At 46.2% G+C, this 50,974-nt stretch overlaps 2 protein-coding genes across 2 annotated transcripts; one reads left to right on the forward strand and one right to left on the reverse strand.

The window, feature by feature from the left end:
- The first annotated feature begins 7,009 nt into the window (after positions 1 to 7,009).
- Positions 7,010 to 10,835, forward strand: npbwr2b (neuropeptides B/W receptor 2b). The gene is made up of 2 exons (XM_005477740.4): positions 7,010 to 7,220; positions 7,388 to 10,835. The coding sequence occupies exon 2, from the start codon at positions 7,631 to 7,633 to the stop codon at positions 8,630 to 8,632; it is 1,002 nt and encodes a 333-aa protein (XP_005477797.1). The 5' UTR covers positions 7,010 to 7,220; positions 7,388 to 7,630; the 3' UTR covers positions 8,633 to 10,835.
- Positions 10,836 to 12,133: 1,298 nt separating this feature from the next.
- LOC102077716 (Ig-like V-type domain-containing protein FAM187A) lies at positions 12,134 to 34,452 on the reverse strand. The gene is made up of 9 exons (XM_019349251.2): positions 34,257 to 34,452; positions 32,979 to 33,769; positions 32,714 to 32,776; positions 24,030 to 24,169; positions 22,606 to 22,883; positions 22,156 to 22,503; positions 19,273 to 19,502; positions 18,506 to 18,734; positions 12,134 to 12,423 (listed from the first exon to the last, which is right to left on the reverse strand). Exons 2-8 carry the CDS (start codon positions 33,019 to 33,021, stop codon positions 18,517 to 18,519), a joined length of 1,320 nt encoding a protein of 439 aa, XP_019204796.2. The 5' UTR covers positions 33,022 to 33,769; positions 34,257 to 34,452; the 3' UTR covers positions 12,134 to 12,423; positions 18,506 to 18,516.
- Positions 34,453 to 50,974: the final 16,522 nt, after the last annotated feature.

Raw genomic sequence — 50,974 nt, forward strand, 5'->3', positions numbered from 1 at the left:
ATCCTCGTGTCAGTGGGTGATCCATGAGTGCAGAAACACGGCCGAGTTCACTTTGTGCTGAACGTTGGATTTAAACGTGAGCACAGCTTAGCATAGGCACACAGTTTCTATGCTAAGCTGTTGTGCTTCTCTGATCTCATATTCGCCTGCTGAGTGTAGGTGCAGAGACGGACACGCCGTGACTTTTCCCGAGTAGGGACACAGAATATTCCTGAGGATGTCGGCTATCTGGAGCTGTGAGGCCAAAGCTAGGAGAGGAAGATGAAGATTTGGGAACAGTATGTGTTTTAAGTCGGACGGACTTTCTGATTGTTCCACGAGATTTATGTCTTAATGACACAAAGAGCGCTGTGAACTCCGGGATGGTCCCAGCTTCGTGCTGAGGTAAACTCTTTGTTTAGCCTCGTCCTAATCTGCTCTGGTGGGTGGATGCATGCTGGAAGCGGTTGTCACAGAAACGGCTGAGACCTTGCTAATTGCTGGGTGCTTGGTAACCTCAGCAACTGACGTTCACACCGACCCGAGCGGTTGGCTGCTCAGAGCGTCAACGTCTGCGATGAAAACATGAGACTTCTTCTAAGGCGCTCATTAAGTCGTACTCTGAGAAATGTTTGAGGACACGTGAAGACTTTTAGTTATCTGTCACTCTTCATCACGAGTCATGTGACTCGACCAGTTTAAACCAGATTTATTCTGGATGTAACCACTCTGCAAACACGTGTGTGTCATGTATGTGTGTGTGTTTCTGCCATTATGTGTTAGTATTTTGGCAGTTGTCTTCTGTGTCTTGCTTCTAGTTTTGCTTCCCTCCCAGGTGTGATTCTGTCCACCTGTGTCTCGTCCCCAGCTGTTCCCCTTCCCCTGATTACCCTGAGAGGACATACAGTCCTGAGCTTTTCACCTTGATGTTCCATTTCCTGTGGCAAAACATGATCTTGGCCTGCAGCCTGAACTGGAGACTGAGTCCAAGCCTGAAACCCTGAGCTGAGAGTCCTCCACTGCCCCAGCACCCAGAGCCAGAGACCGAGCCCATGTCATCCTGAGAACCCAGCCTGAGCTTCTGCACCAGAAGGGCCCATCTCTGCTTCTGGTCTTGTGTGGAAGGGTCTCCGCTTCCTTTGTTGCTGGCAAAGAGAAACCCTTCGCCCCTCTCCTGGCCCTCTTATTGGTCACTATACAGCTACACTCATTGGTCTCAGCCTTTGAGCTTCTGCACGTGAAATTTTTGCATATATCTGAAATTCTTTATAACATTTATGTGTAAAGTTACCTTGTGGCTCTGGTCTTTTATTCTCTGCTCATACGTGTAACTTTAAGTTTTTAAGTTGTGTTCAATGTTATTACATAAGAGTTTATTTAATCACATTGTTTAGCTCACACACTGAGAAAATAAAGCTGTTTAGCACGAGGTGACCTTCTGTTTGGAGATTTAAAGCCAACAGCTTTGACACAAACAGCATCAACTGGATGGAAATGAGAACAAGCTGAAATCACAGGAATCACTGAAGGCAGGATGACAAACCTCAAACCACTTTTCACTTCAAGTTTTCTGCTTTTTATTTGCTCCATTTATGTTGTCTGGTTAAAATTCATGACTCAAAAATGAAAGGGCTGCTTGGCTGGTGTGGCTTTACGCCACAGCAGATTAAAGAGGCAGAGTTTCCCGCTCCCTGATTGTCTGTGATGATGCTTCACAGGCCAAATTTCAGCTGCCAACAGGAGCGTCAGACTCTGAGGAGACAGAGCCGTGTGTTAACTGAGAATCAGAGATCAGACTGTGTCTGCCTTTATCAGCCTGATGTGTCCAGAATTCATTTCCTCTGCTCGTAAACACAGCAGGTCTGTTTTGTTCCCTGTGAAAGGACACACACACACAAACGCACACACACGCATGCATGCACACACACAAACGCGCAAACACGTACACACACACACACACACACACACGCATGCACACACACACGCGCACACACACGCAAACACACACACAAACACACACACACACACACACGTACACACACACACACACACGCACACACACACACACACACACGCATGCACGCACACACACACGCACACACACACACGCACGCACACACACACACACACACACACGCATGCACGCACACACACACGCACGCGCACATACACACGCACACACACACGCACACACACACACACACGCACGCACACACACAGTTACACACACACACGCACACACACACACACACACACACAGTTACACACACACACACAGTTACACACACACACGCACACACACACACACGCACACACACACACACGCACACACACACGCACACACACACACACACAGTTACACAGTTACACACACAGTTACACACACACACACACACACAGTTACACACACGCACACACACACACAGTTACACACACACACACACACTTACAGACTCACACACACAGACACACACACACACACACACAGTTACACACACGCACACACACACACAGTTACACACACACACACACACACACACACTTACAGACTCACACACACAGACACACACACAGAGACACACACACAGTTACACACACGCACACACACACACAGTTACACACACACACACACACACACACTTACAGACTCACACACACAGACTCACACACACAGACACACACACACACACACAGTTACACACACACACACAGAGTTACACACACACGCACACACACACACAGTTACACACACACACACACACACTTACAGACTCACACACACACACACACACACACACACACAGTTACACACACACACACACACACACACAGAGGTTTGGATAGCTGCCACCTTCATAATTAAATCTGTAGAGCTGCTGACTGTCTGTCATCACTGGGAGGATGTCAGACAGTCCGATGCCGCCGGCGTCGCTGACTTATGCACACGCCGTACTTTGACTCGTGAAATGAATCTGGCGCCCTGCTGAACGCCATGTCGCGGGATAAGATGCCAGCAGAGTTCACCGGTGACATGTCTGTAACAGAGTCGTGGCGTGATTTAAAGAAACCGTCAGTCACAACCGTGTGGAGACCCCGGTGGAACAGACGTGCGCTGCTTCAGGAGCAGGTTCACGTTGGGTTCGATCTGACAGCTGATCAAAAACAGGGAAAAGTGAACGCCTCTGTTCTCACATGGGTTTGAATGTGAACACAGCGAGGCTGAGAGAGGACCGGCAGGTTCAGCCAGCTCTTTGTTTTCAGCCTTGAAGAATCTGAAAATCCGTGAATGTGCTGAAACTTGAAGTGGATCATTAATAAAAAGGATTGTTTGTTCTACTGCCTCTGAAAGAGAACACTTCATCTCAGCACACCTCCATCATTATTCTCCAGGTGTGACATAACCCACTCGGGGTTCCTGAGGTAAGCTCGCCTTCACGGTCACTCATCCGTCACAGCTCACGACTTCTTCAGCTAACAGCCAATCGAGCAGCACCGGTGGTTGGTTATCCCCGCCCCCCTCGTCAGTCAGCCTGTGAGTTTCTGTAACCAGTCTGAAACAGCTGCGGCCTCTCCTCTGACATTTCGCCTCAGAGCGCTGCTGCTCTACAGAAGCAATTAAATCGATCGTGACCAGGTCTGCTGCTTTGTATTGATCACTGGAGCACTTTGCAGGAGGGTTTCCTTCAGAGATACGCCGCCTTAGAAATGTCACTGAAAGCCAGTGTGGTGCTGTTATAATCGTCCTCCAAAGAGGCATCCGAGCTGTCACGAGGGGGCAGAGGGACGACCCAAACAGTGACACGGCGGCTCACAAACTGACAAAGAAACAGGCGGAGGAGGACAGTTAGGGCGGGACGCACCAGCCTAAAGACAGGAACTGAAGACTTGGAAGACACAGTGAAAAGCAGGACATGCATGAAGCTCAAACACGCGGACGAGACAGAGGATGAGGAGGAACATTAGAAAGGTTCGTTCAATAAGATCTCCACTAGCCTCCAACCACCCACACTCACATGACTGGTTTAGGTACATGGCGGTGAATTCTTCCTGGTCTGATATTAAACTGTTGCAAAGATGTAAAATGTCCTCTGACGTCTGTCTCGTCGAAAGAAGCAGAAGAAAATACAAACGGCACTATTTTATTAAAACGATGCTTCGTGTTCCTCCTCCTCGCGTGAAACAGAATTTAAAGAATGTGCTGCTTGGATTTCTCCCTGAACAGGAAACCCTTCTGATCCCCTGCACTCACCTTCCTCAGGTGACACCATATCCACAGTCAGCTGTGGATTTCTCCACTTTAGCAGAGACAGAGAGAAGGAGAGGATTAGGAAAAGGAGGGTTCGTGCACCAAGATGTGCTCAGAGTCCGCTTTGACCAACCTCAGTTACTTTCATGGTCCTGGCAGTGTTTTCAGCGGGACTGTGTCCATATGTCTGTGTGCATGGTTAAACAGCTATACAGAGAGTCCAGGAGCTCCGTCATCCTGATCCTAAACATGTCATCTGATCCATAATTAATATTTAGTGCAACGTTCAGCAGGGCGGCAGCTTATCAGGGTCAGAGGGGGCTGGAGCCTATGCCAGCTATCTACTCTGTGAGAGGTGTGGTCCACCTGGACAGGTCACTAATCAGCTGCAGACAGACAACCACTCACACCTTAGGATCATTTAGATTCAGCAGTTAAGCTAACCACACCCGCTGCATGTGTTTGGACTGCTGGAGGAAGCCTGAGAGAAGCCACGCAGACATGCAAACTCCACACAGAAGGGCCCCGGATTCAAACCTGGGAACTTCTTTCTTTGATGCAACAGTGCTCCATGCTAATGATGCAAACATTGATATCTGACATGTTTCTGATGTCACATTCACCCTCGCCTGCTGCCTGCTCCTCTCTGACTCTAACAGGACCTCATTCATTCACACCCAGGAAACACTGTACTGAGATCAGCTGATGAGCAGGCCCGTTTCTCTACAGGACAAGAATCTTTTCTATTACCTCCTTTAGCAGAGGAGACACCGGAGCATCCTTTAAGACTGTGGAGGAGAATCTGCTGTCCCATAAGTCAAAGGGATGTGATGCTCGCGAAAGCAGCAGCTCAGATTATGGAACTGTTCATTAATAGCACACACACACACACACACACACACACACACACAAAAATATAAAATATATACTAAATAAAACTCAACAGCACTCTGCTGATATTTAATCTGAAGTCCAGCGTGTTTGAGCGCACAGGCCTCCATCATGGAGGAAACACTGAAGCTGTACTGGTGCTGTTCAGCAAACCTCCACCGAAAGGACGAGTCTTCAACAACCTGGACAGGTGAAGGACTCCAGAGACATCCACAAACATTTATCGAATCTAAATGAGAGCAGAAAAGCCCAAGCAGCAGCATCAACCACTGAGAGCATGAACACAGCTTAAGAGGGAAATAAAGGTTTTAACTCTGCAGCGAAATCCACAAGTGCAGACATTACTGTGATTTATAGGAAACTCAATATAAACTGTTAGCACATAAACACACAGTGAACATTACCTCACAGCTAAGCACCACCTGGACTTTCATCACAGTAACCGTTCCACGCCACATTCCTCTTTCAGTATGAGCATTGACAGTCTTACTGGATTCATAACTTAGAGGCCACTGACTATGCTAGCTTAGGCTGCTTGGTTCTGAGCTAGAGCAGCCTCAGTGTGTTGACGGGCTGCGTTCTCCCTTCTAGAGGGCCGTGTGCTGAAACATGCTGGAGAAGGACTGGGTCTTATTTAGTGCAGTTGAAGCACATTTTTCTGTGTGAGGATATGTCCTCACACAGAAAAGTAGAGATAGTGTCTGTCTCCTGAATCCAAACTGGACGCTGGTTCCACAGAAGAGGGGCCTGAAAACTGAAGGCTCTGCCTCCCATTCTACTTTTAAATACTCTAGGAACAACAAGTAGGCCTGCAGTGTGAGAGCGAAGTGCTCTAATAGGGTGATATGGTACTACAAGGTCATTAAGATAAGATGGGGCCTGATTATTTAAGACCTTTATTATTTAAGGATTTTGAATTCTGGATTTAACAGGAAGCCAATGAAGGGAAGCCAAAACAGGAGAAATCTGCTCTCTCTTTCTAGTCCCTGTCAGGACTCTTGCTGCAGCATTTTGGATTAACTGAAGGCTTTTCAGGGAGTTTTTAGGACATCCTGATAATAATGAAATAATAAAGAAGTTCATGAAGTCATTACTGGTTAACGTTAAAGGGATGGTTGGCTCAGTAGCGCTCTGACTGTTTGTCAGCCTGGCTACAGTGCTGAAGAGAAACCTGGGGTTGTTCTTATTTTCTTCAATCAGTGATGAATAGTAAGATGTTCTGGCTTTGCGGAGGGCTTTCTTATAAAGCAGCAAACTATTTCTCCAGGCTAAATGATGATCTTCTAAATTTGTGACACGCCATTTCCTCTCCAGCTTACGAGTCATCTGCTTTAGGCTACGTGTTTGAGAATTATACCACGGAGTCAGGTACTTCTGATTTGAGGCCTTAGTTTTCACAGGAGCTACAGTATCCAGAGTCGTACGTAGTGAGGAGGTAAAATTATTAACAAGATAATCGACCTCTGTTGGAGTAGCGTTCAGGTAGCTTTCAGAAAAAAAGTCAAGGTGAAGAAAGTCTTTCTGAAAATGATTCCTTATACAGTTTTGTATCTACAGGCCACCTTTAACTCTGTGCCAAGAGAATTCATCCAAAGTGAGAATGAGGAGGGTGTTCACGGTCGGCACCGATAGACCGACCTTTCCTCAAAACTGATACAGCTGTTTGTGTTTGCCACGAGGTTACCAAACCTGAACACTGAACACGGGGAGGCTTTCAGTCAAGATCACATGATCACACGTTGTGGCCTCTCAGCGTCCTAATAAGAACCAAGCTCCGATTAGAAAGAAAAAACTTTATTGTTCGTTTGGAGAATAAAATCCTCTTCTCAGCTCTCAGTGACCTACCCGGTCACGTGACTGCCAGTAAGACCAGAGAGAGGGGAGCGGGGGAGCGAGAGAGAGATAGAGTGGGAGGAGAGAGCGAGCGAGCGAGAGAGGCGAGAGAGAGAGAGGGGGTCCGGAGTGCAGCGCGTCTCCCTCAGAGGAGAGACCGGAGCGCGGAGCCGCTGAGCGCGCACATGGAGGCACGCTGCTGATCGCTGATCACTGATACTGACTGATCGATCAGTCCATCAGAAGCTCTTGCGCGAGGAGGCATGTTCAGGTGGGCCAATTTTTTTCAGTTTTCATGTTTTCATACTTTCTGCTGTCGCGTGAGCTCGGTGTTTCCCTCTGCGCGCGCCGCTGTGAGATTAGATCAAAGTTAGAAACAGGCTGACGTCACTGCTCATCGGTTATCTCTCTCTCTCTCTCTGTCTCTCTCTCGTGCAGGTTCCGTGATGCGCCGCTCGTGCGTAAAACCGCGCGAACCTCCAACAGTAAATGAGCAGAAGTCAGCTGATCTGAGGAGGAGGCTTTGAGTTGACAGCCGAGCGCGCGGACAGGTGTGCGCTCCTCTGAGGTGTGAGCGAGCTGGTAGCACTGCACCTGCTCCACCCCTGTGGAACTGCTCCGCCCTCCTCGGACTCAGAGTCCGGACCTTCAGCATCGCGGTGTCTCACGTTCTCTTGAAACATGGAGAACGTGTCGGTCCCGGGCGCGCCGCCTCCGCTCTGTAACGACTCTGTGCTGCTGTACTCGCCCACGGGAAACCGCTCTGACCTGAACTGCACCCCTCCCTTCTTTGCTGACCTTTACGTCATCCTGCCCGTCATCTACTCCGTGATCTGTGCCGTGGGGCTGACGGGAAACACCGCCGTCATCTACATGATCCTCAAAGCCCCCAAAATGAAAACGGTCACCAACATGTTCATCCTGAACTTGGCCATCGCAGACGACCTGTTCACTCTGGTGCTGCCCATTAGCATCGCCGAACACCTGCTCAACTACTGGCCCTTTGGGGAGGTCCTCTGTAAGGTCATCCTGAGCATCGACCACTACAACATCTTCTCCAGCATCTACTTCCTGACCGTGATGAGCATCGACCGCTACCTGGTCGTCCTGTCAACAGTGAGATCCAAGCGCATGCCTTACCGCACCTACCGAGCGGCCAAGATCATCTCGCTGTGCGTGTGGATCCTTGTCATCCTCATCGTCATGCCCTTCACGGTGTTCGCCGGCGTCTACGTGGACCCGGCTGATGGCAGGAAAACCTGCGTCCTCAGCTTCCCGAGCCCCGAGCCCCTGTGGTTCAAAACCAGCCGAATCTACACACTCATCCTCGGCTTCGCCATCCCCGTCTCCACCTTCTGCATCCTGTACACCATGATGCTGTACAGGCTGAGGAACATGCGGCTCAACAGCAATGCCAAGGCACTAGACAAGGCCAAGAAGAGGGTCACCGTCATGGTTTTTGTCGTCCTGGCCGTCTGCCTGTTCTGCTGGACGCCGTTCCACCTCAGCACCATCATAGCGCTGACCACGGACCTGAGGACCACGCCGCTGGTCATCATGATCTCCTACTTCATCACCAGCCTGAGCTACGCCAACTCTTGCCTCAACCCATTCCTCTACGCCTTCCTGGACGACAACTTCAGGAAGGCCTTCAAGACGATGCTGGAGTGCAGCTCAGCCTGAGCACCTGCGGCGCAGAGCAGGACCACCTGGGGGCGGACCTCCGTGGTGGCAGTGTGCTCTGGTAGCGTCACCATGGGAACAATAAGCGGCATGCTGAAAACTCTAAACTGTTTCCATGTAAACCCTAAATGAGCTCTGAGACTGAGGCTTTCTTTCACAGATTGACTTTGGTCTGTGATGGATTAACAGAGGGGCGGGGCTTGATTTAACCCCACCCCTCTGTTTCATCACTGATTGTTTAATGTAACTATGTAATCATAAGTAGTGGACCCTCACCCCACGCCCTGTCATGTATGTGCTAAAGTCCTGAGTGTGGAACTATTTGTTTGGATGTTGTTGTCATGGCGACTGGTTTGTGTGATTTTCTCACTCAGAGTGAGTGTGTGGCTAACAGAATTAGCTCTGCAGCGGGGCTCACACCTTCCTGACAGTTCACAGATGCTGTGGGACCCACGCAGTTCTTACTGTGGACACTTCCACACCTCCACAGCTGAGACCAACTGGACACGATGCAAATTAAAAACACACAAAGAGTTTTATTAAACAATGAGCCAGCAAAACACGCATCGTGCTCTCTGTGACTGGCACGCCGTTTCTCCTTCATGTGAAACTCAGAAGTTTCCCTGGGACTGTTTCAACGTGTCGAGGACGAAGCTCTCTGAGGGAACAGCTGCTCCCATTGTACTGACGACAGCTTTAGGAGTGAGTGATTTTATTAAATATAGAAAGAAATCAGGCAGGTAACACACACACAGACACACACCCACACAGTGGGGGATGGGGGGTGGGGGGGCTTCTCTGGGTGGAGGTTGACCAAACGTGTGTTCGTCTTCAGAAAAACATCTGACGTTTTTATGAAGGTGTAAAAAAATCCAATTAGGAGGCAGCGAGCTGTGACCTCTGAGGACACTGACCCTCCAGGGCGTGGCTTGGCCCTCTGGGAGCACCAAACATCAATATACAGGCTGTCAATCAAATCCTGAGCAGGCGGGCTGTGACGTGTCCTTGTGTTACTCTAACCCTAAGCTGGTGTGGAAATGAGGTTTTCTGATCACATGTTTATGAGGCACTCCCTCCATGATGGACCCCCCCCACCACCACACACACACACACACACACACACACACACACACTGACTGCAGGAGCGCTGCGCTACATCTGCTCTGATCTGTGAGTCTATGCTGCCCCCTGCTGACCACAGGGCTGCAGCACAGCACCTTGTAACAGGTATACATGCACACACACACAGGTACCTGCAGTTCATACAGGCTGCAAGCAGCAGATTGAGCAGCAGATGAAGGTCTGCAGAGAGACAGATCAGATCACAGAGTGAAGCAGCTCATTCAGATCTGGTCGCAGCGACAAACTGATTATTATAAATACATTTTTAAATGACATTTGGAGCAGAGTTTCCTCCACAGTCTGTCGCTACTTTCTGCATATTTGATGTTATTTTATGAGCAACATTTATCTTTAATGTAACCTTTAGTCTCGTGTCTTTGGAGATAAGTTCTGGAGTAACGTGTGAATACTCCAGAACTTCCACTGTGTGACTTCCTGCCCCCTGGTGGGAAACAGACGCTTCTGAAAAATCCAAGGCTGGAACTCATCCGACCCGTTCTACCAAAACCACGCTGAAAAATATGAACCTGTTGGAGTTTATGTGGTTGTGTTGCAGCTTGACAGCGCCCCCTATGGAACAGGAAGTACACGCAGCGGGAGCTCTGGAGTACATAAGATTTTCTCTGTGTAAATTTGGGGGGCAGTAAGCAGAACGCACTGGGCATATTTATTCACTCCACAGTTCAGAGTGTGGGGATGCTGGGGTGATTCCCTGGGGTTGGGACTTTTCTGTCATGTAACCTGTTCTTGTTCTTTCACAGTGTGACAGTAAAATACTTGGTACAATGTGTCGTCACTTTCTTTAACTTCCTGCTTTATCTGGTAAATGATGAGATCTTCTGAAGGCTTCATGTGCACGGTTCTGACAACAACAACATGCTGTAAATAACCCGTCTCACTGTACAGATGAATATAAAGTCATAACTATGTAAAATCTAATGTTCTCTCACACAAAGCATTTCTCATGCAGCCTGTAAAAAAAATGAACTCATATTTTATTTTGAAAATCTGCTTCTCATGTATTTTTGATATCTTAGACTGAGAGCTGCTCGATGAATCCAATAAATGTGCAGATAATGAATCCTGTGAGGAATCTTGACTTCACACGTCACATGTTCATCAAACATGAATTCGTCACAAAAAGACAATCCATCTGTTCATGATCTGCGTCCTGCCACAGTCCAAACATGTTTGTTGACTGATGAGACTGAACTGGCTGCAGGTTCCAGTGTGAATGTGAACGGCTGTTTCTCTCTGTGTTGATGACCTGTACAGGTGTACCCTGTGACAGCTGAGACAGGCTTCAGTACCAAAGTAGCCCTGAACTGGATGGATGATCTTTCTGAGTTAACTTCAATAATTACTTCCTCCAAACCATCAACGTGTCTTTTAGACTCCATTCCTACAAAACTGCTCAAAGAAGTCCTGCCATTAATTAATTGTTCGATCTTAAATATGATCAACCTATCTCTAATAATCGGCTATGTACCACAGGCCTTCAAGCTGGCTGTAGTTAAACCTTTGCTTAAAAAGCATCTCTAGACCCAGCAGTCTTAGCTAATTATAGGCCAATCTCCAACCTTCCTTTCATATCAAACATCCTTGAAAGAGTAGTTGTCAAACAGCTAACAGATCATCTGCAGAGGAATGGCTTATTTGAAGAGTTTCAGTCAGGTTTCAGAGCTCATCACAGCACAGAAACAGCTTTAGTGAAGGTTACAAATGATCTTCTTATGGCCTCTGACAGTGGACTCATCTCTGTGCTTGTCCTGCTAGACCTCAGTGCAGCGTTCGATACTGTCGACCATAATATCCTATTAGAGCGATTAGAACATGCTGTAGGTATTACAGGTACTGCACTGCAGTGGTTTGTATCATATCTATCTAATAGACTCCAATTTGTACATGTAAATGGAGAGTCCTCTTCACCCACTAAGGTCAATTATGGTGTTCCACAGGGTTCAGTGCTAGGACCAATTCTGTTTACATTATACATGCTTCCCTTAGGCAGCATCATTAGAAGACATAGCATAAATTTTCACTGCTATGCAGATGACACGCAGCTCTATCTGTCCATGAAGCCAGGTAACACACACCAATTAGTTAAACTGCAGGAATGTCTTAAAGACATAAAGACCTGGATGGCCGCTAACTTTCTGCTTCTTAATTCAGATCAAACTGAGGTTATTGTACTCGGCCCTGAAAATCTTAGAAATATGGTATCTAAGCAGATTCTTACTCTGGATGGCATTACCTTGGCCTCCAGTAATGCACATTAAGTCCCCCCACATGTTGTCCCCCCACCATGATGGGGGCTAAGGCAGGGAGGGGACAGCAACACAAGACAACCAAATCAGGAGAAGGACAACAGCTAGGTTAACAGCCAGCCAGCATTTATTGACAGTTTACCATACCTTTACAATCAAACTTAACAAAAGAAAAAGGTGGGGGAGGAGGACCAGGCAGTTGAGCTAAATCAAAGAAATTAGTAAAACAAAAAAAGGTCGACAGCTTCCCTGGGTCTAAATAAAACAATATGCAAAACGAAAGGCCTGTCGAGCTGCTCTTTTGTAATGATCCCTGGCAAGCGATTGGCCTACTGTGCCCAGGTCAGCCAATGGACGTGTGCCAATTATCTTTGAATTAGCCAATAGGTGAAGGTTTGACACCTGAAAGACAACAAGAGAAAAACAAAGCACTGTATCTTGGCACGTAACAACATATTAAACAAATATGTAGGACTGTGACGCTGAAAAACTAGTTCATGCATTTATTACTTCCAGGCTGGACTACTGTAATTCATTATTATCAGGATGTCCTAAAAACTCGCTGAAAAGCCTTCAGCTGATCCAAAATGCTGCAGCAAGAGTCCTGACAGGGACTAGAAAGAGAGAGCAGATTTCTCCTGTTTTGGCTTCCCTTCATTGGCTTCCTGTTAAATCCAGAATTCAAAATCCTGCTCCTCACATACAAGGTCTTAAATAATCAGGCCCCATCTTATCTTAATGACCTTGTAGTACCATATCACCCTAATAATAACGCTCCTGTTGTTCCAGAATCTACTGAGTTTTACTGAGAAGGCAACAACAGTCACTTTAGTTTAAAAGTAAAGTTCATTTTCTAAAGACAGGAGACCGAAAGCTTCGACATGGACACACGTGATCATTGTTTTCAAGATGTCTCATCTGTTCTGCAAATCTTTGGTTCATTAAATCTGAACGTTTTCATACAGTAACATATTTGTTTCATGTGTGTGAATGTGATAATGGGAGAACGAGGCGAGGTCGGTGTTTCAGATTGACACGTGTGCATGTACTGGGAGGCTGAGGAGAAACATTCGTATTCTTTGAAAATGGTTCGTCGAATCACTTTCAGCTCGTTTTCTGACACACTGAATCTGAGAGAATGTCTGAACAAGAATATCGCTGAAATAGAGCAGACTCCCTCTTTATTGTCACTGTACATGTAAAAATTGCGAAACGCTATTAAAGATAAAAACCTTAAATTCTGACTGGTCTTTCTACCACCCAAAAGGATCTGTAGTTTGGGACAGATATATCAAAAATATCTAAGTACTGACAAGCATGAGAAAAGTGTCAGTTTAATGAAATGAAATCAGCTGACCAACATGGTTAATGTTCGATCTACAGAATGTGACTTCCCTGGATTAGTTGGTGTGTGATCACATGACACACTTACATACTGACCCTGGCTGCAGGAGGTCCCGTCCACTTCTCTGACTGCTGAAACAGGTAAATCCACCTGTCAGACACCATGTTTGTAAAGCAGATGACGATGTGTGGAGCAGAGCCTGTTCGAGCTAGGTGATGCGGTCGTTCACTGGACTGAAAGCTAAAGTCCAACACTGTCCCTGCTGTGTTTCTGTTTTCCTCAGGTGGACAGACCAAGCTGACCAATCAGCAGGCAGCACTGCTTTGTGCAGTATGCAGTGGGCGTTAACCGCCAGCTACTTCAGGGTGAAGCCTTCTCCCAAACACAGTTTACACAGTTTACACTACAACTGGGGCCTGCATGCATCGTCTACATTACACGTTTATGATATAACAAGGGGTTAAATCACACCTCAGTACTGCATAAAGACTTTGTGATCTTTGCACTCAGGTCTCTGCAACGAATAAAGAAACGCAGAGTGACGGTACAGTGTCAGCACTTTGTTGGCTCTCTCCTTTGTTCAACCTCTGTTGGGTAAACAGAGACAGGCGGCTGTGTTTCCACCTTAAATAGTGTGTGTGTGTGTGTGTGTGTGTGTGTGTGTGTGTGTGTGCGCGCGCGCGTGTATGAGAGGAACGCACTAGCACCACTTGGTGGTCAGGATTACAGTATGTGATAAAATATTTCTGTCACTAGATGGCAGCATTACCCTGTGGCTATCCCTGTGTGTGTGTGTGTGTGTGTGTGTGAGTGAAAATATGAATTTTCTGCATGTTTTTTAATAAAATGTTATTTTATGGGTGTCATGTAACCTACAGAAATGAGTCGAATAGATCATGTTTTTGTGTTTTGGGTAAAGCAGCTGCTTCAGTGGGCCAAAGGTCGTCCAGGCTCACCCTGTAAAGCACGCACAGGAACCCACCTGTAGGTGGCAGTGTAAGGCCACAGTTCATCTGTCATGTACGCGCCACCACAAGTTCACACACCTCCATCTCAGCAAGGAAACCCTGGTTAGAGTTCAGGCCTGAGACACAACACCACCCTAGGAGGTCAGATGAAGGGTGGCTGTGGGAGGCTTACTGAAAATCCACCCACATCAAATCGGACTTTTACACAGAAACATGTTTCCACGCAACACCAAATATGTGTTTAATAATGCAACTATCCAACCATCCTTATTGATCATCCATCATCCTAACTGAACACCACTCAGTCAGTCTGTTGACCTCATCTCTGTAGTCCGACTCATCCCCCCTTGAGATGAGTCCAACCACTGTGGTGTCATCCGCGAACTTTATGATGGTGTTTGAGAGATGGGTAGGGGAGCAGTCGGATGTGTAGAGCGTAAACAGGAGGGGACTCAGAACACATCCTTGTGGAGACCCGGTGCTGAGTGTGATGGTGCTGGACAGGTGGGGGCCGAGTCTGACAGACTGTGGTCTGTTTGTCAGGAAGTCCTTGATCCAGAGGCAGATGGGGGTGGAGAGTCCCAGGTGAGACAGTTTCTGGACCAGGATCTCCGGGATGATGTGATTGAATGCTGAGCTGAAGTCCAGGAAGAGCATTCTCACATAGCTTCCTCTGTGCTCCAGGTGACTCAGCGCAGTGTGGAGCGCTATGGTGATAGCGTCCTCGGTGGATCGATTAGTCCTGTAGGCAAATTGGTGGGGGTCCAAAGTGGGAGGCAGACTGGCCCTGATGTTGAAGGAAGCTGAAGGAAGCCGTCACATATCACCAGTAATGCTGTGATGATTAACTGGGTTAATCAATGCGTTTCTTCCTCCAGTGTGTATTACATCACAGGGGCAGAAGATCTTAATGTTGCATCAGATTCACTTAAAAAGCCAAAGATCCTGATTCGATCCCAGAGGAGATGCTGGTCCCTCGAGACTGAGCCGGAAACAGTAAATATAAAGCTGTGGCGCTCCCAGTGACAGAGCTGGCAGCACACAGGCGCTTCTATTGCCGCTTGGACTGTAGTTACATAAATCATAAAGACAGAAAATCAGTTTTGTTCTCTTTGTTTTACTGGTACGTCACATCATCTTGTACACATTGAGCTCATATTCTTCTTAAAATTGTGGCATTCTCAGTTTAAACATCTGTTTTCTCATTTCTGCTTGGAGTAAAATATGTAATTCTGCAGCTGGCCCTCTGCGAGCCCCGAGTGCTTCTTCACAGGATATTTGGCATTTCCTGCCCCGAGTCCGCGGCAACAGCTGAGTTGCTCCTGGGAGGCACGACATGAAGGGTCTGCTGGTAATTCAACCAGCAGTCCTCATCCTGCTGCACTACCCAGCAGGAAGCTAGGGCACTGACAGGCACGAGGATCTGCATGCCCTGACCTATGCTGCAGGACCTCCCGTCACTTGATCTCACCTTTGTTTTTTTGAGACAGGTGACGAGTTAAACCGTGAGCAATAAGGCAGTGAGGATAGTAGCTTACAGCGGACAAGGCATCCAATGTGCAACTTCGCCCCTGTGAGCAGCACACTGGGTTCTCTCTGCAGGCTCGAGACAGACTCTCACTCGCCGGGCATCAGCCACAGAGAGGTGCCATCAGGCCACAAGCCTGGAAAGATCACGGCCAGCTTAGAGTGTGAACCAGCACGACCACGGCCAGTATGCCAGAAGGGAACCGGTCACAGAGTCACTATGGAGTAACTGACAGGGGAGCCACACAGGCAAGGCGACTAATGCTGTAACCCAAACTCAACCATACACAAAGTCTCAACACAAGAGTCCTGTTAATACCTGACTCTAGCTTCATCACATGGTTCCCTGACCCACACAGGCAATGTTTGACTGTTCAGCCTCATCACTGTCAGCAGTGAGTCAGCTGACTGATCCTACTGGCACCAGCAGCTAAGCTAGACCCATGGCGATGGGAACACAGGAGCAGGGTCATCTTCGGCTCGTCACCCTGAAGTCTCCGCCTCCTCCTTCTGTGTCAGCAGGAAGTGACTGTCAGTTACAACATCACACTCAGCTGGTCTGGCACCTTCATGACAGTGATGTCACAGGTGTCACATGACACCCAGGACCTCAAATCGACCCAGAGATCATTTTAAACTGAGAGATGAGACCAGAGAACAGCGCATCAGACAGAAAGAACTACAACAAGGGTCAAAGGTCACAGTCAGAGTTTTAGAGTACACGACAGTCCATATTTAACTTGTGTAATATCCTGGGATATTTGTAATTAGAGCTATCTTCTTATATTTTGTAACTAGCTGTTGTTACAGTCTTGCAGCATCTGTGGCTCCATAATTTCCTCAGGGATGAATAAATATTGTGATTGAATCTTAACTTTCATCAACACTGATTGCACTCCACAGACTGCACGATGCTGAAAACAGTCTCAAACACGACAAATTATCTCCAAATATCCACTCTAGAGTCTAACTCTGAACTCCAATCAGCTTTTCTCACACTGAAAACTCAGTTTCAGCTCTGAATGCGTGCACGCTGAGCTAATAAGCAGAAAGACATCAGAGATTCACCATGGCAACAGCCTCCAGTTCAGTCCAATGAAAGCGGACCATGAAGGAGAAAAGAGGGATTTTATTTATCCTCGTCCACTCAGGCATCGTTTAACAGACTTCTTCTGCTTCACAGAGAAAACAGCTGGAATCCAGCAGATGTTATGGAGACACACTGACCGACCCGACACATTACTGTCAGACTGTTAATGATGTGTTTGAACACCTGAACATATTCAAACACATCTAGACTGTCTGCAGGAGCAAACAGCACCTTTAAACTATGGCTGGTCTAGGTGGCTCTGTGGTAAAGTGGTTAACACGGTCTCTGGTTTGAGCTCCAGAGCAGCCACGTCAGGATAAATCAGCGGTGGCGCCCCCTGGATTCTTACAGCCCTGTCAGACTCATATTCACTCAGGTACTCCTGTCACTTCAAACATGCTGATCGGCAGGGATGGGCAGTAATGCGTTACTGTAATCTGATTCATCTGTAATCTGATTACTTTTTTCAAGTAACGAGTAATGTAAGGGATTACTATTGCAAAAAAGGGTAATTAGATTACCGTTACTTTCCCGTAGGAACGCTGCGTTACTGCGTTACTAAAAACCGTGAGTTTTTTGCGAGAGTGTCTCATGACAGTGACGTAAGCGAGTGCGACGTTCGTGGCAACAGCTGTGTGCAGATCAACAATGGATAATATATCGAGTGCGGAGAGAGTATGAGCGTGCAGCGTTTAAAGCGTGGAAGTACTGACCTTACTTTGAGTTTGATTCCATAAAAAGTGACAAAAACATTAGTGTCCACTGTTCACTGCGTGGGAAGAAAACTTCTTTTTACAGCGAAAAAACCCTAAACTTCCAAGCAAGCAGCGAGTGCGCTACGACTGTAACGGGAAATTCACAGAGAAACTCGCGGATTCTTCCACTGACCGCCGCGGCACACCTGCACCAGGGTAAACCTCCGCCTACCCCGGTCCTGCTTTACAGGTGAAAATAGAGCAACAGGACCGCTAGTCTTTGATTTTATTTATTTTCTGCTGTGTTTTACTTGCATCTATTTGAAAGTCTGAGTGTAAACACAAAAAAATATTTTATTTTATGTGCTGGAATGTGCAGAAAATAGGTTTAAATGTTAAACAAATTTCTTCCAGTCAGAGAATGTTGCATATAATTTAATTTTTGCTTGATGCATAAAGTTAAAAGATTTAAAGTTTAAAGTTTTAAAAAGAGACGTTTCCATTTGATTACATTTTGTATGATGAATTATGCAGAAAAAGTAGAATTGGGCTGAAAGATCTATCGCTTTATCACCTATTCAGGTTGTAAATCGTGTTTTTAAAAAGTAACTAAGTAACTAAGTAATTAATTACTTTTGAAAATAAGTAATCAGTAAAGTAATGGGATTACTTTTTTGAGGAAGTAATCAGTAATTAGTTACTGATTACTTTTTTCAAGTAACTTGACCAACACTGCTGATTGGTGTTTGGTTTAAACAGGAATTCCTGCAGAGAACTTTTTGATGTCAGCGTAATAAAGTCAGAATTTTAATGAGGATGTGATCACAGCAGGATCCAACATGTGGCCGCCGAGTCTAACCCTCACTGCCTTTAGTCCACGTGGCTTTGCTCTCTGCGGTGTCTCAGCACAGCTCGGCCCAGCATCAGCAGGAAAAACACAGCCGTCATGGCAGCATACGATCCCAGCACGATCCGCACGGCGGCCGGAAAGTCAGGATGCGACAGGAGCGACTGGCTGCCAAAATGAGGGTACACAAGGAGGTGGATCTCTGCCGCCCGGTGACCGTACAGCCAGCAGTAATACACACCTGCAAATGTAAAGACAGCTCGGTCAAACTGAACAGCACACAGATCGGACCTCATCATCGTCACCGCTGAACTGAAATATGATTCAGAGCGTCTAAATTAAAAATCTGATGCGCTCCAAACACCGACTTCAGATGGAGCATCAGGTGAGAGCGCCTGCGTGCCCATCCTCACCTATGACCCCCTACTGTGGGCAGTGATCACCCTGTGATTGTGTGACCCCACACCTCATGCACCCTCCTGGTTGAGGCACTTCCTGTACAGGGAGGAGACCCCAGGCATGCACAGGTTAGGTGGCAGGTCTGGGATCCCCAGGATTCTCCAGGGTTAGCTTCACAGCTTCATCTGCTGCCACCATAAAGTTCAGATAAGTGGAAGAAAAGGGTGGAGATGACCCCAAGTGTAAAGAGTTATCTCAGAGTCAGCAGCCAAATATTTTAACAAAGGGACATCTCGAGTAAAGGTCCGGGATCACACCTGATGTGAGCTTCACTATCGGGACAATGAGATGAGACCACCTGATGGGGGCGCTGTTCATACCTGAGTCCTGAGTTTGAGCCGGCTGGAACAGCAGGTGGTGTCCGGTGTCTATGATCAGTCTGAGGCCTGTGCCGGCGCCTGACGAGTGTTCAGACCTGTAGATAGGTTCGTCCCCTCGGTCCCAGGCGACTGCCATGTCAGGGCGCGCCCCGGGACAGCCCAGGGTGAGGACCTGGCCGTCGGGGTGGGTCAGGTAGTATAGAGGAAGCCCGGTTGGCAATGAGGCAGAACTGTGACACACAAAAACCCAGAGGTAAATGGTAAATGGTAAATGGCCTGTATTTATATAGCGCTTTACTAGTCCCTAAGGACCCCAAAGCGCTTTACATATCCAGTCATCCACCCATTCACACACACATTCACACACTGGTGATGGCAAGCTACGTTGTAGCCACAGCCACCCTGGGGCGCACTGACAGAGGCGAGGCTGCCGGACACTGGCGCCACCGGGTCCTCTGACCACCACCAGTAGGCAACGGGTGAAGTGTCTTGCCCAAGGACACAACGACCGAGACTGTCCAAGCCGGGGCTCGAACCGGCAACCTTCCGATTACAAGACGAACTGCCAACTCTTGAGCCACGATCGCCCCAAGGTGAAACATCTGGATTCAACAGCAAAGAGCGCCGCAGAAAATCTTCAGGACACGGTCTCAGAGATGATTCACGGAGACATTCAGACACTGTGGTTCCAAGCAGGGCGACCATGTGGCCCCGCACACGTGCCAGAGACGACAGGTCAGAGCGCACGAGTGTCACCACAAACAAAACTTTATTGGCACAAAACACAAAGAGAAGACCAAAAACAAAGACTACATCTACACAGAGGGGCCAGGACACAGCTGGAGACACAGGTGGAGACACAGGTGGAGCGATTAATGATGACGCTGCAGCGTCATCATTTCTTGCTCTTTCTTTAGCAATCAACCAGATGAGGGGATTTTTGTGCAGTGAGACATGGCCGGCTCAGCAAGGCTACATGTGTGCTCGTTTTCATTCCCTCTCTCTCTCCTGTGTCCGCTCTGCGTGGGCGGAGCTCACTGTGGGCTCCCGCCTTTTTCCAACACATCTGGAAGCAGTCACTCACCTGTGGCTCGGTGTCCTGTGTCTCCTGGACACTATTTAAGACAGTGGCTCAGAGCTTCTCGTCAGCAGGCTGTTGTACCGACTCACGGTAGTGTGGTCCCGGCTCTTCTCCTCATGACTTCCTGGTTGTGATTGCTCCTCGTCTGTTTGTACATAGATTTCCTGGACCCGCCCTCATACCTCTTCCCTGGATTCCCGAGCGTGAGTGTTGTGAGCGCAGATACTGGATTACTAGAGCAGTCAGACTTCTCCTCTCAGTTCTTCACAGCTTTCCTTCAACTTATCATGTTTTTCAATCAAACTCAAAGTGATAAATAAAACATTTGGAAGAATTTTTTTAAATGAAAAGGAAACGCAACCACGATAAAGACTGAAGAGGGTGGGCATGGAAGGAAGTGACATGTAGAGAGGAATAACATGACCGACAGGAAACAGGTGAGAGTGAAGAGACTGTGACATGAAACCAGAAGAACAAGTTTAGCATGAATAACTAAATAAAATGTCAGACAGACATCCACACGGACGCTTCACAGAGTTTTAGTTTCAATAACAAGAAAATAAAACGATGATTCTGATTTTGAAGGAGCCACCCGTGAGGTCCACCCAGCAGCAGACGGGGTTCACCATCACAGCGATGGTCACACACAGCTGGGAATCTAAAGGTGTTCTTATTAATTCGATCTTCAGAGAGGAGGATTATTGATCTGTAAATGTTTTTATATTGACTGCTGATAATCAGACTGGATTGAGACCGGTTGTGGATCATCTTCAGTTTTTAGTGTTTCTCTGCAGGTCTGGTGGAGAACACACTGTTCACTGTGTTAAATGTAAACTGTAAATGTTAACATAACTTTAGACATATCCGCACATCATTAACAGACACAGCAGCGTTCCTGCACTTTATGATACTGGCTCATATTGAATACTGTATTTGTTGGTCCTATAGAGCGCTGCTGCTATTGGGCCAATCGAAGTATGCTACAAAAGAGCACTGAAAGTATTAGACAAGAAACCTTTGTCATATCAACATTGTCAAATTTTAGATAAATACAAGTTTCTAAATTTTACTAATTTCAAATTATTTAAATCTGCCTGTGTAATTTACAAGGTTATACATGGTCTGGCGCCTCCACCAATGAGTGATCTTATTAAACAAAAGTCTAGCAGTGTTGCCTCGACTGACCCGAGCCACTGTGAGAGGGGACTGTGAATCTGCATTTAGACCTTTTCACAGATGCTCTGTCATATCAGGGAGTGAGCTTCTAGAATAGTCTTCCACTGTCAGCGAGGGAAAGTCTCCCTGTCTGTAAGAGTCACTTAAAAGGGCGGCTGAGGGACACACAAACATGTGATCATGTTTAATAATCATGCTTCATATTGGACGTGAAAAAGAGTTTGTGCATTACAAAAAGGGAAACAACTGTTAGTGTAATGTGTCACATGATCTGTAAATAGTGTCTCTGTATGTTTTTACTAACGTGTGTTTAACACCAACCTGCCAGAGCGTCTGCAGATGGAAAGTAGCCCAAGACTATAATCTGGCATATTTACATTTGTTAAAATGTTCATTAATATAAATTGTCCCTCTTTCTAAATAAAAACAATTATAATAACTAAAAGTTCATTACTGAAACAGACATCACTGAAATACACTTTGACCCCTGAAGATCGGGCGACGTCCCGCTGAGAGACGGCGGATGGTGCAAACCTTCTGATTTGACCTCTGCTGACCTCTGGTCTTTAATTCTGCACAGTGAAGTGACAGGCTTAGTGCTGGATGGGTGTCACGCACACGCTCACCTGGACCCAAAAAGAGACATCAGACCGAGCAGCTTGGAGGGCGGGGCCTGAGACGGACACGTCATATGACAGCTTCTGACCTCCAGCTTCACCGCGACTCTGCTTCGCTTCAGACCGAAGGCTCTTGGCACTGCCCCCGAGCCGCATGAAACAATCGTCTGATTGGCTCGCCTGTAGCGCACGTTCAGGAAGCGGGAGCGTATGTAGCAGAGCCCGGCTCGGACCTGCTCGCCCGGCACGCCGCACCGGTCGCACACAGACCACGGCTGGAAGCTGGTGAAGAGGTGGTACAGAGCGCTGAGGTCGGTGCTCTGGTCCCGTTTCCCGTCGCCAGCCTCTGAAGCGAGTCTGCAAACATCAGCTGATCGTTATTTCTTAAATATCGATTGATTATTAAGCTTAAACAAGCAGGTTCGTGGTCGTTGTGAATTCAGCATGTACTCAGCGCACCTGTTGGTGAAGCTGAGCGTGGCAGCCTCCTGGATGTCCAGGTCATAACCATAGAAGAAGTCTTTGTGGGCGGAGCCACAGATGTAGACGCCTGCATCATCGGGCCCGGCTCTGAAGATCAGCAGGCTGAAGAGTCGGATGGAGAAGCGACTCCGCAGGTCTCCGCTGTGAGGGACCTGGCTGGGATCGAGCAGGTGGTTGCCATGGTGATCAGTCAGCGCTTTGGTGTCCTCTGATCGTTCCAGATGTTTCCGGAAAAACCAGACAACCGACTGGACCTTGTGGGATTATAATATTACCTTATGTCACGTTATACCCCTAATTAAAGATTGTGAAATATTATGTAGTTTTAGTTTGCATTACTCTCCTGAATTAGAAGAAGGTGATAACTATTACATTTGTTAAACTGATTTGTATTAGATTAGACTGCTGATTTATTGTGAATGAATGATATTGTTTTATGATGCATTATACGGCTGAGTTAGGAGAAATACTGTTTTCAGAGAGTCATGATCTTATTCGTCTGATTAGAAGAGAACAGAACATACCGGAGAGGTTTTCTGCCCCATCTCAGCAGGAGCAGATAAACAGGGAGCCAAGGTCATAGCTTAGGCACCGTGTGAGAGGAAGAATGTGAATGTTTAGGCTTTTATGACTAGGTGGGGGCCACTAGAGGCTATAAGAGTTTGAGCAATGCTCCATCATTTTGAGATTTACAGCTGATGTTGCAGCGTACATCTCCCACGCGCGTGTGTTCAATTAAAATCATTGTTTGACCGACTCTTCTGGACCATGGCTGTTTTTGTGCCCATCCTCAATATCTGAACCCGCAACAACCTGAAACCGATATTTGAACCTTTTTTCAGTCTGCACAGTTAGAAGAGGTTGTTAAATAGACGGAGGGGCTCCGGATAGAGCCGCTACTCCACTACAGTGAGCGCAGCGCCTCCCGGTGAGGTGTGTCGGATGCCACGGTTATCCCCGGATGACCACCGGCAAGGGGGAGGTCCTGAAAGCTTGATACAGTTAAAACCATAAAGTCGTAAATGAAAGCTAGACGTTTGATTTGACTTTGTGCAGATGGAAAACCAACAGGGAAAAATAAAGAGGAAATGTTTTTCAGTATGCAGGTTGGTGACATTCGTTATCACAGTTTGTCTCACGAGGCTTCGATGTTTAAGGCTTCAAATGTCTCAGAGTCAAAAACGTTTATGTTTTCACTGTAAAACCGAAAGCTCCAGGATACGCCCTCCATACAATCACATCAACAGACTAAAACTAAACTCTGCAAACTGAAACAGATTCAAAACAAAATATGAACCAACACTAACTGGATATTATAAAAACTACAGTTTCTCTCCGCAGATACCTGACACCCCAGGTGTGCAGTAGAAAACAGATGGTTAGTTACTCGCGTACTCTACCTGCTCTGGTTTGCAGAGGCAGGGCAGCTCCACGGTGACTCCTGACAGGTAGGCAGCGTTGGTGAAGGTCAGGAAGGCGGGACATGCCGTTCTGGCAAACACGTCCTGTTTGTCTTCAGGGGCCTCGTAGCTCCACGCCTCTGGAGTCAGGAAGAGGAGGAAGAGAGGGGACAAGGATGGGAAAGGCATCTCTGAGGAGGAAACAGGTTTTTCAAAAGTGTGAAGAATCTCAGGATCTGAAGAATGTTTACTTTCAAAGACAAACCGATGAGCTGAACTGTCCACTCAAATGACCTGCAGAGGTCTGCCTAAATATGACTGTGGGGATCTTTTGATCTCTGCTTCACTGGGTCGACCCCAGCACTCGGTAAACAGACACACAGTATCGCATCAGCAGCATCTTCACAGAAGTACAAACCGACACCCCGCAGCCTCGTTGATTGGTTCCTGTCAGTCTGATATCAGATTCAAAGCCTGCAGAGCCACAAATCACATGGAGGTTTCTGTGAGGGCGCCCCCTGCTGGGCTGCAGGTCTGTGACAGCAGAGCTTTGAGCAGTGCTGGAGGTGTGAGGGCTGCACTCAGACGGGAAAGCACTTCACACGAGTGAAGAGCACTACACTAAAGCTGGTATATTTATCGTTCCCATTAACTCAGTTGATTTCTCTCGTTCATTCATTTTCCCTCATTTAGAAATCAAAACACAAACTTCAGAGAAAAGTGTTGTGAATGAAGCGGGTGGATGGTGAACCTGAGCCATCCATTCACACTCAGCTGTGATTCCAGCTCGCTGGGTTCAGGAGCAAGTTTGAGCTCAGTGCTGGGAGGAGTCACTCACACTTTCACCAGTTCAGTTTCATCCTGCTGTGGGGCCAGTTCTTCCTCTCCACATATCCACAGCTTTGACAGCTGGGTGTTTCCCAACGTCGAGGTGATTTCTTTGAGAAGAAGAAGATGGCGCACAGAATCGTCCAATCACTGCACAGTGCCCGGCGAGGCCGTGGCACCGAGCTGCTGCTGGCTTTCTTTTGTGGAGCTGGACGATCAGACAGCGGCAACACGGCAGCAGCAGACATGAAGCGATGATGAGCCGCTAGTGAAGTTCACAAAGAAACAGAGACTCTGGATCATCCAATTCTCAGGAGCAGGCAGCAGAAGGGAGAAATTCCTGATCTCAGAGTCGGTCCATATTCCAGGGTGACAGTGGGACAGTTTGAGCTCCTGTTGGTGGAGTCGAGATCTGAGGAGGCGGCAGCAGCTGTGAGTCTGAGGTACTGCTGCAAGCTTTGAGCTATGAGCACACTTGTCGCTGAATGCAGTGACTGATAAAAGCTTCGTCCTGTGAAATTATGAGAACATGTGAGCCTGAAAAACATTTTACCAAATGAAATATTTGCACAAAGTTTATGCGTCCAGTGTGTAAAGACTGCAGAGGGGGACGATTCAACTAGTACAGGACAGACAAACTTGGAGTCAACAGTAAGAAGACTGTACAAAAACTTACTCATAATGAAACAAACTCACATATTTTCATAAGGTGGGAGATTCTCGACCAGCGAGCACGACTGAACCTCGGCGTGTGGCCCCAGGTGTGAACAGGGGAGAATAATCCAGCAGCGATGAGGCTCAGCAAACGTGAGTGTTTCTGAGGAAGGTGAGAACGAGTGTGCCTGCATGTGTGACAGCTGAAACCGCTGAGCAGCTCTATGAACGCGTTTCATTTATTCAGAGGCTGCGTTGAGTGTTTGCTGATATTAAAATCTATCACTCTGCTTCCATTAGCGTTTGACATTTATTTTATTTGCTGCTTCATTCTGTTCCCTGAAAAAAACAAACGTTATTTCCCTCCCTTGATGCTGTCAGCGGGAAACAGGACGAGCATGTTCCTTTTACTCCCATTCAAACCAGCTTTGAATGGGACCACTGACCACTTCATCCATCCTGTGTCAGGGTCGAGGAGGGACTGGAACACATCCCTGCTACACCTAGACAGGTGGCCAACCCGTCACAGGGTTAACACAGAGAGACAGACGACCACCCACGTTCACATTTGGAATCACCAGCTGACCTAACCCCATTAACTGCATAACTGCATGTGTTTGGACTGTGGGAGGAAGTCAGAGATACTGGAGAGAGCCCACACGGAGAACATGCCAGCTCCACTCAGTCGAACCCTGGACCTTCTTGTAACAGTGCCAACCACCATGTCACCCTGCTGTCACCCTGCTGCTGGCGATACCACTACGTCACTACGTCTCTCATCTGAGCTCATTTAGTTTTATTTATTGGTATCAAATGGCAACAGCAGTCACTTCAAGGCACTTCAATCAATCACAGAACCAATGATGACTTTCACTGACAACATGGAGGGAGGACAGCCACAGGTCTGAGTCTACACCTTCACAAAAATGTGTGTCTGTGTTTGCGGCTCATGCACCCACAAGCACAGACGCATTAAGAAGTAGTGCTATGCAGTGCATGAAATAAACTCCAGAGTGGTGCCAGTGTTGTTCATTAATACAGCGTCCACATCAGCACAGCGATGTCGGCGGGCTCTCATCTGTGGAGATCACCGACTGACCCAGGACCGGCCCTTCAACGTTCTGGTTCAAACTACTTCCTGTTTCCTCTGTTGCAGGGCTCATTCCTGTAAACGGTCACCTGCACAGTCACCTGTTTATTAGAGTTGGATGTCTCGAGACCACTTTTATGTGGTCTTGGTCTTGGTTTAGGCGGACTTGACTACAAGTCTACTGTTTATCTGTCCTCATTACGGCTGCAGAAACATGCACGCACGCTAACAAGGACTACAAAGATGTATTTAATGCTGTGCAGCAGGTCTCGTGCTGATGAAGCACCGGTCTCTGTTATAAGAACTCCAAATGTGACATTTCTGCTTTGTGCTAAAAATAATTCCTCTTGTTCAGAGAAAGACGAGGACGAGTGGGCTGAAGGAGACGTTTAATGGACCTTCAGAGCGAGCCAGGGCCCGTAATGGCAGAGCAACAAACACTGACGGACCTGAGCCACAGAATCGATGCTATTAGTTAGTCAATAACCGGAGAGCGGGGTCCGATACCTGAAGCGGGATCGATGTGCTGTTTGTCTTTAGTTTTTCACAATAAAGACGGATAGGATGTAATCACAGTGACACTGCTCTGATGAAGAGGAATGTAATGAGATGAAGAGTGATAGGAGTAATAACATTACACAATAAACTTACATAGACTGATGGAGGACGTAGAAACATCAGCCGCCCTCCCCATGATCACACGGTAAAACCTGAAGCGTGCTGGCGTGCAGTCTCGCCTGCAGCTAACCTCGGCAGTGTGGAGGCTCTCTCGCTGCACCACCTGAGCCTCCTGATACAAAGTGGACAGACTGCAGTCCCACAGAGCGGCTCAGAGATGATCAAAGGCTTTCATAAAAGCAGACATGCTTTAATATCTGAAACCCACAGGACGGCACCCACACATCCCACCGAGCTCAGCTGCTGTTTTCTCTGCGACGAGCCCCGGCAGCCTTTTAGAGTCAGAGTCAGCCACTCTGACTCCACTTTAAAAAATAAACCTTTTATTTTATAAATAGGCAGTATATACAAAAAAACAAAAAACAAAAAGTGATGCCATGTGCACATGTGCATGTGTTACACATGATATAACAGCAGGCGTTCATCAGAGTGACAGCCTGGGGAACAAACTGTCTCTGTGCCGGCTCGTTTCAGTAAGCGGTGCTCTGCAGTGCCTGTGCAGAGAAAGTCTCCCTTCATCACTTCATGCATGTGACTTTTTTAATGTAATGAAATCTGCAGCCTCGCCTTCACGTGCAGTGAATCCTGTAGCAGCAGCTGACGATTGATTCATCTCACTGAGAAGACCTGATCCTCCTGGTGTTGATCCTGTTCTTCATCCTGGTGATCCATGCTTCCGTTTCACCTGGACTGCTGTCTCCTCAGACCTGAAGTCTGGCTCTCACCTCCAGCTCGCTCGTCTTTTACTGAACCCACAGAACAACCCCTGACTGGAACTGAGTCCATGTCCACACTAACACGTTTTCATTTAAAAATGCATCTTTTTCTCTTTGTTTTGGACTTCCATCCACACTGAGATGACGGTTTTGGTCAAGGAACACAGAGCTTTTTGAAAACGCTCTCCAAAGCAGATACATTAGAAAATGCTGTATTGGCGTGGCAGTGTGGACCGCAAAAACTGAGGCATTTATAAGTGTTATGATGGTCTGTCTCTCTTCTATGTTAAATGCCTTTTTCTCACCCTGTCAAGGCTTGAGCACCTTCCACTGCTGCAGAACAGCTTTAAATTGTTAACCCATGTTGTGTATAATTCTGAAATGTACGTTATTTTCAGGTACCGTAACCTTACCTTTTTTTTTTTAACCTCTGGCAGTTCACCATTTACCTTTGTACCATTTCAGCTGTTCACTGGACCTGAGCGACTTGAATTGCAATAAATAACTGGAAAAACTGGGGTGACCAGTAGTGTAGACAAAGACACACACGTACAGTCCCACCCTCATGCACACATATTCAAATACAAAGCACTCCTCAGAGCTGGTTTGCAACCTCAGAGGGGCAATGGGCCCCAGACCCAGGACCCCTGCCCAGCCAAAACCCCAGCCTGCAGGCAAAGCACCCTCAGAACCCCAACCCCGCCCTGGACTCACCCAGGAGCAGCATGGCTACCAAGCACAGACTTAATGATTTCTCTCATTTTTTCTCTCTTTTTATTGTTTATTTGTTATTTCTTACATTAGTATGACTAGCTTCTACAGCTTACACCAGCCTCTAACTAACAGACCTCTGCGGTTTAGTGTTCAGTGCCACTACATTAAACTCATTCATATTCCTTCAGCATCGATCGAGAGGGGAGCAACATCCCGTTAACAGGTGTGGCTGATGGGGACCGGGCCTGTTGACGGTATCTCGGGGCTTCTGGTTTCTTCTTAGATTAAGCAGGTTAGACACTGGGAGGTCGAGGCAGTTAGAACTGGGCTAATCCCTCACCCATTGGCTCTAAGTTCTGCACAGCCTGCTGGGTAAGAGCCATGGGATCAGAGACCAGGGTGAGTTAAAGGACCGCTGGTCCCACCAGACTGACAGAGTTATAAAGATATGCAGTCACAAATCCTTGTTTTAGCCTCACACCGTCCAATCACACTGCTCAGAAGGATTTTATCGGCGCACTCACACGTTTAAAAGTGGAGATTCTGGTTTTGTTAAATCTTAAGCGATAGCCTTCATAAATCAGCCCCTGGAACATTTTGGCTTCTCCAACAGCTCCCCTCTCATCCTCTTCATTTTTCTCCACCCTTCATCCATCCGTGAAATCACAGCATCACTGAAGCATCAAATACATTTAACGCTTTCACCTCCTCACGTTCCTCTCTCCTTATATCTGTCCTGCTCTGAATATCCTCCTCCTCACCCTCTGCAGTCTTCAGTCAGACTCTGTCCTCCAAACCCTCAGACTGACGTGCAGATATCACTGACATTTACTCTGCTGTTAAAGTTTAATATAATTAATCTAATATGCAGCCTTCACCTCCTCCTCCCTGTTGGATTTCCCAATTAAGTTAAATGTCAGTTCAGCCCAAACTGAAGGTCCTCATTTTATTCATATCATTGCATTACCCTCTGCAGTTCCTGAATTTCATCCCTGTAACTGATTTCTGATCACTTGAACAGTCCAACAGCTTAAACAACTGCACCTCTCAGATTCCTGGCAGTCCTTGAATGCACCATCAGAGCTGGACTGAATAGATTTGATTAATAAGAGCTTCTGCTATTTTATCTCAAACTAACGATCCCATGACAGCTGCGCACAGACCTGTTTGGAAACTGAAGGGTTTTTGATTGGATGATAGTATCGATATCCATAAACCAGCCCGTTTTTCCCAGTGCCCTAATGATCTAACGGAAACTCCAGACCTTGTTTCTGGGAATAATTTTAGAGCCAGCCATGAGGGTTGTGTTTTACACCTGAGCACTCAAAGATGAATCTGACAACTCTGAATGAACTTTAACCTTTAAGAACCATCATGTGACTTTGTCCCCATATTTTATTCACAAGAGCTCACACAGCTTCAGACAGATGGATGGACAGGCAGACGGAAAGCCTAATGGATGGACAGGTGGATGGGTACTTTATCGTAAGTAGTTGACTCAAGCCATGTTTTTATCATTTATTGTGAAATGCAAAGGAAATCCAGTGAAATAGTTTACTGCCTGTAGTCGTCTTTCCTGATTGTTAGCGTGAGAATCTTCACAAATGTCGATAACGTTTATACAGCACTCTGCAAAAGGCTTTTCACTTCTTTACATTTTGCTTCCAAGGAGCCAAGCTTTGTCTGTGCTCTTGAGCAACAGTTTTTAAAAGTTCTTCTTTGGACATCGGCTGCTTTTCACTCATGTTCAGTCCCTGTACCTGGCCATTTTCACTGGAGTGTTTTTAACCCCTGAACTCTGACCTATGAAGCACCGAGCTCAGGGATGAACCAGTGTTGCGTCAGTCAGGCAAAAAAAACTGAGTAGAGCTCAGTATCTGAAAGTCACGTCCTGTAGAGAGGCACAGCACAGCCAGCACATGGTCAGTGTGTGGGAGGAGATCAGGAGGAGGTCCAGCAGTCTGCAGCTATCTGTGAGGCACGCTGCAGGTCAGTCACTGCTGTTGGAGAGCTTTGATAAACTGATGAGTCTGATCCACCGTGCAGGATCATCTGGAAACATCAGCTTCATGTTTCAGCATGAAAACAATCCAAACACCCCTAACCCTAACCCACTGTGTTTGGATCATTTTCATGCTGAAACATGAAACGCACGGGGGAACAGAGCCGGACCTCAGCATGACTGAAGCAGCGTGGGATCATCCTGACAGGGAACAAAACATCCAAAGAAGAGCTTTGAATGTCCTTCAAGGAGCCTGGAAAACTGTTCCTGAAGATCCTCACAGAGCTGACCGAGAGCTGAAGGATGAAGCTGCTCGCACCAAATATGAAGCTGATGGCTACAGACTGCTGGACCTCCTCCCTCCTTACAGCTAAGAAATGAACTTACACTGATTGGTGCAGGCCTACATCAGGCCTGCACCACTGAGCACATCTCTGCACTGTCTCACACACACACACACACACACTTACACACACAGTCACACACACACACTCACACACAGACTCACATACACATAGACACACACACACAGTCACACACACTCACACACACACACACTCACATACAGACACACACACACACAGTCTCACACACACACACACACACACACACACATACAGACTCACATACACACACATACAGACTCACATACAGACACACACACACACACAGTCACACACACACACACACACTCACATACAGACACACACACTTGGCCCTCGGAGCAGATCCACTCGAGCTGTTGGCAGTGGAGCGTCTGATCAAAGGAGCTGAAGAGGAGCTGCTGGAGGAGGAGGAGAGTTGCTCATTCATTCTCTCAGCTGCTCCTCAAAGACTCGAGTTTCCTCCTCCTGCAGCAGTAGGACGCCGATGCCAAGCGAGTTTAATCAGCTGACCTGCTGAACACGAGCCCTGTCTTAGGCTGACTGAGGCATCCGAGCAGCATCTGAACTCTTTTGGTTTGATCATGAACTTGAGTTATGACAACACAGGAAGAAACGACCAGGAACAGCTACAAAGTGTTCAAGGTTATTATGATGAGTATAAATGTTAAAAGGAGGAATTCTACTAAAGACAATCAGAGACAAAGCACTAGAACAACCACAGGATGGAACAAAATGCACAACAAACCCAACCCTGACCTTCCAAACTAAAGTCATTACATTTACACATTACATTTACATGCAAATCTGCAAAATTCAAACTTTTCATGAATTCCACTAACCAGCAAACTGAACCAATCCTGTGAGCGCTCTCTTTGGTGAAAACAGATATGACATTATAGCATTAGGTTTTCTGTTTCGGTCTTAAGCTGAGAGGTAGAGCAACTCGTAACTCTTAAGACTCCACCCACAATCTGCAGTCTGATAACCTCGAGGACTTCATCTCAGGCCGAGATTCCAACTTACAGGAACCTGGACGTGTGCGCCATAAACAAAGGAGTCCTCAGGTGAACACAGTGAACTGAACATATGTTTGTCTCACGATCATTTGACCCAGCACCTTGAGTCGTCTTGTATTTTGATATCATTTTGTGTTAGTGTAGCAGATTTCGAACGGTTGACTGCGTTGTGACAATAGACACAGACTGGCTGGAAACTGGATTTATTTCTAAAACACAAAGTGGAGCAGCAAAATCAGTGTCACACAGCAACAGCACGCCTCTGCTCATCCCAGTGTGGAGTCCATGCAGCTCTGGCTACAATATATAAAAGAAAATACAATCTATCAAAACAACGGTGTGGTTTTTCTCAACAGCCACATTTAAATCAAACGTTATAGTGGGGTAAAACAGAGACAAAGATGAAGCAAGGTGCAGTCAAAAATAAGCCACTAATAATAACTTATAATATTCAAATTCCCACTAAGATGGATCAAATACACAATACATATTCAAACAACTTTAACTTTTACCAACATGGCTGAAAATGCTATTCAGTGTGCAGCCTCAGATCATGAACTCATTATACACAGAAAACAAAAACTATACATTTACACATACCTAAAACACAAAGTGGAGCAGCAAAATCAGTGTCACACAGCAACAGCACGCGTCTGCTCATCCCTGTTTAGCACAAGTAAGGAACACATAAACGGATGGTGTAACAGATAAAAGGCAGTTCCAATTACTATTTTCCTCGTTCAAAGTAATCAAAAACACTTTGGGAGCTTTAAGCCAAAAGAACTAAAACTTATTAAAGAAAAATACACCAAATTTAAGCGTATAATTTAATACAGGGAGAGGAGCTACAGAGAGTGTGCCTCACCAGTGTGGAGTCCATGCAGCTCTGGCTGGGAACCCCCACACATGCAGCATGTTTACAAGTGGTGTCACACTGATCAATGCCCCACTTCAACAGTGACATGTGGAACCTTAGTTTTACAAAAATTAAATTTACACAATAAAAAAAAAACTATATACAATACAGTTTTGAGAATGTTCACACTCAGTATATTATATCCCAGCTACATTAGGATGTATGTTAAAGTCCACTTTGTCTGTCTTGAGTTTATTGTATAGTGAGTAGGTTCCTCTGTTTAGCTTCTTGATGGTTATGTAACCAGTATGTAACAAAATATATAAACAATGGGCAAATCAGAAGACTTCAGGAACGACAGGAGCCCAGAGGATGGGTAACCACAATGAAAACACAACTGCAAATGATGAAGCAATGGTTCAACTGTATTTGAAATTTGTGCACTGTATTGCATTTGACAATAATACCCAAAATTGTGTGTGCGCGCACAGATACTCAAAATAAAAAAGAAACAAATGTTAGACCCGGGTCTTTTAAAGTGTCAATAGGATCCAGATCAGGCCTGTTTGGTGATCTGGTGAGTTATTGGTGTGAGTTCAGTCCACGATCGGTGTATGGTTTGCACAGTTTTGTCCTACCACAGTTCAGGCAACCAGACTCCAGGATTCAGTTCCAAATGGGCTGTGGCTCGCCATCCATTGCAATGGAAAATTATTCCTCTTCTGCGGATTTTCACAAAGTCTGTAATCCAAAGTTCTCCGGGGAGTCTCGGCTCCTTTCTCCAACTCAAAAAACCTGACCTAAGAGTGAGGTCAGAATTACTTCAAATGAACATTGTTCACACTTAACTAACAACACTTCTGTTTAAGGTATAAAGCATGAACAAAATCTGTTTCAAATTCAAGTCCTATTTCTAATCTTGTACAACTGATCAAATTCAAAAGGGTTTTCATTACATGGCAATGTAGCTATCACCAATCATTAAAGCAACTGACACTGCTCATTAAAAGCAGCAAACTCAATATACTCTGCTCACTGTCAAGTAACAACAGTGATGAATAAGTAAAACAATAAAACATTTCAATACAACAGATAGACATACTGTTTTTTCCTTAACCTAACAACAACTAATAAGTTCTCAACTAACACTTAACAACGGGAGTGTGAGTTTAGCTAGTACCCACTAGCTACTTGCATAGTACCGTCACCATTAGCGTTTGTTTTTGAAGCAAACAACGTTAACATTTCAGGATGCTGATCAGCGGCTATAACAGTTCGGTTACTCACCAGTGCAAAGCACTTGGTATTCATAAAACTAGCTTCGGCTATCCAAATCTGGCGCTAATCAAGCAGACAACAACAGCTTCGCTGTTTCAACAGCTACCACGTTTTCCCCACAGGTACAGCTATGGCGCGTGGTCTGAGCAGCCTTAGCAGCGCAACCAAAAACGAAAACACAAGGCGGGACAAACAATCCCATTGGTTGAACCGCATTTGTATCCAGGTCAAAAAAAATAACCTTTGAGAAACAAAAATAAATAACACAAATAATGCAATTCCATACAAAATCATTTGGATGTTTTTCTTTAGAGTCTCTCTCCAATTATGAGCGTTTTTAACTGAACAGAATAAAACACCTTTAATAATAATTACAATAAACAGTCTCTGATTGCATCTGTTTGCCACTGGGCTACAGTTAGATTCCCTCTGTGTCTCTGTGTCTCTGTGTGTCTCTCTGTGTCACTGTCTGTGTCTCTCTGTGTGTCTCTGTGTGTGTGTGTGCGTCTCTGTGTGTGTCTGTGTGTCTCTGTGCGTGTCTGTGTGTGTGTGTGTCTCTGTGTGTGTGTGTGTGTGTGTCTGTGTGTCTCTGTGCGTGTCTGTGTGTGTGTCTCTGTGTGTGTGTCTCTGTGTCTCTCTCTCTCTCTCTGAGTGAATGGCGGAGTGCATGGAGCTGGGGACGGGAGTCTCGGAGTGAGTGGATTTCTGTTTCCGAGTTCCTCTTTTCTATTTTCACTGTCAGATGTGTTTATTTTTTCGACACACGGTTGTTGGTGTGTTTTGTTTCTTGCCGGCTGGTTTGGTAGCTTTTGCTACCGGCTTGGCTTGGCACAATGCCCGCTGTTGAGGGTGGTGCAGAGTTTGAGAAGCTGACACGCCGTCATGCTGTCAAACTTATACCGACTGTGAATTGTTCGGTGGAGGAAGCTGTTTTGGCTGTAGGAGAGGTGGTGGGCTGTGACAGCGTGAAATCTGCCTCCCGTATGGACGATGCGATTGTTATTTTTCTTGATAAGGTACCTAAAGTTAATGAGTTGGTGGAAAGTGGCGTCGTCATTCACGACACCTTTACGCCCGTTCTCCCGTTGGTTAGCCCTGCTAAAAAGGTTACCATCTCAAATGCGCCTCCTTTTATTAAAAATGAAACTTTAGCCAAGGAGCTGTCACGGTATGGCCAACTAGTTTCGCCCATAAAGATGCTCTCTTTGGAGTGCAAATCTGTGCTCCTCAAACATGTTGTGTGTCACAGAAGGCAGGTTTTTATGATCCTCAAATACCCCGCTGGCGAGCTGAACCTGTCTTTCAGTTTCAAAATAGAGGGTTTCACCTACATGGTGTTTGCTTCATCTGAGAGCATGAAATGTTTTGGTTGTGGTGGAGAAGGGCATTTAATTCGCTCCTGTCCGGAGAGGCTAAGAAACGGACAGCCAGCGGATGATGCCGTTGGAGAGCCGGTCCCAGCCAGGGCTCCTGGTAGGGACGCGGCGATCGCTCATGCGAAACCTGCTGAGGCCGTGGGCGGCTCCGCCGTATCTGAGGCGGACCCCGCTGCCGAGGCGCCTGTGGAAAACCGGCTTTTTCCGAGCAGTAACGGGTCTGATGAAACTGGCATTGTGAAAAGTGTTGATGGTGTAGAAACGGATCTGACTAATGACCAGTCTGCAGGTTTTTCTGACACCAGTCAGACAGCTGACACGACTCTTGAGTCTGTGTGTGATTATCTTTGTGAGGATGACAACATGCTTGATGAGGATTTGCTGAAGTTGTCTCAAAAGAGGAAGAGCTCTGAACCTGCCCACTGTAGTACAAAAACGTCAAAAGCTAAGAGAGGAAATAGAACAGGAGAGAGCAGTATGGAGTCTGAAAGTGATTTGTCCCTGAGCCAGGAACACCAGAATCTGTACTCTCCTGCTGAGATCAGGACATTCTTGCAGAAAACCAAAGGCCTCAGGATGGTGAAAGTGGAGGATTATTTTCCAGATCTTAAGCTTTTTGTTGAGTCGTCTCGGGTCTTGACAAAAAAATCAGGAAATTTTCTTGATGATGTGTTGACAGACCAAGAGATTTATCGTTTAAAGAAACTGATTTTGACAGTGAGATCTCAAGCACTTACTGCTGATGATGACGATGATGTTTAAGAACACACTCTATGTGTCCCTGTCTTTTTTCCTCTGTCTCGCTTCTCTCATGTCTGAATTCAAAATAGGCACATTAAATTTGAATGGTGCTAGAGATGAGGTGAAAAGAGCTGCTTTTTTCGAGCTTATGGACTTAAAGAAATTAGATATCATGTTGGTTCAAGAAACTCACAGTACTGGTGACAATGAGAGTGACTGGAGGAAGGGCTGTGGGGGAAATGTTTTTTTTAGTCATAAGTCCAGTTGTAGTGGAGGTGTGGGGATTGTGTTCTCTAAGAATTTTTTACCTGTTTCTTGCAAAGCAGAGGAAATAATCAAGACAAACATGACAAAACTTTTAGGACAGCTTTTGAATTTCTTTAGCTCAGTCACCGGAAATCTAGAGGAACAAGAGACATAACCAGATCTATGAGACACCTAGAGACTCAGGTGGTAGAACTACAGAGTTTAGCGGTGTCTACAGGAAACCGGGGGCTTTTAGATTCCCTCAAATCCAAAAAGGCTTTTTTAGCTGACCTGTTGGGCACGACAGCCAAAGGGGCTTTGGTCAGGTCACGTTTCCTCAGTGTTACGGAGATGGATGCCCCATCTCACTTTTTCTTTGGACTGGAAAAGAAGAATGGGCAAAGAAAAGTTATTCACTCTCTGTCTGACGGTGGCTCAATAATCTCGGATCCTTCTGAGATCAGACAGTTTGCTGTCAGCTTTTATGAGAACCTTTTTAAGAGTGATTTCTCAGAAAATCCTAGTTTGTGCAGTAGATTCTTCAAGGGACTCCCTCAGGTGGTGGCTGAAACCAATCGAAAACTGGAGGTTCAGCCGACTTTGCATGAACTTCATGCTGCTCTGATGAGTTTTCAGAATGGTAGAGCTCCTGGCATGGATGGCCTTCCTGTTGAGTTCTACAAAGCCTTTTGGTCTGTGATGGGTGAGGATTTGTTGGAGGTTGTCACGGATAGTCTGCAGAAAGGCTTGCTGCCTCCGAGCTGTAGAAGGGTGGTCATCACTCTGCTGCCAAAGAAGTCAGATCTACGCAGTTTGAAGAACTGGAGACCAGTATCGTTGCTCTGTACGGACTATAAGATTTTCTCCAAAGTCCTGGCCACCAGGCTTCGAGACGTGATGGCTTCTGTTGTTCATGGGGACCAAACGTATTGCGTGCCCGGCAGGCTGATAAGTGATAATGTCGCTTTGATTAGGGATGTTTTGGACCTCTCTAGCTCTTTGGGTATAAATGTTGGTCTCATTTCTCTAGACCGAGAAAAAGCTTTTGACCGGGTTGAACACCAATATTTGTGGCACACTTTAACTGCTTTTGGCTTCAGCCCAGGTTTTGTGGCCATGATTCAGGTTCTGTACCGTGACATTACGAGTGTACTGAAAATGAATGGGGTCTTGAGTGGTCCTTTCAGTGTTCTAAGGGGGGTGAGGCAGGGCTGTTCTTTGTCAGGGATGCTGTATTCCCTGGCAATTGAACCTTTGCTTCACAAATTAAGACAGGACTTGTGTGGTGTTTAAATCCCTGGGTGCAATGTACCTCTGAAGTTGTCTGCTTCAAAGATGGCGCCGCGGAACTTCACCAGCCTCGGTACTGCGCTCTCTCGCACTTTTCTTGTTTCTGTTTATTTTCTGCGCTTTTGGTCACTCAGACCACATCACTCTCTCCAGAGACGAACTGCTAAACATCAGGCAGTAGTCTCACTATAGTTCTTATCCATTTTTCACAAACCCGGAAAGTTTTTTGGAGATTTTAGTTGGAGGCGCAGCAGCTCTCTGTGGCTCCTGGAGGAGACGTAGACGGGGGACTCGTGCTGGTGAAACTACGTCGGCGAGGATTCCGCACGGCACTCCCCTCCATTCACCTCGCGAATCTCCGCTCTCTTCCAAACAAAGTCGACGAATTACTGCTCTTAAACCGGACTAACAAGGACTTTGCATGCTCTGCTGCCCTCTGCTTCACTGAAACCTGGCTCAGTGAGCGAGTCCCAGACGCTGTCTTAAATCTGCCGGGCTTCCAACTTCACCAGGCGGACCGCGAAACGGAGCTCTCAGGGAAAACAAAGGGTGGTGGAGTCTGCTTCTACATTAATGAAGGTTGGTGTACTGATGTCACAGTGTTACAGAAACACTGCAGCCCACACTTGGAAAGTTTTTTTTCATCAATTGTAAACCGTTTTATTCACCGCGGGAGTTTTCTTCCTTCTTGCTGGTCGGAGTTTACATCCCTCCTCAGGCCAACGCAAACAACACACTGTGCGAGCTGGCTGACCAGATCACCACCCTGGAAAGGAAATTCCTGGATTCCTTTACAGTTATCCTTGGGGATTTTAACAGAGCAAACCTCAACCACGAACTCCCTAAATACAGACAGCATATAGACTGCCCCACCAGGGACAACATCATACTGGATCACTGTTACACCCTATTAGAGCGATTAGAACATGCTGTAGGTATTACAGGTACTGCACTGCAGTGGTTTGTATCATATCTATCTAATAGACTCCAATTTGTACATGTAAATGGAGAGTCCTCTTCACACACTAAGGTCAATTATGGTGTTCCACAGGGTTCAGTGCTAGGACCAATTCTGTTTACATTATACATGCTTCCCTTAGGCAGCATCATTAGAAGACATAGCATACATTTTCACTGCTATGCAGATGACACGCAGCTCTATCTATCCATGAAGCCAGGTAACACACACCAATTAGTTAAACTTCGCTCTCACACTGCAGGCCTACTTGTTGTTCCTAGAGTATTTAAAAGTAGAATGGGAGGCAGAGCCTTCAGTTTTCAGGCCCCTCTTCTGTGGAACCAGCTTCCAGTTTGGATTCGGGAGACAGACACTATCTCTACTTTCAAGATTAGGCTTCAAACTTTCCTTTTTGCTAAAGCATATAGTTAGGGCTGGACCAGGTGACCCTGAATCCTCCCTTAGTTATGCTGCAATAGACGTAGGCTGCCGGGGATTCCCATGATGCATTGAGTTTTTCCTTTCCAGTCACCTTTCTCACTCACTATGTGTTAATAGACCTCTCTGCATCGAATCATATCTGTTATTAATCTCTGTCTCTCTTCCACAGCATGTCTTTATCCTGTTTTCCTTCTTTCACCCCAACCAATCACAGCAGATGGCCCCGCCCCTCCCTGAGCCTGGTTCTGCCGGAGGTTTCTTCCTGTTAAAAGGGAGTTTTTCCTTCCCACTGTCGCCAAAGTGCTTGCTCATAGGGGGTCATATGATTGTTGGGTTTTTCTCTGTATTTATTATTGTGCTATCTACTGTACAATATAAAGCGCCTTGGGGCGACTTTTGTTGTGATTTGGTGCTGTATAAATAAAATTGAATTGAATTGAATTACACCACTCTAAAAGATGCCTATCGCTCTGTGTCCCGGGCAGCTTTGGGACATTCTGATCACTGCCTGGTCCATCTTGTTCCAGTTTATAGGCATAAACTCAAACGTGCCAAGCCTGTAGTCAAAACTGTGAAGAAGTGGACTAACGCAGCAAAGCAGGAACTGCAGGACTGTTTTGACTGCACTGATTGGACTGTTTTTGAAGCTGCATCTGATAACCTGGATGAGCTCACGGACACTGTGACATCATACATCAGTTTTTGTGAAGACGTGTGTGTGCCAACAAAAACCTTTTGCACATACAACAACAATAAACCACGGTTCACTCCTAAACTCCAACATCTTCGTAAGGCCAAGGAGGACGCCTACAGAAGTGGTGACAGGGCCCTGGACAAGCAAGCCAGGAACACACTGACCAAGGAGATCACAGCAGCTAAAAGGATCTACTCCCAGAAGCTGGAAGAACGGCTCTCAGCCAATGACCCTGCGTCAGTGTGGAGGGGCCTGCAGGAAATCACCAGCTACAGACGCCCCCCACCCACTGTTGAAGCAAACAAAGACCTGGCCAACGAGCTAAACACATTCTACTGCAGGTTTGAGACGGACAGACTCCCACGCCTCACCCTCCCCTCCCCAGAGACACTGCTTCAGACACTGACCCCCAACACACCTTCCACCTCTCCCCCCTTCACCCTCACCCTCCCCAATCCAGACCCAACGACCACCACCACCCTCCCCAATCCAGACTCAACGACCACCACCACCCTCTCCAATCCAGACTCAATGACCTCCATCACACCTCTCACCCCCCTGTCCTCCTCCCTAAAACTCAGAATACACACTGAGGATGTGAGCCGACTATTTCAGAAACAGAAGCCCAGGAAAGCCCCCGGACCAGACGGTGTCTCACCCTCCTGCCTCAAAACCTGTGCAGAACAGCTGGCTCCCATCTTTACGCGCATCTTCAACAGATCCCTGGAGCTGTGTGAAGTTCCCTCCTGCTTCAAATGCTCCACCATCATCCCTGTTCCCAAGAAACCCACCATCACAGGACTGAATGACTACAGACCTGTCGCCTTGACGTCTGTGGTCATGAAATCCTTCGAACGACTGGTGTTAGCCCATCTGAAGGACATTACAGGCCACCAGCTGGACCCTCTGCAGTTTGCCTACTGGGCAAACAGGTCGGTGGATGATGCAGTGAACATGGGGCTGCATTACATCCTGCAACACCTCGACCGCCCGGGAACTTATGCCAGGGTCCTGTTTGTGGACTTTAATTCGGCTTTTAACACCATCGTGCCTGAACTTCTCTCCTCCAAACTCTCCCAGCTCAGCGTGTCACCAGCTACCTGTCAGTGGATCACCAGCTTCCTGACAGACAGGAAGCAACAAGTGAGGCTGGGGGAGATCACCTCTGAAACTCGGTCCCTCAGTATTGGTGCCCCTCAAGGATGTGTCCTCTCACCACTACTGTTCTCCCTCTACACTAATGACTGCACCTCCAAGAACTCAGCTGTAAAACTCCTAAAGTTTGCAGATGACACCACCGTCATTGGCCTCATTCAGGACGGTGATGAGCAGTGATGGGAATAACGGCGTTACAAGTAACGGCGTTACTAACGGCGTTACTTTTTTCAGTAACGAGTAATCTAACTAATTACTATTCCTATCGTTACAACGGCGTTACAGTTACTAACAAGGTAACGCGGTTCGTTACTATTTTTCAACAAACAGATGGTTGAAGCTGTGTTCCGCTTACCGGATCTTATATCAGTTGCACGGAAGTAGCTGTAAGTAATCTGGACGCTACAGCTTTAAGCAGCTGCGCACTCCCGCGGACGGTAATCACGATCACTGTCTAGCACAACACCTGGAGCTCAGGGGGCAAAACAATCGAGTGCTGCTGTTTGACTGAGGAAGAATAAAGTAGAAAGTAGAATAAAGTAGTCGTGACCACTTAAAGACAAAGCAACACGGTGCCAGTTTTTAAATTGTGTCGATAGGCCACGTAAAACCAGAGTCATGATAAACAATATATACGCGGCGTTTTTTCCTCAATAGTTTCGCCACGTTAGCGCTAGCAAGCACTCTCTGCTTATGAGCAAAAAAACAAAACAAAAAAAAGTTTTAGGAGTGACGGAGAGAGAGAGAGAGAGAAAGAAAGAGAAACAGAGAGAGAGAAAGAGGGAGAGCGAGTTTTGAGATGTGAAAGATTTGTGACGTTTGGCGTGTTTGGAGTGTGTAGTTAATGTGTTGTCTTGTGTAGTTAGTGTGTAGTGTTGTGGATGGTTTTGTGTTGTGTGTTAGAACAATGAGGCGACTGCTGTCTCCAGGTAGAAACAGCAGTGATACACCTGCTGCTGTCAGACCTGTGATGTTCTCCTTTATAGTGGACAGAAATTATGTTTTTGGAGTGGCACAAATAATTTGTGTGGCATCTTATTGAAGAACAGCTGATTGTTCTTTAAATAGTTTGAAATGGTTATTTAAAAAAAGGGTAAAAGGTAAATGGATGCAAATAACTTTGTTGTTTGCAAAACTTGTGCATAGGATTGTAAAATTGACAAGGTAAAATGTGGAGAGAAAATCAAGAGTAGTAAAAAAATGGCCAATTATACCCTGGACGCCAGAGGGTTAAACGTTCTTTGTTTTGTTTTTTTAAGTAACGCAATAGTTACTTTTCCAAGTAATTAATTACTTTTAGAATATTGTAACTCAGTTACTAACTCAGTTACTTTTTTGAAGAAGTAACTAGTAACTATAATTGAATTACTATTTCAAAGTAACTTGCCCAACACTGGTGATGAGTCTGCATACTGGCAGGAAGTTGAGCGGCTGGCATTCTGGTGCAGTCAGCACAATCTGGAGCTGAACACTCCTAAAACTGTAGAGATGACAGTGGACTTCAGGAGACATCCCTCAACTCTGCCCCCCCTCATCATATCAGACAGCCCTGTGTCGACTGTGGAGATCTTCAAGTTGCTGGGTACCACCATCTCCCAGGACCTGAAGTGGGAGACCAACATCAACTCCATCCTCAGAAAGACCCAGCAGAGGATGTACTTCCTGAGACAACTGGGGAAGTACAGTCTTTCACAGGAGCTGCTGATCCAGTTCTACACTGCAGTCATTGAGTCTGTCCTGTGCTCCTCCATCACAGTCTGGTATGGTGCAGCCACTAAACAGGACAGGTGCAGACTGCAGCGGACTGTACGGGCAGCAGAAAGGATCATCGGCACCCCCCTGCCCTCCATCCAGGACCTGCACCTCTCAAGAACCAGGAAACGGGCAGGGGAAATCATCACAGACCCCTCACACCCTGGACACAGACTTTTTGACCTGCTGCCCTCTGGCAGACGGTACAGAAGCCTGCAGACCAGGACCACCCGACACAGGAACACTTTCTTTCCCCTCGCCATCTCCCTCCTAAACAGTTGACCTGTCACACTGCTCCCACTGCCAGACTGCAACTGTACCTTATGTACATTCTGTAGTTTTCATTCCACCTCATTTCATTTCTGTATTTTATGTATATAAGTTTAGATTAGTTATTTATAGTTGGTTTACACAGCTTTGTGTATGTATGTGTATGCATGTGTAATGTGTATATAGACATGTGTGTGTGTGTGTGTGTGTGTGTGTGTGTGTGTGTGTGTGTGTGATTTACATTGCTGTGCTTGAGAGTCACCATCTACCGGAACCAAATTCCTTGTATGTGTCTGCACATATACTTGGCCAATAAACACGATTCTGATTCTGATTCTGATTATGCCGATGATTTAATTGTACTGATCAACTCACAGACAGATATCAAGGTTTTGGAGAACACAGTTTCTGTTAAAAGAAAATTGTACATAATGTGATCAGCTACATGAAATGTGCCCTTTTTAGGATCACTAAGCAAACCACATGTCTACGTGACTTGCCATATAACAACTTTTGTGATAAATTTATTTAGCAACTAACAGCTTCCTCTTATTTGGAACATACAGACTTAGAAAAGGGGAACCTCAGCTCTGAGTTCTTAGAATAACTTTGTTATCTTTGTACACACACAAGCTTGTATAAATAAAGAACGCAGACAGTGATACAGCGTGAGTCTGGAGTATGAGCGCTCTATGACTGCCCTCGCGTGTAAAAGACAACTGCAGTGTTTGTGTTTTCTAACTCAGGTGTCTCAGCTGAAGAACTGCGGGGTGATTTTTAGAAATCCCCTGTCAGTTTCTCTTTTTGGTTGTATTTCTTCTGCAAAAATAAACTGGGAGAAGAGTGAGGCTGTAACTGTGACAGGTCAGCTGGGGGATCAGCTCAGTCTGCCTGGAGGTTTGATCTGGAGAAAGGGTGGGCTTAAGTATTTAGGGGTGTTTTTAGGCAATGACGCTTTTTTGCAAAAGAATTGGGAAAATATGGTGGATAGGGTCAACGGTCGGCTTTCCAAATGGAGGTGGCTTTTACCTAACATGTCATACAGAGGTCGGGTTCTTGTTATCAATAATCTGGTTTCTTCTGCTTTGTGGCACCGGTTGACCTGTGTTGATCCCCCAGTTACCCTCTTGTCTAACATTCAAAGAATCCCGGTGGACTTTTTTGGGGATAAATTGCACTGGATTCCTCAGAGTGTCCTTTTTCTCCCTAGAGAGGACGGCGGACAAGGTCTGGTCCATTTGGCCAGTAGAGGAGCTGCTTTTCGCTTTCAGTTTATTCAGAGGCTGCTTACAGGACCCCCAGATCTAGTATGGAGGAGTGTATCGTGCTGTATTCTTCAGCAGCTTGGTCATATGGGTTTGGATTTATCTCTGTTTCTGATGGACGCAAGCAAGCTGAACTCTTCACTTCTTCCACCTTTTTACAAGAGTGTTTTTTCTGTATGGGCTCTGCTGAGGAAAGAGAGGCGGCAGCAGGCTGATTCTCTGTACTGGTTGCTGGAGGAACCTGTACTGTTTGGCAGCTTGCTGGATTGCCCTGTCGGGGGGAGGACTACTTTATCCATACGGCTCCACGCTCCACAAGTCTGTTCTCTGAAGAGGGTGATGGAGCTGGCTGGACCTCGGCTAGATGCTCCGGAGGGACTCGCTGCACAGCTTGGGATAAGCTCTACTCGAGTTGTTGGTCAGCTTTTGGATCACTGGAAACGCAAGTTAGGTGGAGTTGGGTGTTCGCTTTTGGGAAGTTATTGTGATGGCAGTCTGTCTCCGAATCATTTAGATCCTTATCCTTCCATCAGACTGTTTCCTGGTTTTCAGAATTGCTTTGGTCCTTTACTGGATAATGTGGATGTTGGGGGGGTGTCCCTGGAAGGGGCCTCTGGAAAAACTTTGTATAGCCTGCTGGTAAAAACTCTCAATCAAGACAAGCTGAATGGACGCAATGACACGGTGTGGAGGACCCATCTCTCCTTAGCACCTGACATCAAGCCAGCATGGAGGTCCCTTTATAAGCCTCCCCTCACGAAAAAACATGCAGACTTGCAGTGGAGAATTCTTCATGGCATTGTTGCTGTAAACTCTTTTGTTTCTGTTATTAACGCTGCTGTGGAAGAGAAATGTCCGTTCTGTGAGCAGAGGGAGACCCTGTTTCACTGTTTTTCTGAATGTGTTCGCCTCTCGGCTCTGTTTGTGCTTCTAAAAGCCATCTTTAGTAGATGTGGGGAAGATTTTACACTGACTATTTTCATTTGTGGTTTTAAATTTACTCGTCTTTGGAAGAACAAATGCCGGCTGCTTAATTTTTTATTAGGACAGGCAAAAATGGCAGTGTATATGAGCAGGAAGAGAAAGGTGACAGAAGGGCTGAATGTTGGGGTAGTCCCTGTGTTTGTCAGCATGGTGAAGTCTAGGCTGTTGCTAGAATTTAATTTCTATAAGACAGCCTCAGACCTACGTACTTTTTCTCAGGTCTGGGGTTACAGGGGGGCAATCTGTAGTGTGGTGGAGGGGCACCTAGTTTTTGGGCAGGTGTTGATGTAACTTTTTATAGATTTTGTGTTACACTTCAATGTGACAGGTGTGGTAATATGTCGATTATTTCATGAGCAATAAACTTATTTTTAAAAATCAAATCTCTCTCTGTGTCTCAGTGCGTGTCTGTGTGTGTGTCTGTGTCTCTGTGTGTGTGTCTGTGTGTGTGTGTCTGTGTGTGTGTCTGTGTCTCTGTGTGTGTCTGTGTGTGTGTCTGTGTGTGTGTGTCTGTGCGTGTCTGTGTGTGTGTCTCTGTGCGTCTCTGTGTCTCTGTGTGTGTGTCTGTGTGTGTCTGTGTGTGTCTGTGTGTGTGTCTCTGTGTGTGTGTCTGTGTGTGTGTGTCTGTGCGTGTGTGTGTGTGTCTCTGTGCGTCTCTGTCTCTGTGTGTGTGTCTGTGTGTGTGTGTGTCTGTGTGTGTCTGTGTGTGTGTCTCTGTGCGTCTCTGTGTCTCTGTGTGTGTGTCTGTGTGTGTGTGTCTGTGCGTGTGTGTGTGTGTGTCTCTGTGCGTCTCTGTGTCTCTGTGTGTGTGTCTGTGTGTGTGTGTGTCTGTGTGTGTCTGTGTGTGTGTCTCTGTGCGTCTCTGTGTCTCTGTGTGTGTGTCTGTGTGTGTGTGTCTGTGTCTCTCTGTGTGCCTGTGTGTCTCTGTGTTTATGTTGTGTGACTTCTTGTGTCCCTTTTTCCCTCCTCCTGTCTAATTTCCCCAGTCTGTCACGTCTCCTCTCTCTCTCCCTCTCGTCTGCCTTTCCTCCACTCTTGTGTCATGTTCAACCGTTTCCTGTTTTACTGTGAAAGTCTTGTGTTTCCATGTTCGGCGTGTTTAGTTTTGCTTCCCTGTGGCGTCATGTTAATTGGTGTCAGCAGTGTTACCCGTGCTTCTTGTCACGGTTTGGCAGGGCAAACCGTGGGGATGTAGGGAAGGAGGACCCAGGCGCGGAGCTCTGTCTGTAAACAGTGTGTTTATTTACAGTGTATGGAAAAAACAACAATAAATCCCCGTGCTCTCCCCTAACTCCCGTGTTGCGTGCTCCGTGAAAAGTCTGTGTCTTAGTGCTCTCCGCTCCCGTGTCTCAGCACTGCCCGTGCTGGCTGCTGTCTGGTGCTCCACACCTCTCCTGGGGAAAACAATAGAGGCAGCCGTCAGGACACAATACTATAGCAGGCATGCGCTCAAGGACTAAACCGAAACTGGATGACTAACGTGGAGTCTCACGCAATGATCCCGCGTCGGTGGAGGCTTCACCACACCATTAAGTAGCTCCCTCCGCCGACGCTGATCCGCTGCAGGTGTTTGGCATCCTCCTTGGACGTGGCCAGTCATCCACAGGCCTGACGGTGCCTGTAGCCCGGCCTCCTGGCCACAGCCACAACCACGCACACACACACACACACACACACACCTCCCTATACATAGACACATGGAACAAAACTCCCAGACAGCGGAACAGTGCACACACATAAACCAAATAATAATAATAACAATAATAATAATAATAATAATAATAATAATGATAATAATAACAACAACAACAACAGTCCACACTGCTCATGGACCCCGAGTCCTCCAGAGCTGGGTCTGTAACACTTCTGTGTATTTGAGTCAGCGGCTGTACCCAATTGCAGCCTTAACGGTCCTCAAGGGCCGCGTACTCAAAGACCGCTAAGGCCGGAAGTGCGAGGCTTCTGAAATTGGACGGTCTAGCCTTCGTCATGCTGCCCAGGGTGCCTAGCAACCATGAAACCGCTGGAAACGTGTCATACAGCTTTGTTTGACAGAAATGAAGGAGAACATATTTTTTTCATTTGTTCATTTGTTTCTACACGAGCTTTGTGTGATTTGATAAGTATCTGAGGCTGAGACCACAGGACTGTAACTGTAACTGTAACTGAACTCTGTGTCAAACACTGAGCTTCAGTAAAGATTCAAGTAGCAGTTATTTATATTTCCTATCACCTTAAATCTTCACTCAAAGACAAGTATCTCTGACAGTGTATATACAGATGTATTATACATAAGAGACAAATATTGTCCGTGTAATATGTTGGCATTACTAAATTTGGTTCAATGCTTACATATATGTGTAAAAAGAAAATGTACAAGCTGTGATAACTGTTTCTGATAGAATGAAGATCAGACTGATATATGAAATATTCCTTTATTGGGTGAGAAAATCAGAGCATGTCATAACTGCTTTAAGTCATACAGAATAGATATCAGAGCCTTAAACAGGCTGACTTCTGCTAAATGGGTCAAACTGGGCAGAAAGTCTACAAACACATAACATCCTTATAGAATATGATGTAAGACTATAGATCAACTTAGCTCAGAATATATAAAGCATATAAACAGTTACAGCAATATGATGCAACAAACACAGCAGTGCTACTAATCCAAAATACTCAAAGCTTCATAGAACTGAAACAAACATTTATTTTTAGCTCCATTCTGCTGCTGATACATACTTTAGGTTTCTGAATATGAAACTTGTTGCTGCCTTTCATAGTGTGTAACTTGAAGGCCCTGTGTACTTTCTCCCACACTGAAAACACTGGGATGATAACATTATTTGAACATTACCTAATAAGACTGATTCAGGACAGACAATTAGTTATGTTAAACTTTCCTAGCAGTCCTTCACAAACAGGGAACAGTCTGTCTATTCTCTCCATCTGTCAGCTGCTGCTGGCTCTTCCTCCTCCTCTTCCTCACACACTGCTGTTTGTCCTGGTGGATCATCAGGGGTGCAAAGCCTCACAGATGATGTGCAGCAGTGGGTCCCTCAGTCTGTCCTCACTCTGGACACTTGCAGTCGTCACACATAGAAATCAAATGTGTGATAAGCTGCAGGATTCAAACACAAGTGTAACTTATAAATACATGTTCATCCTTTTATTCCACAATCAGAGAGAAAGAAACAGAGAGAGAGTGCAGGACAGACAGACAGGTGACAGTCTCAGGTGTACACACTGCTACAAAACAGCACAAGAGAAGGAGGATTTAGTGTTTGTGTTATTACGAGTGCTAAACAAGAAGAGTTCCCAGATGGTATAGTGGACACATGTGTGACTTCCAAATGCAAGAAGCAAACATCAAATCAAATCTTTATCTGCTTAAGTGATAATGACATAACAAAGGAACTGCCCACACCATCAAACGGCATTTTAGTCGGTTTTCCGATTACTTTTGGTCGCTTTAAAAAGAGGGTGGGACATGTTAAGGAGCTGAAACTCTTAAACCCTTCAAGTTTCGAGTTTTATTGTCATGTACAGATAAACAGTGTAGCCACATTTACCCATAATGAAATTCTTTGACTCGTGCTCCTCAGCTTTACATGAGCATATAGAAGTGTGCAGTTAAATTAAGAAGACAATAACAGAGAATAGCAGCAATAATAATGATGTTGTAAAGGCTCACCTTTCAGCACATTCACTTCACCAGATGCACCTTGTTTCTTTTCCTCACCTTTGATTGGGTGTGGTGCTTGGCCTTAATTGCACTCACCTACCCCTCACTCTTTCTTCACTCCCACATGGGGCGGCAGCTGAGAGATAGCAGTCCATGTGTGTCTTTCCTTTACCCATTATTCAATAAAACGACAAAACCTGCAAATGATTGATGACTGCTTATTCTCATTCTAATCGGATGAGCCCATGATGATGACTACTTAATGTTAGGATGCCTGGGTCGTTGACCCAGGGTTTTTGGGTTTATTATATTATTTATAATTTCTAGTCTTTGGGATTTTGTTAGAGTCATGTCTTATGGTTTGTCTCTGTGTAATCCTTAGTTGCTGTCTCCCCTGTCCGCTATATCCCCGTGTCCAGTCAGTGTCTGTGTCTGCCCTGGTCCCACGTCTCTGTTCCCTCTGTAGTGCCTGCATGTGAGTCTGTGTCTTTTGTTCAGTCTGTGTTATGTTTCCTGTTTTACTTTGAAGGTCTGTCTTATCTCAGTGTGTTCAGTTTACGCTTCCTGGTCTCGTCAGTTCTGATTTGCCCCAGCTGTGTTTCCCTCCTGTTGTCCATTCCCTGATTGCTCCCTCTATGTATTTAAGCCCTGTGTTTTCATCAGTCCTTGTCGTGATCTACCCTTATCTTGCTGTGTGTTCTGTCTACGTAAGTGTATTTTGTATTCTTAGTTTTGTTACACTTTTGAGTTCACGTCTGTCTCCGTAGTCTGCACTTTGGGTCCTTTTCCTGTCTGCACACAGCCTACACATAACACTTAAACCCTGAGCCTTCCTTCCTCCAAAACAAATGATGAAGAGAAAAAAGTATTAAATATTTAAGACAAGTAGTATTTATAGTTTGTGCAAGAGTATTTATTATTTTTCATCCAATTTGAATGTGGATACTGTAGAATGAAAGCTGAGAGTCTGCACATATATATGGAGCTAACAGAGAGACAGAGGTGGAGGGGAAGAAACCTCAGCTGGTCTAACAACACTCACAGCTCCTCCTACGATGCCTGAGCACATCTGGCACATCCCCAAAGACCTCAATCATTTTTACAGAGCCTTGTGTGGAAGCTGTTCAGACACCACCAGGGTCATCATGAGGGCCCTTGGCACACACCCCCAGCACCACCTGTTCACACCTCTGTCCTCAGACGAACACTGTCTGAATCACAGACAAAAAAGAATCTCAAACAGCCTCACAGGCCATCAGACTCCCAAATTCTCATTCTTTCATGAGCTTTGCACTGGGTGGGAGTGCTTATGGAAGATGCATCATTTGAGTGTCATAATAACTCAGTGAGACTCCCTGATGTTCCTGCAGATGCCTCAGTCTTAGGTTCTGTTGGTTTACAGTAAATATTTGCAGACATGTGCTGCAGAGGAATGAACAGACTGAAGGCCAGCAGCTGATTTGGTCCATTATTGAAAGCCTACACACAGAAACATAATCAGCAGGTAGCAGAAATGTCATTTGGGTAAAGGTCAGCAGGCTTTTTCCTCAGCGGCAGCTCTTTGTTTGTCTCTTTTCATCTCATTGTTCTGACAGCACACCAATGAAGACCCTCATTAAGATTCCCCGTGTAGGGATCAAACACAGGAAACAGTGCTCACTCTGCATCATCACTGCTTCTCCACACACACTGGGATGGATTCAGTGTGAGAAACACACATGAAGCTCTGCAGGTATCTGCTGCTGGTTTCTCTCTGAATGCTGATGAAGGTGATGCTTAAGCCTGTTCCTCCTTCCGCTGACCCTCCACCTGCCTGGAAATGATGTTAGTGTAATTGTTGTTAGTATCTGATGGTGTCAGGCTGCAGTTT

This window comes from Oreochromis niloticus, linkage group LG20, assembly GCF_001858045.2.
Source record: "Oreochromis niloticus isolate F11D_XX linkage group LG20, O_niloticus_UMD_NMBU, whole genome shotgun sequence".
Lineage (NCBI taxonomy): Eukaryota > Metazoa > Chordata > Actinopteri > Cichliformes > Cichlidae > Oreochromis > Oreochromis niloticus.

What these genes read in the sequence shown, in the direction of transcription:
- npbwr2b (XM_005477740.4), top strand. Translation starts at nt 7,631, where the DNA reads ATGGAGAACGTGTCGGTCCCGGGCGCGCCGCCTCCGCTCTGTAACGAC.
- LOC102077716 (XM_019349251.2), bottom strand. Translation starts at nt 33,021, where the DNA reads ATGTGTGGGGGTTCCCAGCCAGAGCTGCATGGACTCCACACTG. An exon ending in TGCTCCACTTTGTGTTTTAG is followed by an intron (nt 24,170 to 32,713) that starts GTATGTGTAAAT and finishes TCCTGACTCCAG; the next exon opens with AGGCGTGGAGCTACGAGGCC. An exon ending in ATGTCTCTTTTTGGGTCCAG is followed by an intron (nt 19,503 to 22,155) that starts GTGAGCGTGTGC and finishes TGTGTGTCACAG; the next exon opens with TTCTGCCTCATTGCCAACCG.